The 60,733-nt window shown below is 45.9% G+C and overlaps 2 protein-coding genes across 2 annotated transcripts; both read left to right on the top strand.

Annotated features, from left to right (window-relative positions):
- The first annotated feature begins 8,088 nt into the window (after positions 1–8,088).
- On the top strand, positions 8,089–24,699 carry Cplx4 (complexin 4). The gene is made up of 3 exons (XM_021215055.1): positions 8,089–8,388; positions 10,813–10,900; positions 23,346–24,699. The coding sequence occupies exons 1-3, from the start codon at positions 8,222–8,224 to the stop codon at positions 23,571–23,573; spliced, it is 483 nt and encodes a 160-aa protein (XP_021070714.1). The 5' UTR covers positions 8,089–8,221; the 3' UTR covers positions 23,574–24,699.
- Positions 24,700–41,370: 16,671 nt separating this feature from the next.
- Rax (retina and anterior neural fold homeobox) lies at positions 41,371–45,217 on the top strand. Its single transcript, XM_021215041.1, has 3 exons — positions 41,371–41,659; positions 41,913–42,166; positions 44,686–45,217. Exons 1-3 carry the CDS (start codon positions 41,371–41,373, stop codon positions 45,169–45,171), a joined length of 1,029 nt encoding a protein of 342 aa, XP_021070700.1. The 3' UTR covers positions 45,172–45,217.
- The last annotated feature ends 15,516 nt before the right edge of the window (positions 45,218–60,733 follow it).

Genomic DNA, 60,733 nt, shown 5'->3' with positions numbered 1-60,733 from the left:
GCTTCACCAACACACAAGACAGAGTCTCAGACACTGAAAACACAAAAGAAATTAGTAGATACCTTGGTCAAAGAAAACGTTTAATATAAAAAAAAATAACAATAATAATAAAATACAGGCACAAAATATTCAGAAAATACTATAAAAAGACCAAATCGTCAAATAACAGGAAAGAAACTGAGGGCAAGGCACATTTTCAACAAGAGCATATTTTCAACAAAATCGTAGAAGAAAATTCCCCTAGTGTAAAAAAGGAGTTGCCTGTCAAAAATACAAGAAGCATAGCGAACACCAAATAGACTAAAACCGGGAAAGAAATTCTCAACATACAGAACAAAGGACTATTAAAAGCTGTAAGGGGAAAAAAGATCAAATAACATACAAAGGCAGACCTATTATAATAGCACCTGACTTCTCAGTGGAGACTCTAAAACCCAGGTCTGGACAGGTGTTAGACTACATATGCCAGCACAGTCTACTGTACCCAGCAAAATTTTCTATCACAATGGATCTAGAAAAGAGATCCCACAATAAAACCAAATTTAAGCAATATTTATCTATAAATCCAGCCCCCCAGAAGGTACTAGAAGGTGAACTTTAACCTAAAGAGGTTAGCCACACCCAAGAAAAATACAAGAAATAAGTGAGCCCAAACAAGTAAGTCAAAAGAAGGGAAACACCACACACACACACACACACACACACACACACACACACACAAAACCACTACAAAACAGCAGGAATCAACAAACACGGCTCATTCATAACTCTCAATAGTTTCAGTTCCACAATAATAAGACATAAAACCAAGATCCATCCTTGTCCTATATCCAAGAAACACACCTTAACATTAAGAATGAATATTACCTCGGGATAAAGGGATGAAAATGATATTTCAAGCATCTCAAGTAAATGGACCTAAGAAACAAATTGATGTACCCATTTCAATACCTAACAAGATAGACCTCAAACCAAAACTGCTCAGATCAGGAAGGACACTACAGACTAATAGAAAAATCTACCAAGGGGACATTGCAATTTTTATCATCTATGCACCAAATACAAGGGCACCCAAGTTTATAAAAGAAACACTACTACAGCTTAAATTGTGTAGTGACACTCAAACAATGATAGAGGAATGACTTCAATACATAAATCCACACACCTATGGACACCTGGTTTGGTTTGGTTTGATTTGGTTTGGTTTGGTTTGGTTTTTTAAAAAGAAGCCAAAAATGCACACTGTGTAAAGGACACCATCTTCAACAGATGATGCTGGTCAAAATGGGTAGCTGCACATAGAGGAATCTAAATAGACCCATACTTATTACCTTGTTTAAAAAAAAAACTCTAAATGGATCAAAGACCTCACCATCAAATCACATATACCAAACATGATAGACGAGAAGTGTGGGATACTCTTGAATTCATTGGCACAGGAAAATGCGTTCTGAACAAAACACCATTAGAGCAGGAACTAAGATGAACAATTAATAAATGGGACTTCATAAAACTGGAAACCTTCTGCATGGAAAGGACATCATCATTTGGACAAAGTGGCAGACTGCAAAATGGGAAAAGATTTTTTTCAATTACATGTACAATATACAACTAATATCTAAAGCACATAAAGAAAAAAGCTAGAGCCTGATATGGATGTCTCCTGAGAGGCTCTGCCAGAGCCTTACTGACACAAATGTGGATGCTTGCAGCCAACCATTGGACTGAGCACGGGGACCCCAATGGAGGAGTTAGGGAAAGGACTGAAGGAGCTGAAGGGGTTTGCAACCCCATAGGAAGAACAATATCAGCTAACTAGACCCCCCAGAGCTACCAGGAACTAAACCACCAACCAAAGAGTACACAAGGATTGACCCATGGCTTCAGCTGCATATGTAGCAGAAGATGGCCTTATCTGGCATCAATGAGAGGGGAGGCCCTAGGTTCTGTGAAGGCTTGATGCCCCAGAATAGTGGAATGCTAGGGCAGTGGGGCAGGAGTGGGAGGGTGGGTGTGGGAGCACCCTTATAGAAGCAGGGAGAGGAGAGGTGGGATAGGAGGTTCTTGGAGGGGAAACTGGGAAGGGGGATAACATTTGAAATGTAAATAAATAAAATATCCAATAATTTTTTTAAAAAATGAAGACAAATAACTCAGCTAAAAATGGGGTATAGATGTAAACAGAACTCTCAAATGAGGAAACTCAAATGGCTGAGAAACACATAGAGAAATATTCAACATCCCTAGTCACCAGGAAAATGCAAATCAAAACTACTTTGAAATTTCATCTTATACTGGTTAGAATGGCTGAAATCAATAAAACAAATGACAGCTCATATTGGCAAGGATATGGATTAAGGAGAACACTCATCTATTGCTGGTAAGAGAGCAAACTTATACATCCACTATGGAAATCAGTGTGGCAGTTGGAAATAAATCTACCTCAAGATCCAGCTCTTGGGCATATACCCAATGGATGCTTTATCCTACCACAGGTCAGTCGTGTTCACTGCTGCTCTATTTATGATAGTCAGAAACTGGAAACAACCTAAACACTCCTCAACAGATGAATAAATAAAGAAAATGTGGTTAATTTATATGATGCAATATTTTTCAGTCATTAAAAAGAATGAAATCAGAGGCTGGAGAGATGGCTCAGCAGTTAAGAGCACTGACTGCTCTTCTGGAGAGCCTGAGTTCAATTCCCAGCAACCACATGGTGGCTTACAACCGTCTGTAATGGGATCTGATGCCCTCTTCTGGTGTGTGACTGAAGACAGTGATAGTGTACTCCTATACATAAAATAAATACATTTTTAAAAAGAATGAAATTCATAGGTAACTGAATGGACCTAGAAAAAAATCATCATGAATGAGATGACCCAGACTCAGAAAGACAAATGGTGTATATTTTCATTTATATGTGGATATTAGCTGTTAAGTCAGTGATAGCCGAGCTACAATCTATAGAACTGCAGAGGTTAGGTGTGAAGTAAGGAACTACAGTAGGCAGATAGATCTCTCTAGGAAATGGAAATAGACTAGATAGTTCTGGATGTATGGAGTGGGATACTAGAATGGAGGATCAAGTGTAGAGGGGTGGGGAAAAGGGGGATGAGGGAGGGAATATGGGGGAGACAGCTAAAATTAAGGGCCACTTGGGTAGTATGAAAGACTTATACAGTAGAAGCTTTCTAGAGTATATACACATATGAAGGTGATCTAAATGAAATCACCAAATAATGAAGGATACAGAACTCCATCTGGGCACCTCTTATATCAAAAGGAAGCTTCCAGTACTGAAAATAGGCTGCATCTAATTGAGTTGTTGGCTGAAAATGTCCCATGGGAATTCTCATGTTGTTGCCAAGACTGTAGATTGCTCTCTGCAAACTGATCACAAGGCGCCATTGCTGAAGACGACACCTACAAAACTCACTGAACTCACTGGTTCAAGAAGTCAAACCAATGCCTACGTAGAGAGTTCATCGGACATTGGAACATCTTTGGTACAGGAAGATACTCTGCACTCTACCAAAGGAGAAATGTAAACACCAACCCAGCTACAAACCTGCAAGGGTGACCTTCCTGCAAGATATTCTAGTGCAATGGTAGCACAAAATGTGTCATTGTAACCAATCAATATTTGACTAGGCCCACTGCATGAGATGGAACACATACCAGAGACTGCTTGGGAAACTAAGAACCTGAGACTAGATAGCCCAGGGACATAAGGTTAATCCAAATACTACTGCTCTACTAAAAGAGCACAGCAGCAAAATGACTCCTAGTGACATTGTGTTCTATTCATACCCAAGATCAGTGGCTTGCTCAGCCATCATCAGAGAAGCCTCCTCCCGCAGCAGATGGGAACAAATCCAGAGACTCATTGCCAGACAGTGTGCAGAAAGTGAGTGCCCTCAGGACATTCAGCCCTAAGCAGGATGCTTCCATCAAATCCCTCCCCTCAGGGGCCAGGGAACCCAGAGAAAGAGGGGTTGAAGAATAAATTTTAAAGATTTATTGTTAAAAACCTGGCCTTAGTTTTCAAGACAAAGTTCAATTTAAGACATAGCAAAATACTCTAATCCTAGGCAATAGCTGTGAAGTCAATTATGGAACCCTGAGAAGTCCCCAAGAAGTTAACCATGAGGTAACCAAGAAGACTACAGCTCCACTCGAGAGCTGTGTGCCCTGGTCAGACATCTCCTTTCCAGTTAAACGTCCTTGAGGCTGCAGGTAGATTTGTGTCTACTATATCAAAAACTGAGGAGGTAGTACATTTTCCCACCAGTGTGCAGGCCAGCCTCTCCAAGAGACCTTAAGTTTGTTATAATATCATCTACACTGTTCTGTTTTGTTGTTTTGTTGTTGCTGCTTTTCGGTCTTCTTGCCCCAACTTTGTGGGAAATTTACCCACCATAATATTAGAGGGAATTACCTTACCTCAAATATTCATGAAATCTCGACCCATAACCCAAAATCCACCAGGCTGCTACCCTACTCTTAGGAATTGTTTACTCTAATCTCTGTATTTTAATTAATTGGAGTGTGTGTGTGTGTGTGTGTGTGTGTGTGTTATACAGGTGCATGTGCCCATGTCTAGAGGTCAGAAGAGGATATCAAGTGACTTACACTAATACACATCAACTTATTTCTTGGTCATGGTGTCTGTACACAGCAGTAAAACCCTAACTAGGACAGGAGTTGGTACCAGGAGTGGGGTATTGCTGTGATAGGCCTGACCATGCTTTTGTTTGAAAGAATGTGGACTTTGGGACTTTGGATTTGGAAAACAGTGGAATGCTTTATATGGGGCTTAATGGGCTATCCTAGTAGGAATATAGAAGACTGTTATTAAGAATGATTTGAATTGTGTGGACCTGGGCCAAGAGGGTTCAGTTGAGAATTTCAATATGTGGCATAGAGACTGTTTTTGTGATATGTTGGTGAAGAATGTGACTACTTTTTGCCCTTGTCTGAAGAGTCTGCCTGAGGCTAAAGTGAAGAGACTCAGATTAATTGCATTGACAAAGGAAGTCTTAGAAATGCCCATCATAGCCGTTGTTCTCTGGTTAAATCTCATAAAGAGTTGTTTTGAACAAGTGTAGCAAGCTTAGAAAGTAAAAATATAAAATATATGGTTTAAATATTAAAGCAGAACCAGGAAGTGGAATGGGGCTGAATCCTATGTTCTAGGAAAGAGCAAATTAAGGGAGTAGGAGTTTGGGGCAAGATCCTCCCCAGCTAAGTTTAGATTCAGGCATGGTGGTACACACCTTTAATCCTTGGAGACAAAGCCAAACAGATCTCTGAGTTGAAGGCCAGCCTGGGACAGAGGAAGTTCTAGGTGAAGAAAAGCTTAAGTCCAGGTGTGGTGGTAGACAGTTTTTTAAGCTCAGCATTGATAAAGTTGAAAAAGGTTGGGGAGGGGTGATGTTCCAGCCCAGCAAGCAACAGAACTCAGCAGTTTCAGCCACTTGGCTCTGGCTTTAAAGTCAAGAATAGAAGGGACTTCTGAGACAATTGGTGCTAGTTAGTTGGAACTAAGAAATTAGTGGTGATTAAGAAGAGACCAACATCACTGAGGTGAAATCTTCTGGGAAGTGTTTTCTGAGAGCACTAAGAAGCTGTGTTTCAGAGACAGCCAAGGTTGTACCTTGTGCTGCAGCTGTACTTGGTTATGTGTAAGAGACACCCAGGTGGTACTGGTTTTGAAGGCATGAAGGGGTCATGAAGAACAGCTGGGGCTTGGCACTATGAGAGGCCATGGAAGGCCATTGTTGAAGGTGCAGCCCCAGTTGCAGTTGATGGCTCAAGATTGAAGGAGTCATGAAAGGAGTTGAGGCTTGGCACCTTGAAGAGAGTCTATGAGAGTCTATTGGTGAAGCCTAGTTGCAGCGGAAGATCCCAGTGTATTGGAGTTGACAGTACCATGGGATGATCACCAAGAACAGCAGCAGCAGCAGTAGTGCATTGGATCAATCTGAGTTTAGAGTGCTACAGAGGACAGAGCCGGGGAAGTGACACCAGCCCTTTGGGGGAGCCCAGAAGATCATGGATGGATCCCAAACATTGAAACAAGAAGTTGTAACACTGGAGTTGCCTTGGAGACCCCAAGATGTTGGAGATGCCAGAGCTGTAGACTATCTGCTGAGGAAAGCTGCTAACAGAGAGTGGAAACAGCCCAGGATGTTGTAGTCAACAAAGATGAAAAAGTGGTTGGAGATCTGAAGACTGCTTTGACATCAGACATGGAAATGCAGAGTTTGGACTTTGCCCGGCTGGTTTCCTGTCTTGCTCTGGGGGATTACAGTTAAGTGATTGGATGGATCTCAGAAGAGACCTTGAGTTCTGGGCTTTTGACCTTGTTGAGACTGCTACAGGCTATGGGAACTTTGGAAGTTGGACTGAATGTACTTTTATTATGCTATGGGTTGGTACGGCCTCTATAGACTCATATATTTGAACAAGCCTATGGGGGCCAGGGAGTGGAATGTGATGGTTTGTATAGGCTTGGGCCAGGGAGTGGCCACTATTAGGAGGTGTGGCCTTGTTGGATTAGGTGTGGCACTGTGGGTGTGGGCTTTAGGACCTTAGTCATAGCTGCCTGGAAGTCAGTATTCTGCTAGCAGCCTTCAGATGAAGATGTAGAACTCTCAGCTTCTCCTTCCTGCACCGAGCCTGCCTGAACTCTGCCATGCTCCCACCTTGGTAATAATGGACTAGACTGCTGAACCTCTAAGCCAGCCCTAATTAAATGTTGTCCTTATAAGAGTTGTCTTGGTCATGGTGTCTGTTCACGGCATCTGTTCACGGCAGTAAAGCTTAACTACAACACCCAGGAAGATTTGTTCTTGCTGAGAAAATAATGAACATGAATTACAAATAATTCCAGTTCTTTCCCCCCCCCAGCTCTTTCATTAGAAATGTTCAATTATAGATTAAACCTTCCTGATTCTGTCACCCTTTAATACAAATTCTCATATTGTGGTGACCTCCAACCCTAAAATTATTTTCATTACTACTTCATAGCTGTAATTTTGCTACTGTTATGAATTTTAAAGCAAATAACTGATATACAGGACATCTGATATTCGATCCCTGTGAAAAAGTTGTTTGACTCCCCACCACCACCACCACCACCATCACCAAAAAATGGGTTGCAACCCACAGGTTGAGAACCACTGGATTCAAGACTTAGCTACACTCAATTCTTGCCTTGACTGGATAAAAGACAGAGAGGATTCCTGTTACAAAACACTGTCAGAGCTGTCGCTGTAGTTAGTGCAGAGCACGCAGAATGCACAGTGTATAAAGAAAAAAGTGCATACTGAGGACTTCCCTTCCGTTGGTTCCTATCCCAGTGTCAAACATATCCTTCTCAGGAAGATGAGCAGCACTTCTGTGTAGTGGAAGCTAAGCAAATCTTCCTGTGTAAACTCAAGACCATGGTTCACCTTTAGACCCCCTTGCATGGCTCATGTGTTTCTGTGTGAAACATCATTCCCCACGAAGTGGGACAAAACTGAACTGATGTTCCATTTTTTGCAATGTTTGCTTAAGACTTAAGAGTCCAGTGAGATAAAATATGGATCAAAAGCACTGCTTTTGCTTCATAAAGCATCCAGGGGTTGAGTCTCACTGGACTATTTCCGACAGGATGTATGTAGTTCTGGGAAGGGATGTGACAATTCCACAGCGACCATATGATCAGTTGGCTCCAATTAATATAATTGAAATGGGACTGTTGATGAAGCCCCGTTGTGTTTATAGATTGAACTTCAGCGATCGGGAGCATTGCTCAGAGGTGGTTTGCGGGCCTTGACATGCACAAAGCCCTGTCGATCTCCAGCTCTGGCCAAAAGCAAAATAACATTTCCAAGGCTAAGGAGAACAGGGCAGAGATGGGTGGGGCTTCTGCCCTGTGAAATTAGCTGAGTGTATTAATCATACGGCAGAGGGTTGCGTCTGACCGTGGGTTTTAGTAATCGGAACCATCTGCCTCTGTACTAAGAGTTCACCCTCTAATCCAGCTTACGACTAGCAAAAGCACTCTCCCGTTCCGCTGTGCCCTTGGACAGAGGAGGCTGAGCAAATCCTTCGCTCCCAAATGTGTGGCTGTGGTTAAAAATATTTGGAGGTTTTGCTTTGGTTTTTTTTTTGTTTTGTTTTGTTTTGCCGATTTTTGACCGGATCTCAGTTCTCCGTGGCCGAGACAATGGCTTTCTTTGTGAAAAATATGATAAGTAACCAGGTAAAGAACTTAGGATTTGGAGGTGAGTCTGAAGAAAAGAAAGAAGAAGGAGGCACCTCGGACCCCGCAGCGGCTAAAGGGATGACTAGAGAGGAATACGAGGAATACCAGAAGCAGATGATTGAAGAGAAGTGAGTACCCAGCCTTCACTGCCCTGCAGAGCAAAGGGGGTGCATCCTTGGTGCACGCCTTCAGTGCCGGGGCTGATGGCTCTTGGCTTCTGAGGAGGCGGTTCCTTTGACTCTACCTCTAACCCCATGAAGGTCAGTTCTGCTGAAGCAGAACCCTGCAGCATCCCTGCTTCCGGATGCTACGGATACAGATGGAAGTGAAGAGCACTGCGTGACTCTGTCCACCATGCTTAGCACAACTCAACAACAACTAGGACACTGATAATTGGCCTTGATGTAATTGGTAAAGGAGAAAAAAATGGAGAGGTCATGTTTTCCATCTTTCTGATTAAAAGGCTTGCGTGACATAGGTGTGGATATTTAGGGGTACCACCAAATAGTATACTTTCAGGCTTGGGAACTGAATTGCATGCAGGTTTTTTTTTTCTTCTTCTTCTTCAAAAGAAAGTCAGAGGAAGTATAAAATAAATATGTAACCCCAGCTAACAATATGCATGCTGAAGTGTTCAGTGTTCTGGGGAGCTGTGGTGAGTTTTACAGCTTTATATATTATCAAAAAGTAAGATGAATAAATGAACAGAGAGAGTAGGTATGTGTGAAAGCGTAAGACGTGACCTGGAGAAGCTAGGGAATGGAAATGTGGCTTTCCACCTGAAGTTCTTTCAACTTTCCTGTATGTTTGAAAGCGTTCTTACTAAAATATTGAACAGAAAGAACTTGCTCCCTACCCATACCACATTGGCATTGGATACATCGCCTTTTCCTGTTTCTTTGTCTAGAAAATTCGAAGGTTGAGTACAGTGATATCTCAGGCCTGTTCCAGAATGCTCTGGAGGTAGAACCGAGTCAAGAACACTTGAGCCCAAGGCACCTGGTGATCAGTCACATTTATCTGATTGTTTCACATGTATCCCATCTTCAAAGTCAGCTTTGCTTGTCATGGTTAGAATTACTTCTGAGTTTGAAGTAAAAAAAANAAAAAAAAAAAAAAAAAGAGAGAGAGAGAGAGAGAGAGAAATGTAAATAAAGAAAAAAAAAAAAAAAAAAAAAAACAGAGAAAAAGAGGAGTCAGATGTCACCTAAAAAATGAAGACAGGATTTATGCTCATGCAACGCCCCAAAGAGTTCACAGCAAAAAGCTTACCAGGCCTCCCTTGGGTATGCAGAAGACCCACATGTCTACTGAGTGGCCATGAGCACTCTTTTGAACTCTTGGCATTGATCTGACCCCATAGGGCTGCTTTCCTGCTTGTGTAGAAGTCAGCTCTCACTCGCAGAGAGCCCTCTATGACCTGGACAACAACCCCAGTGGAACGTGCCAGCCAGTACCCTTCAAGTTCCCTTGTTATGCTTCAAGCCATGCTTCAAGTTTCAGTTGTTCTCAGTCTCAACCCTAACTTCCCAAAGAAACTTCATTTATCCAATTGGCCCATCCCACACAGCCATTTGATAGTGCCTTTGGATAAATTCAGCATCCATCATGCACTTCTGTGGGCAAGCAGGGAAGGAGGCAATCCTTTTGAGCTTTGCACACATTTCCCAAAGCCTTATGCTTCTGCATAGATAATCATGACCCAGGGAGTCCATTTCAAGTTGGCCTAGCCATGGATCCAATTAGGTCAATGGTTCTCAACCTTCCTAATGCTATGACTCTTTAATACAGTTCCTCATGTGGTAGTGACTCCACCTCCCTCCCAAGCATAAATTACTTGGTACTTCCTCACTGTAATTTTGTTTGTTATGAATTGTAATGTAAGTATGTAAGATATCTGATATGTGACTCCCAAAGGGTCCAGACTCACACACTGAGAACCACTGAAGTAGGTCATCCCCAGAGCAGGCCCCCAGTCTGGCTGGCATGGTGAGAGCAGACATTGTTCATTCTTAGACAGTGCTTCTGACAAGGGGCACTGTCTAAACACTGTCATGGGGCCTGGCAGCAGTGGCAACAAATGAACGGAAGCAACTTAGCATCCTGTCTGCAAACACCAAAAACCAAAACCAAACAAACAAACAAAACAACAACAACAACAACAAAAAGACCTCAGGGAGGGGCTTATTGGAAATGTAGCCTCCAGTTTCAAAGGTTCCGAGGCAGCCAAAGAGGAACACAAGGGAAATCAGCCTTCCCCATGGGAGTGGGGGTGGGGATGCCGAGGCTCAGGGTCCAGGACCACACAGTCCTCCCCCTGATGCTCTGTTTACACAAAGACATTCGGGGACCAGCTACCTGAGTGCTGGAGGTCACAGTGACAGTAAAAGGGAAGCAGATATCAGGGACTTGGAGGGGAAAGTCTGCACTTTCCCCAATGTCATGGTCAGTGGCAGACAAGTGTGTCCAAGGGTCCTGCTCCCTAAGCAACCTGGAATGTGCGGGGCCCTCTATCTCCTATGACCCTGTTTCCTGTTCTTTACCTTTTTTAGGATGGAGAGAGATGCTGCATTTACGCAGAAAAAGGCAGAGAGGGCATGCCTACGAGTCCACCTCAGGGACAAATACAGGCTTCCGAAGGTAAGGAAGTGTTTGTTTAAGTCTTAGTAGTAAAAAAATGGAGAATGTTTGATTATCAATGAGGTCATGTTGATGAATAAGTGTATGTCCTAATTCACATACATGCTCTTGTTAAAAAAAAAATCATTGAACTAGGATGCCATGTTTAATGCTTATAAAACTGATTCATAAAATCAGTTACTGATATTGATAAATGAGGGGGGCTGCGTGTGTATGAATGTGTGTGCGCGAGTGTGTATAAATGTGTGTACACTCGTATGTGTGTGTACATATGTGTGTATGCGTGTGTGTATATTTGTGTGTGTGTGTGTGTGTGTATGACTCATGTGAGAACATTTGTGTGAATATGAATTTGGGTATGCATATGTGATGGCTCAAATGTGGTCAGAAGACTGGCTTGCTGTTGGTCCTCATTTGCAACCAGGTTGCTTCGTTGTTACAGAACTTTGTACAATCATACACAACGAATACAATGTCACAGCTGACATTTATTAAGTTCTTCCTAGGTGTCAGGCATGGTATTCCACATGTATTGATTCACTTAGGGCCCATTTTTACCTCCATCTTACAGCAGAAGATACAGGCACAAAGCAGAGCCTCCTGCCCTAAACCAGGGCTTACACCCTTAAATTCCTGCCTCCCTTTGAAGGGGACAATTGGTCTCTCTCTTTGGAAGATGACAGAATGGTGGTGACTCTCACCTGACATCTTCTCCATCTCAGACCTTTTGAGAGGTGGCTGTGGTCTGATGTATTTCTGGCTAGTGGAAAGAGGATGTATTGACAGGCTGTGGCACATGGCTCAGAGATGCTATTCCAGGGCTTGTCCCCAAGGGGCAGAGGGAGCGGCACTGGGCTATTCTCACTCATTTCTAGTGTTCCCATCCTCCTCACTTCCTGAGGAACTACCCAGGTCCATTAACTATCCTGCCTTCACCTCCTAAAATGGGTGTTCAAGTTTGCACTCTGAAAGTCCGTTCTCTCTGCAGAACCCTGTAGGTCCAGTACAGCCAATGTAAAATTCTTCCTAAATGCAAACCCCCCAAAACAGGCCACATCCATGTCTTCATGGGTTAGAAAGGACAGCAAAAGTCTTTCCTTCAGTGGGTCTTCTGCAGATCCCTGGAAAAGCTAACTCCAGAATCCACAAGCACTCATCAAAGCGAAGGGTCTAGGCAAAGCCAAAACTACTAATGCCAGCAGCTTAGAGGCCATCCTGTGGCAGCCCCCCAAGATTCCCACAGAACAAAGCTGTGCTCTCAGCAAGAGAAGAAAAGCACCCCCATACATCCAGTGAGTCAGGAAGGATGTCCCCCACCCCCACCCTGCACCCCATTCACCTTTGTTACTTTTCTCCACTGTGCTTGCATTTTTAAAAGGAGGGAACTGAAAAACCCCTCTCCTTCCAACCTCAAACCCCTCCCTCTTCCCTTCAAGCCCCTCCCCTTCCAACCTCAAACCTCTCCCTCTCCCCTTCAAGCCCCTCCCCTTCCACGCTTATCATCAGAATTTCCTGAGATTCTCTGGGCTGAGTGTGTCCTGCCCTGTGCAGGCAGCCTGTGTCTGAAATACAGTGCTAAATAGAAGTCCTCAGCAGTGTCCTTCCCTAGGCTGGATTAAAGCAGCACAAATATTGCTTAGGATGGAGCAGATGGGGCACAATTCAAACATGAGAGAGAGGGAGAGAGAGAGAGAGAGAGAAAGAGAGAGAGAGAGAGAGAGAGAGAGAGAGAGAGAGAGAGAGAGAGAGATGCATGCATACAAACACAGATGACAGACGCACACATACACAGGGACACACACAGACACCACACACAGAGACAGACACACCCCTTACACACAACACATACAAAACACATAGAGAGACATACAATATAGACACACACGGACAGACATGCACAAACACATACATACACACACTCAGACACAGGAATACGCATACCACACCACACACACATATACATCACACACACACACATACCCCCTACACACAACACAAACAGAGAGACATACACATATAAACACACAGAGATAGACATATACAGACACAGACATACACACAGAGACATACACATATAGACACACAGAGACATGCATACACACACAGAGACACACATATACACATACCCAGGGACCCACATACCACATCACACACACACTATACACACAGAGACGCATTCGCAGTCACACACACACTCATCATCCACACGTGCATCCACACATGCACAAAGGTTGGGTTTTTGGAGGCTTCATATCTGACAACACTCTGCCCTCATCTGAGGCTCTAAGAAAAGGGGGGGTCTCAAGCCTGGCTCTTCCGGGAACATGGTGCAACTTCTGAGAGCCTCAGTTCCCCCTATATAAAAGGAGGACAGTGATGCCTAGCTCCATCTGATGAAGCTTTGCTGGAGACAAAGCAGAAGACGTAGTACAGCACCTGGCAAGTGGCAGGATCTCACTGGGGGTAGGCGTGGTGATCGGCAACCGCAAAACCATCTTATTTCCTGACAGAGACACTCAGGGGTCTAGGAGACTCAAGGTAAGCATGTCCATGTCTGTCGTCAGTGCGACAGTGCGACAACTCAGGCCCCTGAACCGAACCAAAGCGCTCGGCCTTTGCTCGTCCCCTTCTCTAGTGGGGAGTTTATTATTCTTGTTCATTTCCAGACTCGGGCGGGGCACCTAGGGTTTAGCAGCATAGACTGGACTCTAGACTCTAGATTCTCTTCAAAGAACCAACAAGGCCAGATCCTGTCCCCAAGCTGTCCTTTGAAACCAGACTTCTCCATTAGAAACAATATAAAGAAATGAGTTCACTTCCTTAAACGTTCAACTTCTGTCCATACTCTTTGGAAAATGGCGGCCACCCAATCCACATAGGCAGCTGCTTGTCCAAGCCAGCTGGTGGCGGGGGATGAAGGAATTGGGAAAACCACAGCAGAGTCCAGTAGTTTTTATTAAGTTGCCCCCAAACCCTTCCTGCTAAAGCTGCCTCCGACGCACAAGTCTTAGAAACGACTGTTTCATCTTCCAGCGTTTGTGCGTGCGCACGTGTGTGTGTGTGTGTGTGTGTGTGTGTGTGTGTGTGTGTGTGTGCCTCTGTGCCATGAGATTATGGAGGTCAGAAAATAACAGCCTTGTTGGTTACCATCTCTGCTTGTTTGAGACAGTGTCTTGTTTATCTCTGCCTATCCCAGGCTAGCTTGTGGAGCTTGTGAGCCTGTAGAAACTGTCCTTTCTCCACCTCCCTTCTCACTGGTTACAAGGCCCACACTATTGCATCCAACTTTACACGAGCCCTGGAGATCTGAACTCAGGCCCTCGTGCTTGTGTGTTGAGTACTTTTTACTCACTGAACCATTTCCCCACCCCCATCACCTCATTGTCTTCATGAATCCTGCAGAGGAAGCCTTGGAGGCCATCTGACCCCGTGTTGTGTTGTCACCTCACTATACACCCAAGGAAAACCTCCCGCAGCTCAGGAGAGTTAAGGAAGTTCAGGAAAACCAAGACTGGCTGTGCCTAGTGAGTTACAAGGCAGGATAGGGCTCAGGCTTCCTGACCACGGACAAGGACAAAACACAAAAGGATTTAAACACACCCCTTGTACCTATGGTATTGGTCTCTGCTCTCTCTGAGTGCAAAGTCTGAATTCTATCTGGCTTAAAACTACATTGAAACATATGGATAACCCACACTGCCCTACTGACTGCCTCTTTTAGGGACAAGGCACTGAGTCTCTCCCACTCCCACGAACTCCAGAGGGCCCTCTGCCTTCTTGACTTCTGACAGTTTGCAGAGACCTCCCAGGCTGCCTAAGCTCCAAGTACACGGATGAGAATTCCACTCAAGAACTGTACAGTCACAGTCCTTAGGCCAGCTGCCTTTCGACTGGGAGCCTTCCTGTGGTGTTTCTCAATGACAGTGCAGTTTGTAAGACTGACTCTATAGGGTGTTTTAAGAATTTCCCAGTGGTGTGAGAAACACCAAAAACCCTGCTGTTTATGACAGGATGGCCTGCTTTCTATAAGTCTCTTTCACAGAGAGCTGTGAAAACAGTAATAGAATTAATAGAAACTGGAAAAAAATCAAATGAATCATATTTGCCTTAGTCTGTATAGCACCAGAGGCAACTTACCGCCCCAGCCTTAACATACCACCCCAGCCTCGTGCTTGCCATCGAGCGGCACCCTTGGGCGCCTCCTCTGCCTTCTGAGTTACATGTCCCCTTCCCTCCTCACTGATGAGGTTCAGGGAGCAACAGTCACAAGAGCCCACAAGAGTCAGAAGCAGCTCTGGAGATGGGCACCGGGACAGAGGCTCCAAGCTCCCCCCAAAAGAGCAGCTCTTGAGTGTTGCCACCTGCAGACTTGACCATGGAGCTCAATCCCAGAGGCTGCCCGCCTGGGTGATCCCCCAATGCCAGGCGCCCCCTGGTGGTAGTCATCTGAAGGACTCTCCCTGTCCCAGAGCCCGCCCTGTGGCTGGTAACAGCATTAGGACTCTGTAAAACACAAGTCTGGATGACAGGCTACCCTTTAAACACACATGGCTTTGCTGTTGAGGCTGAAGGTGTGCATTTTAAATCTTCCTGTGGAATACTAAGAGGGAGTCTGTTTTTAAACAGCTGGGGTGGTATGACTCTGTAACGACAATACTTGGAGATAAGCTGACAGAACTGGAGTATCAAACTGCAAGTAAAGATGGGCGGGGGCAGGGGGGAATGAAGTAGGGGTGTTCCAAAGGCCGTGCTTTTGTTCCAGTATTGTCGCCAGAGCCAACCTGTGGCAGCTCTGCTGGGTTTGCCACATTACAGGCGAATCTTCAGCCTTCCTTGGACTGTGCCACAGAGCCCTTCCTTCCCATCAGAACCTTTGGCATGCTCTCAGAATGCCACAGCCAGAATCCGAGCTGGAGACTTGTAGTAGTCAGAGACCCTAGACTGGAAGAAGGTGGCACTTTCCTGCCCCTTGCCTCACAGTCACTGGCTCTGTGATAGAGAATGCCCAAGGCCCCTAGGACCGTAGTCAGGGCATGCTTCCCACACAAGGTCATTGGAGGAGCATCCCACCGTGGGCTCTCCCCATCTATCATCGCTAAATTCTCTTCCTAGAATAGATCTAGGTTCCAGGATGACCACCACAGCTCCCCGGTACCAGCGCCGGAAGACGTTTTACTTTTTACTTTTTTGCATCTAGGGAAGGACACACTATAGGTACAGACTGCATGCGTAATCATGAAAAGCACATAAATGGAGAGGTTTGTGAAAGATTGCAAAACCTACTGGGACAACAGGGACACTTATTCTTCATTCGGGATCTTTCCGTGCCCCGATCTCCTCATGCCCTCTCTGTCAGTCCCCTCCACAATGCTAGACATGAGAACTGAACAGGTGGGCTAAGAAAATGGCCCTGGTCAGAGAATGCAGTTCACCTGGACTCTAGTGACCATGTGACCGCCACTCCATCCACACAGCCTCTGTAGCATAAGCAGCCCTGTGTTATCTGATGACATATGGGGAAGGCGGGCAGTCAGAGCAGAGTGGTAGCAGTCTATAGGGAACTGGGCAAGCTCAACACACCCTTTAACTAACAAGGGCGCTAGGCTCTTGGTTCACGACCCCCGTTGGTCACTGCCACCGTGGTTACATAACCACGGGAGTCAATTTAGACCCTTTCCCTTGGCCAAAGCCAAACAGGGAGCAGATCTGAGGAAAAAATGCCTTCCCAGGAGCTGTCAGGTTTAATGAGGACAGCTGTGTCACATTTAGGAATTAGAACTGTACTTTCTAAACAAGTTTACTTGGCTGGTGTTTCCTAGGCAAGAGAGTTTCCCTCTCTTATAACCAGCTGGAAAAAAACAAAAAACAAAAGGGACTCTTTTCTCTTTCTTTCATTCATCGTTTGTTCGTTTTCTCTCTCTCTCTCTCTTTCTTCCTTCCTTCCCTTCTTTCTTCCTTCCTTCCCTTCTTTCTTTCTTTCTGTTTTGTTTTTTGTTTTTTGTTTTTTGTTTTTCAAGACAGGGTTTCTCTGTGTTGCCCTGGCTGTCCTGGAACTCACTCTGTAGACCAGGCTGGCCTGGAACTCAGAAATCCGCCTGCCTCTTTCTCCCAAGTGCTGGGATTAAAGGTGTGCACCACCACTGCCTGGCCAAAAGTGACTCTTAACAATGCAGAACCTAGGCTTTCGGATGGCCATTGTTAATTGCAGTAGTTAGAGAAGTCTGCAGATGAATGCAGAAATCATGCTACAGCACTCCAGGAGATGGATATGCAGATACATGTCTATGGGATGGATATATAGATATACATCTATGGGATGGATATGTAGATACATGTCTATGGGATGGATATGTACATATACATCACATACCCCGCCTTGTTGAGTTCCTCCGGTTTTCAGTTACAGCCCATTGGAGTGTTTAAGAGGCCTTGCATCCTCCATACTCATGTGAGGTGGGATCAGCTCTGTCAGTTAGCTACTGCCCCTTGCTCTGCATCTTCACAGTTTCCCTTCTGCGGACTCCCGTAGAGGGAATCACCTCCATCCCAACTGAAGCAAGCAAGCAAGCGGTGCTTTTCACCTGAGCATACCTTGGCCGGCCTGGTTCCTGCCTCCAGGTTCCGTCTTCCTTTAGCACTCTGGCTCACAACCTTCCTAATGCTGCGGCCCTTTCATACAGTTCCTCATGGTGTGGTGACCCCCCCCCCCCACTCCCAGCCATGAAACTACTAATTTTGTTGCTGTTATGAATTGTAATGCAAATCATCTCATATGCCAGGTGTGTAACTTGTGACCCTGGTGGGGGGATCGAGACCCACAGGTTGAGAACCACTGTTTCAGAATGTCAGTGGACTATCCACACACTTCTTCCTGTCTGAGCCCCTTGTTTTCTTAGCACTGGTGGTTACTTCAGCCATGCAGTTCCTTCTCCTCTGTTTATCCTTCTCCTTCTGGTTTACCGCCAGCTCTATTTGTTTTTCTTCATAGATTACATCCCCCCGTCCATCCCCTTTTTCTAGCTTGCCACCTTGGCCGTCTCCCTGGACACGCAGGTCTGTACATTCCTGCTGGGTGTGGCTACATCTGGCTGTTGTTTTCTGCTGCCACCTATATGCTGGTGACTCCAGCTTCCATCTTTTCCTGAAATGTCACTACCCGGTCACCTCACTGGGAGAGCAAGCTCACCCCCAAATGCCTTACTCCTTACCCCACAAACTTGCTCCTACCCAGGCCGCACTGATGGCTGTCATGGCCACCCACGGCCAGGTTGGTGCATGAGAAACACACTGGGCTCTTCTGTCTGTTCTAGCCGCAATCACCCAGCTGCCTTTATTCACCTTGTGGATCCTCTCAGCTTGTCCCTCATGTAAGCTGCGACTCTTTCCATCTCTGTCAGGACAGCAGCTCTGAGCCTTGGGACTGGAGTCAGAGGTTTCCACAATGTAGATCTGTTCTTGTTCCTTCCCTGTCTGAGTCCCCCCCCACCCCACCCCCCCGCAAAGGCTAACTATGGCTTTTAAAAGAAATCCCAGCTATGGCTTTGTGACCTGCACGCCCTGCCGTGGCTTTGTGGCTTCTGACTTCCTGGCTTCACTGCAGGCTGCTCCATGCTCCCCAGACCCTCATCCCACACTGTCCCTGCACCCCAATTTCCACACTCCCCTTCCTTTAGAGGAGATTGTTGGTTTAGTGTTGTCTCTTCTAAAACTCCCCATGGCTCCCTCTCCAGCTGAAGGCTGGATTGGGTCACTTCCTCTGGGTTCACCTGATCTGGTGTATATCATTGATTCTCAACCTGTGGGTCAGGACCTCCTTGAAGATCGAATGACCCTCTCACAGGGGTCACCCCAAGACCATCAGAAAACACAGATATTTACATTATGATTCATAACGGTAGTAAAATTACAGTTATGCAGTAGTAACAAAAATAATGTTACAGTTGGGGGTCACGAGTAACTGAATTAAAGGGCCGAAGCACTAGGACAGTTGAGGACCACCGCCCTATGTCATCTTAGGACCCTAAGCATTCACAGCTGCCACACACTTCTCAACAAGACTGACTTCATCTTTGTCCCAGTGCCTAGTATGGACCAGGATACATAGAAGTTGAGGACACAGACACACATTTATACTTACATATGTATACATATAAACACATATACACAAGCACACACGAGAGAGAGAGAGAGAGAGAGAGAGAGAGAGAGAGAGAGAGAGATAATATTACTGCTTATTGTGAAAACAGAAAAAGAATAATACCCCATATCCAAAAAGCAACATACCAGAAACAACAGAAAGATCCTGTTATAAGAAGTATATTCAAGTACATTTTCATGCAAAGAACAGAGCAGGATTGGACATTAAAGTGTTGTATACCAAAAAAAAGGCTACTTTATATTATAATTAAAATGCAGTATATTTTCTAATCCAGTAAGTGAGATGTTTTAAATAAAGCCACAAGATTCTTTCTAAAAAAGTAACTGAGCCCTGTCCCCAGCCGATTCAAAATGTATATGTAAGTCAAGCCAAATTAATAAGAGAAAAGAGTTCCACAGTGTGCCCCAATCCTATTAGCAGAATTGTCAATCTGGGTCAGTCACTGGAGAGCATGCTGTCCCCCTGCTGAGCCGCGCGACTTAGTTACACCTGGCGTTTGTCTGCCCCATGAAGGGCACTGCTCATTATGAAAGTCTCTCAATACAGACGTCTTTAAATGTGTCATATAGTAAACGCCACTAGAGTTTAATTTAGAACATGCTTCATTCAAAATATTTACATAATTCTAAAGATGGCTCAAGGCTCCTTCCGCAGTCTTTTTAGGATTAGAGGTCCTTGGGGCTTCTGCAGGGCCTGAGACACAGAGCCAGCATGTCTCTAGCAGCTGCTTCAAGTGAAGTCCCCTTCTCCCTCCTCCCTTCCCTCCTCTGCCTGTCCTGGTTCCCATTACTACTACTCCTCAGCGCCCACCCCCCACCCCTCAAGAGCAGTTGACTGAATGTCCCAAGGGACAAGGCAGCTTGAGACACAAAGAGACAGGGTTTCCTCAGCCATGCCATCTCTCTCTCTCTCTCTCTCTCTCTCTCTCTCTCTCTCTCTCTCTCTAGCTTTCAACTGCCCTATCAGAATGCCAACTCAGAGAGGCAGAGTAATTTCCCAAGATCACACAGCCCGTGTATAGAATAGTGGGATCATACACTGGCCTGATCCTGCAGACCTATTGTCCTGCAAGATGAACAAAAACAATAACAAAAGTGGCATTCCTAATAAGGGGTGACCTGTGTCACTGGTCTAGTATTTTCTGTGTAGTTAAGGCTGGTCTTGAACTTTGGAAATCCTGTAGTCTCAGCCGTCTCAGTTCTGGACTTATAGGCATATGGCACCACAACCACGGGAAACGATACTTTTGCAAGCATCTGCCTTATAGGACCTCATTTTCCTCAGTTGAAGATGAGAAGCTTAAGTAGGTTCGCTCTCCCAGCTTCTGAGGTTCCTACGGGGAAGGAAAAGCCATGCATGCACAGCTGTTTCCTAGAAACTCAGATAACTTCCCATTTCCAACCAACACTGAGAACTGAGGGCCTCTGTGGGGAACAACCAAGCCGTGGCTCTTCTATATTCTGGGTGTGCCAAGGCCTCCTTAAGAGCAGCAGGGGCAGCAGCAAAGGCAGCCACCCTCGGGCCTGCAACACCTGAGGGGCTTTTTCAAGCATCCCCTCCCTCCGAACCAGGACTGGGGCAAGTAGCCTGTGGCAAGAATTAACTACTGAAGGTGATGATGTCATAAGTAAGGGAGCCTCTGCCCAGCCAGCTGTTTGTTATATCACCAGATCTCCCTCACATCAAACAGATGTTTGCTTAGCCACTCTCAGCTTCAAGAGGGCAGAATCATCTGAGATGGCATTCCCCAGGGGGGACCCCAACATTCCGGCTTCCCTGGACAAGGTAGATAAGCAAGGAAGCCATTAAGACAGTCTCTTGGATACCCGGAATGATAAAAAGGATGCTCTGTGCTAAGGCAGTCCAGGGAGATGGAGCTGGACGATCCTGTCCCTTGTAAGGAGACTAGGTCTGGTGTTTCACAGCAGGAGCTGACTGGCATACATGCACACCAACCTCCCACCCCACCCCCAGCTCTGGCTTCTAATACCTGGACCTCTAGGCCCATGGTGGTCACTCTATCCAGAGGCATTCTATCCACGGTTCTATTTGCTGATGAGTGCAGAGATTTTACTCCCAAGCATAGAGGGGTGGGGGCCAGGACCCCCCCCCCCCCCGTGCCCAGGATTGTCTTTTCCATCATTTGCATTTGCTTGGGGGATGCAATGTTCCCGTTTCACAGGAACTCAAAGAGAGCCTGAAGTCTTTTACCCCCAACTCCTCTATCAGAAATACACAAAGGATAATCTTATAGGAGAGCAGCCCATTAGGATAGGTAAATAAAAACAAAATGGAAATGCAAGATTGCCTGGGAGCCCCTGGGGATTAACTAATTACTCTCACAATGCTTTGAGTAGGAACTAATTAATCTGTTAAGCACTGGGAGGGGCTAAGTCACCTGCCAAGTGCAGGCTTGCCTGGGCTGCAGAGGCTGAGTTGGAGGTCTATAGAGAGGGCCAATATGAGGACCATCTCCCCACAAAGCATCAGACCCCTGCCTCCTAAGCACATTCTACAGCCAGACTCACTGTCACTCTACTTGGAACTAGATAACTGAGGCTCCAGGGAAAAGTTGTCCATCCCCACATCCCCAAGGCTCTCTTGACAGAGACCATCAGAGCTCGGGGAAGACTTCAGCCACCTCACCCCTCTAAGCCCATTTAGAGATGGAGGATGAAGAGTGCATGCATTATCCCGACATAGCTCCCAGACCTTGGGACAACCAATCTCTGATGGTTTCCGCTAGGTCCCCAGGTGAGGGATACTCCCATCTCCCTTAGGTATTGACTTTACTAAGGGACTCCACAGACACAAATCAGTGCGGCCTGATTCAAACTAATGGCCATTCGCGATTTCATGATACAAGGCCATTTAAAGGCTGCAGGGGTGGGTGCTAGCATGGGCCTTGCCTACCATCTCTAACTCCCTTCCATGCTCCTGAAATAAAGTTCACCACATATAGCTACCAGATAGAAAACAGTTTCAGAGTTGTAGTCTGGAACAACAACTACTACGAGCCTTTCCCAGGGGTCCTTTATTCCTTAGTTGTATTATTGTTGTTATTATTATTACTAAGAGCTCTATAGCATACAGACAGGAAACCAGGCACGACACACTTGGAAATCCTGCTACATCCATGCAACATGGTAATGGATCCAATCATACAGAGTGCCAATGAGGACCCTCACCTATAACACACATGGACTGGCTACATGCCACACTGATCTCCAGGCACTGGGAGCCAAGGTCAGGTTAGACATGATTCTGCATCCCTGAGGGGAGCCCAGCGTAGCAGAAGGAAAGGAAGGAGCAAGCGTTAAGCAGGGGTCGCCACTAAAATGTGCAAACCAAAAGAATGGTCACTGTCCACCACCCCCTGGAGTGGGGCCCCACAAGTCACGGCACGGAGCTGACAGGCTCTGCAGAATTTACAATGCTACTCTGGACGGGGCTGGGATGGACTTAGCTTCTGCGCACATCGAGAGAGGGCCTCTGGGGCTGGAGAGATGGCTCTGTGGTTTGAGAGCACTGGCCGTTCTCTGAGAACACTTGCTGTGTTCAGGTCCAAGCACCCACATGGCAGCTCACATGGTGGAGTCTGTAACTCCAGATCCAAGGCAATCAGTGTCCACTTCTGACTTCTGTGGGCACCAGGCTTGCTTGTGCTTGTGGAGGCCACATGGTGACTCAAAAACATCTCTCACTCCAGTCCCAGCTACTGCGTGCATGCACACGATCCAAAGATATACATTCAGACAAACACCCAAATACAAAATCTCAGAGGGGGGAGGAGAAGGGAAAGGGAGGGAGAGATAGACAGACAGACAGAGATGGAAATAGGGGAGGGGGAGAAGGGAGAGAGAGAGAGAGAGAGAGAGAGAGAGAGAGAGAGAGAGAGAGAGAGAGAGAGATCACTTCTGGACTTTTATTCAAGGGTTCCATTACCAGGGTTTCTGATCTAGTAGTTCTGGGTAGAATTTCCATTTGTAATAGTCTCCCAGATGATGTCAGTGCTGCTGCTTCTGGGAACACAGTTGGGAAGTGTTTGAGTTAGAAGGCTCTGGTCAGCCCAAGATGCATAGAGAGAAGGCGGGGACCTCCCACCCCAGAGTTGCATGCAGTGTCTGCCGCTGTCTCCAGGGTCAGGGCCACTGCACGACAGTCAAGCATGTTGCTCACACCGCTCATCCTTGACAGTCCTACATTTCATTCAGCCACTTAACCAGTCAGTCAGTTTCAGAGTTATCTCTCTGTGTGTGTTTTTTTTCTTATGTTTTTCTCACATAGAGTGAAATGGACGAGACACAAATCCAACTGGCCGGGGACGATGTGGACTTGCCAGAAGATCTCCGAAAGATGGTGGATGAAGACCAAGATGAGGAAGAGGAGAAGGATTCTATCCTTGGGCAGCTGCAGAATCTCCAAAACATGGACTTGGATACCATTAAAGAAAAGGCACAGGCCACATTCACAGAAATCAAGCAGTCAGCAGAGCAGAAGTGTTCTGTGATGTGAGAGGCTGCCTTCAGGAAGACAGGGTTCCTGGGGGTGGGCATGACCAGCACACATTATAACTTAGCAAATATATCTAGGGAAGCTGCAATAATGAAGCTGTCTACCGGCATGTAGGCAATGATTTGGTCGATCTTGATGTCCCAGGCACGGCACTAACCAGCCCTCACATCACGGAACATGTCTCCCTTTAGTTATAGCCACAAATAACTAAGAAATATCAGCCATAAGTTATGTTGTGGGGCCATCTGGTTAAAGATCTTTAGGACAGCCAGGAGGAGTCAAACAGAAACATTTCCTCTCCAGCTTTCTTCCTTAGCGAGCAGGGTCTCACGATGTCCAACCATCAGCGTGATCACCTCCAGAGGAAAGGCTGCTTACCTGGTACCAAGACTACAGGTGACAGAGCAATCAGATGTCACACTACTTTTTACTTGCAGCATCCTTGATATCTATTTTTTTTTAAACTGGCTCTCAGACACTGTGCAAGTCATTTTGTGTTTCTGCAACCAAATATCTGACATACAAAATCATAGATGGAAGAAAGACTTATTCGGAGTCATGGTTCAGCAGATCCAGTCCATGGTTGCTTGGCTGTATGGGATTGGGCAGAACCCCATGGCAGGAAGGATAGAGAGTGGAATAGCATCCAGGAACAAGCAATGCACAGTGAGCTACTTACTTAAGCTGGGTCCTACCTGCGACCCTTTAATACAGTTCCTCACGTGGGGGTGACCCCCCCAACCACAAAATTATTTTCTTTGCTATTTCATAACTGTAATTTTAGTGTTATGGATTGTAATATAAACATCTGTGTCTTCTGGTGGTCTTAGGCGACCCCTGTGAAAGGATTGAGACCTACGGGTTGAGAACAGCCACCCTAGTACATCGTGCCAGATCACACTCTCTCAGTTAACACCAACTCCTGAGAATATGGGTTAGGGCAGGGAGGATGTGTATATTAGGTCAGAAATTCTCAAACATTCTTTTGTGACCCCTTTCACTTGAGAAATTTTCACACACACTGGTGTATATATGTGAATATTCACTGACAAGTTATAAAAAACTGAAACAACTTTACATACAGTTTTAGCGTTTATTAAAATAAAAGGAAATGTGTATTCTAAGATGGGTATACTTATTTATTTGTATATAAAATTTTTAGTTCTTTGCTGACTATTTGATACTGTAAGACACATTTTCAACATTTTTTTAGAATGGATCAATATGTTGATTTTTAGGCTGAATGTGGTGACACATGTCTATAATCCCTCCACATGGGAGGTAGAGGCAGGGTGACCAGGAATTGAAGGCCAACCTTGACTACAGAGTGAGCTTGAAGCCAGCATGGGCTACATGAGACTCTGTCTCCTGAAACAAAAACTGTTTCAAAAAGTTTTGTAATCATCCATGTCCAATACTCCATTTTACACAAACGCAGAATATAAAACGACAGATCACCATTCCAGAACGTGTCGGAGTTCTCTCCTATTCCCACACCAAAATTAATTTAGCAGCTTATTATGGAACTCAAATCAGCAACTCAAATGCAATTTTTTTTGCGTTTGTATATGTATTGGGTGTGCACATGTATATGCATATTCACGTGCATATGCCAGATGCCCGTGGAAACTAGATGCTCAATAGAGATATTGAGCCAGGGTCTCTCCTTTGAATCCAGAGCTCACCAGTTGAGCTAGGCTATTGAGCAAACTTGATCCAGGGATCACTGGTCCCTGCTCCCAAGATTACAGACAGACTCCCTCAGCCTGGCGTGGCCTCTGGATAGCAGCTTCTAGTGGGAGCCCAGATGAAGAGGCTGTTTCAGGGGAAGTTTACGCTTGCCCTCACAGACTCGCCCTTGTCTCTTGCTGTAGAGGTGATTCGCCCGGTTGCTGCCGCCGCCAGTTCCTTCACTGACTGTAGAGCCAGTGTTTCTAAGCTTTCGCCTCAGAATGGGGACCAGCAGCTCTCCAGGGGCCCTCTGAGTTTCCGGTGCCAAATTATAACTATTAAGCATCCACCTTGTAGGCTGAGTAACTGCCGGTAGCACCACCCCCACCCCCCCCCACCCCCCCGAGAGACAGCTATTCTGGGACTACTCTGGAACTCAGCGCCTCAGGTACTAATTTGGCCATTTGATTATTTTAAAACTCACTTAATAAATTATAAATGAATCATTTATTTATTTATTTATTTATTTATTTATTTATTTATTCTAGAGAACTCTGACTAAGTCAGAGGGCCAGGATGAGGTGTGGTAGGTACACTTGCCTTTGATCCTAACCTTCAAGATGCAGAGACAGATGGATCTCTGTGAGAATGAGGCCTACTTAGTCTACAGAGAGAGTTCCTGGCCAGCCCAGGACTACCGAGTCAGACCCGATCCCCTCATTTTTAAAAAATGAAATTTGAGGGCTGGAGAGATGGTTCACCGGTTAAGAACACAGACAACTCTTCCAAAAGGTCCTGAGTTCGATTCCCAGAAACCACATGGTGGCTCACAACCATCTGTAACAGGGTCTGATGCACTCTTCTGGTGCGTGCCTGAAGAGAGCTACAGTATACTCGTATAAATAATAATAAAAACCAATATTTTTTAAAACTGAAATTTGACATGATTTTATTCTCAGTAGCATTAAGGAACAAAGTTCTTAGCAGTAAATTCATCAATGGATGTGGAAAACCTGTACACCGAAAACTGAAGTGTACATGTATCACAAGACTTAATGCATCCTGGTTCACATCCTCTGAAGTACTGCGTCAGTGAGGTCCCAGCCATAACGCCACGCGGAGGAAGGAGGAACTGCTCCTAAAATTTCACTGGAAAGGCAAATGAAGTTGGAGATACCGGATAAATCTCAAAGAACACAAGATTGAAACATCTGCTTGCTTGGGGTTTTCTTGATGCTTCGGTAACCATGGCAATGTGGTACTGATGCAGACCAATCACTGAAACAGCCTCCAGAGCCCAGAAACAGACACGCACTTACATATCAACTGAGTCCCCTGACTTCTACAAAGATAGTTCTGAGAGGTCCCATGTATTTCCTTCTGCTCCCCTGAATAATTTCATTTTTTAAATAATTACTCTAGAGTACAAAACCAGGAAGTTGACATTGGTCTGATGTGTGCAATTATTGTACTATCATCTTATCACACGTGTAGGTTTGTGTAACTATCACTACAATCGAGATACAGAATTATTCCATTACCATGGGGTCTCCCTGTGCCAACACCACCATATCCCATGCCTTTCCCATCACTAAGGACTGCAAACTATTGCATTATTCCCAACCAAATGAGTTTTGACAGTGGTACCAATGTAATCCCTGAACACATTAAATGTGCAGAAATACATTAAATCTAGACTCTTAACTCATAATATGTAAAAATTTTAATTCAATGTGGATTAGACCTAAGCCTAAAGCCAAGTTTGTAAAACAGAGAAATCCTTGTAATTTTAAGATAAGCAAAACTTATTGATCACTTGACATCATGAAAATGTAAGACTTCTCATCAAGAGACACCAATAAACTAGGTACATGAATTCTAGGTTGGAGAAAATATTAGCAAAGTGCATATCTGACAAAGGACTTGGATGCAGGGAGTGTGTATACATACACAGATATGTGTATAAGAACATGTACAACTCAAAAATTGAAAATAAGAACAAAAGCTCAGCTTTTATTTTCAATCACAGCAAAATACTCAGTAAATAATATTATGCAAATGACCAAGCCTATGACCATGTGCCCAACCAAACATTAGGGAAACAAAAATTGACATCAGTCCTAAAATAGCATATCACAAAAGACCTGCTCATAGGTTAATAGAAAGACTGACTTCACCAAGTGTTGGAGAGAGTACAGGGCAGTCAGGACACATGCATGTTATTTGAAGAGAACATAATATAATAGCACAACTACTTAGGTGAAAGATCTGTCAGGGTTATGTAAAAGACTCATATGCTAAACCAGAACCCTTCACAAATGCAGAATTCCAGCTAATGGGCCTTACAGTGAAGTCTGAAATCTGCTTTTAAAGGCACAAAACACAAGAAACATCTAGGTAAATGCATGGGCAGAATGAGTATATGTTCTAAGAAAACACTGACGTTGGGCCTAAGTGGTAGGCCCGCAAAGCTTCTAATGGTTTCAGTTTTCTTATATCCTTAAAATTGTTCTATTTGTTTCATACTTCATAGTTGAATGCCAGGGCCGGAGGGAGCTCCTCTACTCTTACCAGTGGCTGAAACAAAAGGATAAAAGGAAGTTTGGGATTCACTATGTACATGAGACTCTTATTTCTCCCTCCACCCAGGCATCCAGAAATGAACACTGCTTCCTAGGCTGATGTTTGATTGCAGGGCTTCTGTGTGAGAGTTCGAAGCACTGCATAGAGTGTTGATGGTGTGTTTCAGTGGTAGCATGCATGCCTCAGACACACAAAATCCCAGTTTCAATCCCCAGGACCCCACAACAAGAAAGCATTGACTAATATACAAATGTTACTCTCATTAAACTCTACATTTTCTCAAGAATTGAAAGAGAAATACAGTCAGCAAAACATCTCGGGGGGTAAGGATGGCTGCCACCAAGCCTTATGATATGAGTTCTACACTCCCCGAACCCCAAACCCACGTGGAAGGTGAGACTGAACCATGTGCACACCCACACACATACACACAAGAAAAATACAATAAATGTCAAAACACTTTGTTGTTGTTTTTGTTTTCCTTGATATAGAGTTGTAGTAGAAATTATTAAAAATTCTGGCCCAGGGTTTCTACACCACCTTTGGTTGTTGAGTTCCCAGATGAAAGACATGCTCTGCCTTTCTATTTACAATAAAGCCTAAAGCAGCACAATGGCTTAGCAGCTGTCCACCCCCCATGCTGTTAGAATCTACCTTCCTATCCATAACCTAAATTACTACTTACTATGTTTCATCTGGCTTGCTCCTGGCTCCAATTGGGCAGCCCTCAGGGTCATGCTTTTATGGCTCAGCTAACCCATGGTGACTTCTCTTTCTTCCTCTTGCATATTCTCCCTTTATTCCACCGGCTTCTTCCTCTTTCTTCCCTCCTCGTAGATCTCTCCCACACAAGTCCCCAAACCCTCAACCCCACCTATGTCTCTTCTGCCCAGTTATTGGCTGTTGGCATCTTAATTTACCAATCACAACTAACGGGAGGGGGGTGGATCATTCAGTGTCATATATGCAGACTCTCTTGTCTTTGGGGTAACCAGTCTTGGGGGCCCCAAATTAGCAATAGAATACAAGCAGCATTAGACTAACCCCACTACACAGAGTTTCTCTGTGTAGCCCTTGATGTCCTGGAACTCACTCTGTAGACCAGGCTGGCCTCAAACACTCATAGATCTGCCTGTCTCTGCCTCCCACATGTTGGGATTAAAGGTGTGCATCATCACTGCCCAGCCAGTGCTAGGCTTACAGGCTTAGGCCACATGCCCAGCTTGCTTCTATAAGCTTGACTCCTTACAGTACTTCACTCCAGCAGACCAGTGAAGTACCTGTGTTTTGAAACAGGTCCTTGTCTCACCATGCCATCTTCCAGGTTTGTCCAAGGTGTGCGATCGTTTCTCCTTCTTTGTACATTTATAGATTTAGTATTTCTTTCACGTGCATGTATGTGTGTGGGCATGCATGGAGAGGTCTGAAGACAGCTTGCAGGCGTCAGTTCTTGCCTTTCACCATGGGGGTCAAAAGGCTGTACTTCACTTTTAAAGATTGGGTAATGTTCTACCATATGCATATGTGGCATTTTACACTCATGTCCCTGTAAATTATGGCATTATGGGTGCTAAGAATGTGGGTGAATTCCTGTTGTCAGATCTTCCATGTGTATTCATGTGTACATGTGTGGGCTTGCATGTGGAGGCCAGAGGGTATGTATGCATATCATTCCTCAGGACTCCATCTACTTCAATGTCTTGTTAATGCCATTTAGAGGCTCGAACCTCTCTGACTGACTAGACTGCCTGCCCAGCAAGCCCAGAGAGTCCCTGGGGGACTAAACTCTGATCCTCGTGCTTTCATGGCAAGGGTTTTACCAACTGAGCCGTCTTCCAAGCCCTCACTACTGTTTTGAGTACCTAAGGGCAAATAGAATCGTTGGCAGGGTTTTCTTCACTGATAAATAGTACTTTGGAGAGACGACAAAACTGATGCCTATTATAACTTAATTATAAAAATGTAGAATCACACAGCCAGGTGTGGTGACACACCCTTTTGATCCTCCTCAGGAGGCAGAGGCAGGTGGATCTCTGTAAGTGGGAGTCCAGTCTGGTCTACAAATCAAGTCCAGGGCAGCCGGGGCTCCACAGAGAAAGCCTGCTTTGAAAAACAAACAAAGAACAAACACAACAATGAGAGAGAGAGAGAGAGAGAGAGAGAGAGAGAGAGAGAGAGAGAGAGGAGAGAGAGAGAGAGAGAGAGAAGAAACAAGGAAACAAACAAACAAACAAAGAGAAAAAGAAGAAAGAAAAAACAAACTAGAACAATGTAACAAATCCACAGATTCTGTTCTTTACCTAACTTTAAAGTGCTATTAGCCTTGGAAGCTGGTATTTGTGCAGGATCATTCTTGGGCTATGTGATTTCTGAGCTGTGGAAAGATGGAGTGTGCATGCCAACTGATGCTTGCTTGCTTTTGTAAGCCATTTCTGAATCCTCTTAGACTTCCAAGTTGGTTTCACTGAAGATCATTCATTTAACTCACAGGACCTTCAGTCAGTCCTGACCTACACTTGAATGAAGACACTTCTGGGCAGCCTCAGAGTCCCTATTGGAAGCATCTGAGGCTAATTAGATTCACCAGGACATACAGGATCAGCACTTCCGTGGCTTAAAGGGTCAAAGGAGGGCGCACAAGCAAATGGACCAAAAAGAAAGAAAAAAATTTGTCCACAAAACCACAGTAAACCAAGTAAGTTAACTATCCAAATAGGCTGCCACGGCATTGCCAGAGCCACTGAGGACAAGCAATGGCAACCCCAGAGATGGTGTGGTTTTACAGCAAGGCAGCAGAGACCCTGCAAGAAAACCCTGTCTCCTCAGTTCATGAAGGCTCCCATCAAAGGCTGTCAGGGAACCCCAGTCAGCACTAATGCTGACAAGACAGGAATGGACTGAAATGCCCCTGGAAAGTGATCAGATGATTCCTGTGGACTCGTTGAGAGAGAGAACAAAGACAGTTGACATTTTCAAACGTACGAGAAATAAAATTTTACAGAACTCCAGATCACTGAATACAAGAGTGTGGAAAATGTATCTGTCCCATAAGTAGCTGTGTGAAATAGATACATTGCTTAATAGTCTTCTCATGTGTAAATAGAGTTCCTCCTAATTACAAGACGGCAACGCCGGTGCTGGGATCCTGCTGATGAGATCTTTACTTCCATATAGCTTAGATTCCAGTGCCAGCTGGGAATCATATCAACAGAGAAGTGGTAAGGGTCACGGGTTTGATGACTGGTTGATGCTATAGGGAAAAAATAAAACGGTAATAAAGAAAATATAAAAATTAGAGGGAGGGCTCTTCTGGGAAAGAGGGTAAGGTCGAAGGAGGTAGTTCCAGATCTGGGAAAGGGGAGGATTTTATACAGCAGGGCGGGGGTTTTGATTTGATCCTAAGTGGAAAGATTTGGATGGGTCTTATTCAAGGAATAGATTGACCTGTCTTTTATTGTTATTATTATTATTATTATTATTATTATTATTATTATTATTATTAGTTTTGTTTTGAATCATGGTCTTACCATATTGACCTAACTGATCTGGAGCCTATATCTGAAGCTGACCTTGAAATCATGATCTTCCTGCCCCAGACTCCTTAGTGCTGGGATTGCCAGTGTATGCTACCACATGCAGCTTTGATTTCCTTTTTCCAGCAGTTGTCTGACTGCTGGGTGCAAAGATAGGCTTGAATAGTAACGGGACGAAGACAATTAGAAGGACTGTGGACTGCACTGGGTTGGAGAAAAGAGACAAATGGATTCTCAGAGATACTGAAGCTAAGGCTGTAGGAGAGAGAAAGTGTGGTGACATCCATTTGATGGGTGATGTGAAGATGGAATAAAACAGCAGTGGAAAGGCGACGCATGGTACGCCATCAACACCGTGATCAAGATGTTGGTGATATTGACCAGGACTAAGGCCAAGGGGGGGGGGGAGACTCTTAACTGGTTCATCCCTGTAGGACCAAAGGCAGAGTGATCAGGAACTTTGACTTGATGGAAATTGACCTAATCCAGAAAACCGGACATTTCTACACCAATTAGAGGGGGAAAAGAGAATAATGGAATTTTGGACTTTGTCAGTTAGCTCTTCTACATGTATTGAGAGGATCTTAGACTTTTTTATCTTTCAGATGTAGTCTATCACATTTTGTGCTTGACAAGGGTCAAACCATTTGCAGCCCAGGGATAAATCCCACTAGACCATGGTGATGATACCTATAGTATATAGTGCTATATTGGGTTTGCCAGGATTTTAAGATTTTCATCCATATTTCTCAAGGATATTAGTATATAATATCTTTGATAAATATCTTCCACTTTCCTTATCGGGACTGGTGTGAGGATAAATGCTGGTCCTATAAGGAGAATTTGGAAGTCTTGCCTTTTGTTTTGCTCCATTTCTTTGGAAGAGTTTCAGATGTATTGGCATTTGTTCTTTAATTGGTTGACAGAATTCACCCAGGAAGCCACCTGGTCCTGGGCTTTTCATTTTTGGGAGCATGTTTTAAATTGCTGGTTCCATCTCCTTCTGTCTTAATATTAGTCTGTTCAGGTAGTTTATTCTTCATGATTCACTCTTGGTAGAGTGTATATTTCTGTGAATTTATCCAAGTCCTCTATGTTATCCAATTGTTAGTCTGTAATTGCTTGTAATAGTCTCTTATGATACATTGTATTATAATACAATCCAAATCAAAAGCCTAGTGATCATTTTTATAGAAACAGAAAAAAACATTTGCAAAACATGAGTCAGGTAAGGGATTACTACTTAACATATATAAAGAACACATATATCTCTATAAATTTTCAAAGTATTAACAGATTTGCACAGTAACCAAAAAAAAAAAAAAAAAGTCTAAAAACAAAACCATATTCCAAAGAACACACGAGAATGCCCAATGGGGATGTGAAAGGTATTCAGAATTACCGATCCCTGGGGAAGCACATATCAAAGCCACAGTAAGACAGGACTTCACTCCTGTTAGGATGACTCTTAATGAAGAAAATGATGTGGAGAAGCTGGCAGTCCTTTGCACTGGAGTGTAAGATGGTGCCATTGCTGAAGGAAACAGTGTTGCAGCTCCTTGGAAGCGTCAGTGGTCACTATGTGACCTAGTTCTGCTTCTGGGGAGCATCAAATGCTTCAAAGCAGAGATCTAAATGCACTCATAGCAACTGATGCCCAGGGCAGCATTGCTCACAACAGCCCAAAGATGACGGCAACACGTGTCCATCAGTGGGTAAGTAGAGGCAAAAGATGTGGTATATACAAACACTGAGAAAGAATACTATTTTGCTTTTCAAAAATAAGTAGATTCTGATATGTACCACAATACAGCTAAACATCTAAAAAAAATTAAGGTGAAATAAGCCAATTACAAGAAGACAAATACTGTATAGTTCCTCTCACAGGATGTACTTAGAGTCGTCAATTTATAGAGGCAGAAGGTGGGATGGTCATTGCTAGGCACTGGGCTGAGAGGGTAGCAGGATGTTGTTGTTATTTAAATGGGCTCAGAATTGGGAAAAAGTGGAAAAACTCTGCAGGTGGAAAGTGGGGGTGGTTGTACCACAATGCGAGTGTAGTTGGTGCCACTGAATTATATGTTTAAAACAGTTGAGATGATATACTTGGTGTCATTCCACATTTACAAAGGGAAGAAGTAAAAGACAGCCTTGATGTTTGAATGTTTGTGTCCGTGATAGACTGGTACCCAATGTGTCAGAGTGTGGCTATGACCCGAGTCTGTCTTCAGTCTTCAAATTTAACTGATAAAAATAGCATGATAAACTGATAAAATGTGTTAGACTCTTGATTTGAAAGTGGAGACTTGGAGGGGCGGGGTGGGGGGGGGGGATGGGGGTGGGGTGGAGTCTGAGCATGATCATTTGAGCGTAGGGATCAAGGGACGGCAGCTAGTGGAACAGGCTTCCCGAAAGGAGAAGGGAAGACAAAAACACAGGCTTAGGTGTGCCCAGGGCTGCTGGACACGAGGCGGGCAGGCTAGTGGGCAGGCGGGCGGGCGTCCTCGGATTTACCTCCTTAGAGCTCTAAGAGGATTGCTGAGCTCCTAGATCATCATCCCCTCAAGATAAATGTCTCTAGTGCTTCCCCCAGACACTCTGAATTCAATTAGTTTAATTAGAAAACAAGCAAAGAAGAATTATCTTAGTGTAGCTCTGCTCCCGGCAGCCCCCAAAGGTCGGTTTCTGTGCTGGATATTCGAATGCTTCCCTTTTATTTACGTGTTCTGAGATAATGCAAGTCTGTATTTTTAAGAAAGGTGAACATTCTTTTCCAGCAGATCATGTTTTTGTTGTTTTTGAAACTGATATTAATAGATATCTTGTATTTTCTTCATTCTTTAGGGGACAGGAGCTAGCTAGCATGTGGTGTGACCTCCTGATGTTGAACGTTTGTCAATTTCTGAGATGAAAATGCTCCTCCTATGGCTCATTTTGGACAACAAATGTGACATCAGAGCTGGAAGAAACCTGACTCCAGCTCTCACAGGACAGCGGGTGCTGGTTCTAACACGCTAATGCCATGGGAACCTATTGCCAGGAGAGTTTTCTTTTTATTGCATAGACACTCCTTGGTCTTACATAAGTTATGAAAGCAAGCTCATGACCTAAACAATCAGGTTGGTAAATAACTGGGGTGTAGTATGAAGAATTATGTCATTGTGTCTGCACGGCAGATGTATACTATGGGGACTAAATACAGACTTGCCCTCCATGGAATCATGAGATGTCCCAGTGAGACCCTGAGGGTTCTGCAGCAGGTACTTAGTCCTGCAGAACTCCTGGAGAGCCTGTGAGTCTGGATCCTCCTAAGTCTAACTTGACTACAACGTTCTGAATCACCTTGGTCAATTATTTTGTTTCCATGTCTAAAAAGGAAGGTGCCAGATGTGAGAGAATAGAGCAAGAGAATCACCAGAGTCCCTTCTACATAGCATGCTGTCCACAGTGTGTGTTCTGAAATACAGGGACAGGATGAGACATTAGTTCTAAGTGATCCTGGTTCTGGGACGACTGGGAAGCCATGGAAAGTGGTTAAGGAGGACAGGTTTCTTGCCTCTTGCCATATGCCCTGCAGAGACTTGTGGTCCTTATTTTTGCTTAAAGGAAGTGTTTGAAAATAAGGGTGTTACCCTCTCTGGGACGCACTACAGCTGTGGAGATTGCTCTTTGCTTTGAGATTAAATAAACTCTGCTCCTCTACATTCTGTATGTGCAGGGCTCTCACGTGAACCAGAAACACCTCCATGAAGCTCTTCTCCTCATTGACTCATAATGATTCAGGCACAATTATGAGATGGGGTTATTATTCATTTCAATGTCCTTATACCAACCTTAGTTTAATTTAGTCTGAAAATATGAATAAAGAGTACACAGGTTGTAATAGTGACTTGTTGACTTGTATATAGGGAGCATGTTTACCTCTTATACAAAGGCCATACATTCCTGAAAGTAGCCAAGAATATTCACTATTACTTGATTTCGGCTGGGTGTTTGTAAGCCCTGATTTGATTACTTTAACTTGTTTGCGGTCTCACGGTGGCTACTCCAGTGTCTCTATTGTATGGTGGTTGCAATGAAAATGGCCCCCATAGGCCTATAAGGAGAGGCACTACTGGGAGGTGTGGCCTTGTTGGAGTGGGTGTGGCCTTGTTGGAGGAGGTGTGGTCTTGGAGTGGGTATGGCCTTGTTGGAGGAGGTGTATCACTAGGGGTGGGCTTTGAGTTTCAGGCTCTCTCTTCCTGCTGCCTGTGGATCCACATGTAGATCTCTCAGCTAACTCTCCAGCACCACATCTTCCTGAATGCTGCCATGCTTCCCACCGGGATGATAATGGACTAAACCTCTGAACTGTGATCCAGCCCCAATGAAATGCTGTGATCATGAGGTCTCTTCACAGCAATAGAAGCCCTAATTAAGACACTGGCAGATGCTGTAAGCTCCTGATTTGATGATATTTTGCTGTCTTCTGCCTATCTCTACGACTCAGTGTCTGTTCTTCTGCTTACTGTATACTTAACAAACTCGCTGATCCGAACCAGGAAGCACACACCTATTATAGCTAATGATCTGGGCTTGTCACATAATATATGATAGAATATAGGGACACCTCTAACTTAAGAATCTGAAATATGAAAAATTTGTAAAACCTGAAACTTTCTGACTGCCAACATGAGGTCACAAGTGACAAATTGCAGTCAATATATAAACACACATAAACTACTCTGTTACCTGTTACCTTTGTGATTATGTGCATAACATGCATATAAAAACTCATGAATTTCCTGATTAGACTTGTGTCTTGTCTCATTATCTCATTATGTATATGAAACTTTTCTAGATTGTAAAAAAAAAATCCCAAATTTAAAATATTCTTGTTTTAAACATTTTGATGAAGTTACTCAATCCCGGTGGAAAACTCATGACACTAAAAGCAACTATTTAGAAATATTTCAGATGCTTAAAAATATGTTGTCACAACCTACTAAGAGTGATGCTGAGCTCTAAGTACAGGGGCAAATCACTAAACTTCTTGAGATATAGTCTTGGAAAATTAAGTGGAGTACTTTATTATTTCAAATTGGATCTAGCGTCATTTAAAATGCCTAGAACTTGTAGATTGTCCACCACACCTTTCTCACTCCCAGATTTCTCAGTAGAGTATTTCCATTTTCCCTGACTCTCAATTTTCTTGCTTTATCTTCTTGTCTAAGTTACTTTTCCATCACTGTGATAAGACATCATGACCAAGGCAACTTATAATTGAAGGCATTTATTTGACTTATGGTCTCTGAAGGTGAGAGTACATGACCGTGGGACAAAGAATAGCTGAGACGTTACATCATAATCCAAAACTGAGAGGCAGAGGGAGAGCCCTGAGAGCCAGACGTCCACTACCACTGAAACAGCTCCTCCAACAAGGCCACATGGCCTAACCCTTCCCAAATGCTCCCACTAACTGGGGACCAAGCGTTCATGTCTATGAACCTGTGGGGGTCAATCTCATTCAGACCATTCATTTTACACCTTGGTCATATCACCATGCCAAAAATGCAGTTAGATGAACAACTTCAAAAGTCTCCATAGTCATTTGCAGTCTTGACATTGTTCAAAAGTCCAAAGTCTCTTCTGAGAGTTAAGGCAGCCTAGTAATTGTGACCCTTGTAAAAACAAAAACAAACAAACAAACAAAACAAACAAAAAAACAAACCCATATACTTCCAGTATAATGGCACACAATGTGCGCTATGGTGACTCAAAGCAAGGCTGAAATCCAGCAGAGTAAATCGCGTACCCTGTGACTCTATGTCTCCCGGCAAAGGGCTCAGCTAGCTCTACCCTTCCAGTTTTGCTACTTGTGAGACACATCCCCTCTCAGACCCGTTCCACTTCCGGAATGCAGCTCATGTCAAACGTGTTGGGGTCTCCAGCACAACCCAGGCTGCACACAGCAGCATCTTGGGGCCTCTTGCCCTGGGCGGATCCTGCACTCGGGGTCTGCTTTGATACACATTCCCAGCCTTGGTGTCTCTCGTTAAGCATAGAGGAAGATTCCACAACCCCTTTTATCGAGTACCCTTCAGGCCTCTAAAGCAGTGACTGCTGCGGGTGATGTTGCCAGGTTTTATTGAACCTTCTGAAACCTCGAAGCACAGATCCAGTGACACACCTCCTTCAACAAAGCCACGCCTCCCTTTCAAAGCACAGATCCAGTGACACACCTCCTCCAACNAAGCCACGCCTCCCTTTCAAAGCACAGATCCAGTGACACACCTCCTCCAACGAAGCCACGCCTCCCTTTCAAGCACAGATCCAGTGACACACCTCCTCCAACAAAGCCACGCCTCCCTTTCAAAACAACTTGGGGCCAAGTACTCGAACATATATATTATATAAGTCTACAGAACGCCACTCTGATCCAAACTATTATACTACTAGTTTTCTCAGCCACCACAGGACCCCTCCCCCCCCCCCAGAGGAAGGTAGTGCACATGAGTCCTAGACTCACAATTGAGTGAGTTCAGGTTTTTATCTCACCTGGAGTAAAGTCTGTCACATTGAACAAGTGACACTCTCTGTGACTTTGCTTCCTTCCTTGTAAAGTAGATTTTTAAAATAGTGTCTACTCAATAGGGTTATTGTCGGGACTAAGTTAATCCATGTAAAGTACTCCAAAGAATAAGGCATATGTCTGTTGTAATATTTAGTATTCAACAAACAATAACCCTCGTTATATATACTTCAGATATCAATTGAATTTGTTCACACCTCTCTCTCTCTCTCTCTCTCTCTCTCTCTCTCTCTCTCTCTCTCTCTCTCTCTCTTGACAGCCTAAGTTCTATTTTGCTTTGGTTAAAGCTAAAGTGAAGTGACCTTCCCTGAACATGTGTTAATGAGAAAAGGTGTTCCCTGAATAGTGTATGGCAGAGGTTGGAATGTTCTAGAATTAATGACATCTACCAAAGAGCTAATCTGATTGGTTGAGTTTGCTTTACACATGCCATGTGATTTAAAAAAAAAAAAAAGCCTCTAACACACAACAGTGCTGAAGGAGAAAGTTAATGGGGATGGGGCAGAATGGACTAGTCTCTGGTGACCTTTTCCCTGTTCCAGGCTAGAGAAGCCTGTCTGCAGAAGCCCATCTCTCTGGAGAGTATAGTGACTGAAGCAGTGCATGCTGGATACTTCCAGAAAGTGGACCCTATCCTGAATAAAATCCACTTGGCACCGGCCCCACCATACATGCCTCCCCGCAACATCTACCAGTGCGATCTGTCTCTCAACACCGTCAAGATGAATACAGCAGCAGTGTGGCCCGAGGTCAGCCACAGGTTGGCTCTGGGAAGAGAGTTTTCTCTGATCCATCCAATGAATCAATGAATTAAACAAAGGGGAGTTCAGAAGCCAGGTTCCCCACTTTTGCGAAAGCAGAGCTGATTACGAACTAGCTTAACCACTGGAAAACACGGGCTCCAGCTAGGAGAATTAGGGACGTGTCTGTCCATTCATTTTCTCTAATCGAGTTCTTGGGAAATACACATGTAGATTAGCTCCTAACAATGCCCCCCAGCTGACTGCTTGGAGTGCCCTCCACTGCGCCCACAATGGTCCTGACTGGCTCTTTATGTTCCACACAAAGGCAGGCTCCAACCCTCGGGCTTCATCGGGGCTGTTGAAGTCCTTCCTGCCTTTCTCTGGAGACTCCAATAAACAGTAAATAAAAGCTCACCTCACCTGGAGCTGTGTGTAGAGCCCGGCGGTACCATCAGGTATTAACTTGGGAAAGAGAGGGGAGGAGCTTGTGGGCACCTTAGAGGATGCTGACACTTTGCTCTATTTCTGCTGCAGAGATAGATTTACTATGGGGGGGAGAGGGGTGTTACAGAAAATACATTCTGTCCGAAGGGAAACAACACGTACCAGTGAATTATTCTGGCAGCCGACCGACCTCTGCCTCAGCACCTCAGTCACCTGCTCTACCTAGCCAGCTGGGAAGACCCTCTGGGGTGATGCTAGGTCATTTGCCTCAGTTTGAGGAGCCTCTCCCCCCAAGGCTCCAGTCCCCCAAGGCTGCTTAAAGGCCATTGGGATCTCATTTCTTCCTGAACTAAATGGTCCCCCACCCCCTCAGCCTCAGAGATGCAGGATTCAGGGGCTCTGGCAAGGGATCAAAAGTGGGCTGCAAGCCAGGAGGCTTTGATTCAATTAAAAACTTCACACTGCAATAATAACCCCAAGCTCGATGCAGCCTGAGACCATGGGAAGACTTCTAGTCCTGCCCCTCCCTTCGTTGGATGTCTCACAGGGAAGCATCATTTTTTTCTTCCAGTAAGACCTGCCCTGTTCACTCATGGGATGTCTAGGATCCCGTAGAAAGAAAAAGGTGCAGGGTTTGAAAACTCTAAAGTTATTTATTTTCATTAAATTAGATTACTTTTGTACTTTTGTATTGTAGTTTATTTTAACAGGTGCTGGGGGTTAAATGTTTCTAGGCAACTGTTTCACCCTGAGCGGCATCTTCAACCCTGACAGGTTCCTCTTCAAATGCAAACTTCCCGAGCTAAGCCAGACTTCAGTTTCAACCCACTGTCAACTTATCCGCATTATATATTCACTTGTCATTTCTCACAGCCTGGCACATCAATTCCTCAAAGCTACTACATGGGTTCTGTGTGACTTGTGTGACCTCGTCCAGGATAGTGTTGGCCCTGTAGAAGGAACAACAAGAAGAAGAAGAAGTAATGAGAAAGAAGTCTGTCTTGGTGGAGATCTGAGAAAGGGGGAATTGGGAAACGCAGAACCCCAGCTCCTGGGGGGGGGGGGGGGGCTGCAGTTGCCTTCTCAGACTAACACTTCAGCGAGGCTGGGCATCATCTGGACTCTAACCCTCGGCTTTGAGGGGTGCAGTGCTCACAGTTGCTAAGAGCAATGAGGCTGCTATGAGTATTCTTTCTGCTGAGCCTTTGAGTCACTCTGGGTCAAGCAAGCCTCAAGGGCCCCCCAAGGGGGAAGGAACTCAAGCGGATTAAGGCGCTAACTCTCAGGGATGCACTGGGACCTTCTCCCCAGGTGAACGTCCCCACCTACCAGTTTTGGTTCGTCTGCCTGGCCTGTGGAAGTGGGAGAAAACCAGGGTTGTTCATCTCTGTAATTCCATTAAGGATCCTGGCCCTTCAAGATAGTTAATGAGAGGAAATATCTCGTGCCTTTTTGAGGTCCTGGGAACTCTTATATTTGAGGTCCTTCGTTCTGTGGGCACAGACTGTCTCACCATCATTTCTGAGGGTACAGAGAGAAGTAAAAACAGACACAGACAAAGGAAGCCTGAAGTCTAGGAGGTCAAAGCACAGAAGCATAGGTGGAGAAATGAAGGGAAGATTAAGGGAAGATTCAAACAGGAAGGCCTGCGAACTAACTTCAATCGCCCAGGGTTAGCCGGAAAGTCTTTAGCCAATCTTGGAGCTTCCAAGTGCCGGAAGATGGTCCCGAGTGTAAAGCATTGGGAGGAGGTAGGCAAGAAAGGGGCAGGTGAACACAGAAAGGGGTGAAGCGAACCCTGGGAGGTTCGGACTGGGGTGGAGAGGTGCCCCCTCCTGTCAAACTTCCCACTCCTGGTACCTGGAAAATGTGGAATTGAAATAGATCAGATGAAGGGACATTCAGGGAGCAGGCCTGGATGACAGGGAGCAGGACCCTAGGCTGAGAGGAGAAAGACCCGCCCTCTATAGGGGAGGGACAGAGGGAAAAGGGCTGGGTCTGGAGAGAGGGTGGAGTCCCAGACTAGAGCACTGCGGGGCCTTTAAGCACCAAAGCTCCAGTTACCCCAGGCTAAACTTCCTGCTGCAGCAGCGGGTCCGGTTAATCGTGCCCAAGCCGGTTGCCCGCCGAGTTTAGCTTTGGACGGACCCACCCATTTGCTCACGTTCTAAAAGTGCACATTTGAGGGAGTGGGGCTGGGGAGGGGGAACGGGCATCGAGCTCCAGTTTGCAAAGTGCGCTCTTGCCTCCCCATGCACCTGCCCGGCTGTGCGCCAGCCATGGCCGACGGGAGCTTCTCGCTCGCTGGCCACCTGCTCCGCAGCCCGGGAGGGAGCACGTCGCGTTTGCACAGCATCGAAGCCATCCTGGGCTTTACCAAGGAAGACGGGATCCTAGACACTTTTCCTGCAGAGAGGAGCTCCAGGGGCTCGAAAGAGCGGGATCCCAGGCTGGGCGCGCGACCCGCCTGCCCCAAGGCGCACGCCGGTGGCTCGGAGTCTTCCCCACCAGCAGCCCCGGGACTCGTCCCAGAGTACGAAGGTGAGTGCTCAGCAAGGCTGCAAAGCCCTTGGGATGCTCTGCAAGACAGGAGCTTCTTCTCCTTTATCTTTAGGTCGTGGGTTTGGGGTTTGCCCGACTTGAGGTTAGAGAAATCCTAGTGACCCCACATAGGGTCCCCATCGAGGGCCTCCTTAGACCAGCTCAGGCGCCACCGGGTCGCCTAGGGCCGCAGAGAGGCTGCTTCGCCTCCGGAATGAATGTCACTGACCGCTTGGGGCTTCGCTGCCCCCAGCTACTCGGCCCTGCTACCCCAAGGAGCAAGGAGAAGCACGTCCGAGCCCAGGACTCCCGGTTGGGCCAACAGCAGGCGAGTCGAAGCTGTCGGAGGAGGAACCTCCCAAGAAGAAGCATCGACGCAACCGCACGACGTTCACCACTTACCAACTGCACGAGCTGGAGCGCGCCTTCGAGAAGTCCCACTACCCCGACGTGTACAGCCGCGAAGAGTTGGCCGGCAAGGTTAACCTACCCGAGGTTCGGGTCCAGGTAAGCTCTTGGATTGACGGACAGGAACCTGGAGCGGGGGGTGAGGGGAGGCAAGGCTGAACAGCAATTATTTAGTGCGTTACTTCCATGGTTCGGTAGCCCTAGCCCGGAGCCCAGGAGTATCTTCGAGATTTTCCCCCCATGAACCACCCTTTGAACAGTCTTGTTCAGTAAGGTGTCCTCTGTGGGGGAGGGGGCTCCGGACTTTAAACTGGAAGGACTTGGAAATCGCTTGGGAGATGAAGAGGTTGACAGCTCACTAGATGCAGTCGAAAAGGAGTTGCGGGAGTGTTGAACGCAAAGGGAATGAAAAACTTGAAAGTAGCGGCGCGGGAGGGTCGGGTCGGGGGAGGGTTACTGGACTGAGGCCCTAGCTGCCACCAGTGTCACCAACTGCGCACGTTGTTCAAAACGACTCTCATCCCTTGTAAGCTGCAGGTTAAAACTTCAGATGGATTCCAGAAACTGACTTTTTCTTCCTTTTACGTGAACCTTTCCTTTTTATCGTGAGGGAGTTTTCGCTTTAATTAAAGCTGAATTTCTTTAATCCCCAATCATTAAAATATTTGCTAGTCATCTGTGAAAAATCTGGGAGGGCTTCCAAGCTGAGAGTTTACAGGGGCCTGAGAGGGAGACAGTGAGAGCGAATTCAATGCATTTGAGAGCGGAACTCACCCAGTTTTGTTTTGTTTTGTTTTGTTTTGTTTTTAAGTTGGATTTCCAGGCAGTAGGGCTTTGGGCATTTATATAACTGTGTCTTTAGAGTGAAGAGAGACAAGCTCCTGTCTGTTGTCTTTCTGAGTAGGTTGGGTTAAAAGCAAGATGTGAACGGCATGCCTCCCTTGTGTGGTTTGGAATTAACTACCAAACAAATCGGGTTTCTCCTAGTTCTGGACTGTAAATCTAGGTATTTCATTAAAAGTTGGAAATTTCAGCACCTCCTGTCCAGAGACAGGAGCGGGAAGAAATCATAGAGGAAGACAGAGAAAAAGCTGTGTGTTCACCAGTGTCCTACACACCCCAACAGGCACAGCTTCGCACCAAGCTTGCCTGTCCCTCTTGTTAGGCAAGATCCATTTCCCTTGTCCACTAACGTAGGGGATTCCTAAGAGCAGGGTCTGTAGCTTTCCTGTGACTGGTACCTAGCTTCTTTCCCACATAATTGGATCATCAGATGGTGTGACGGGGACCAGGAGGGTCTCCTACAAGATTAAGGACATCAGGAGAGGGATAGGTAGCCAGCTCTCCCCATCTTCAGCCCTTAGGCCCTAAACACTGGGTCCAGAGCAGGAGAATCCCTCTTTCTCTCCACCCTCAGCAAATTTCTAATATTCCCTGGTGGCCGGTGCCTTGTGTGCAGACACTTCTATTTTCTGTTTCTTGCTAAGTCAAGGGCCACCCATGCTTGGCCCTTCTCCACTGTACTGGGGTTTCACCTCCTCAGCTCTCCTCTTTATACCAAACTCACTTTCCCCATTGCTCCATGCAGTTACTTCTCCTTCATAAATACAACCCTGAGGATACCAGTTTGTCCTAAAATTCTTTCACACTCTCCACTAAAAGAAACCAAATCTGTTTTGTGGGTGAGGAAGTTGTCAGGAAACTATCTTTCCTCATGTTCTTATCAATTTAGTAGCAAAGGCTCCAGTTTGAGAAGCCATAATGTCCTTGGGAGGAGGAACTTTTCCCTGTGTGGAAAAAGAAAAAACAAAAAAGAAAAGGAAGTCCCATATACACAACCAACGAGGGGAAATGGCAAAACTCTATAATATAAAAATAGACATAATAATCCACTTGAACAATTGTAATCTCGGAACTTATAGGAAGTAACGTAGGGGAACCTCAGAAATAATTAAACAGGTACCAATTAAATAAAGCCGAGAAATTATCAGAGAAGCGACTGAAATCCACACGAGGTCAAAGAAACCTGCTGGATACAGCAGCATTTTAACATGTGAGCGGCCTGTATGTAGTGAACCGGTGTTTATAATAGAGAAGGGGGGGGGCAGATAAAACAGAGTCGCTGAAGCAGCAACTGAGAGCTACACCACACAGAGCCGAAGCAAGCTCCGGATCTAAACTGTCCGGAGGGCGGCCAACCAAAGGGTCCTGGAAATCGGCCTTTAAAGTCCTGCGGTCTAGCCGCAGAATTAAATTCACTGTTCTCGTTCCCCCGAGGGAAAAGAGCCCCTGTTAAAGGTTGAAGCAGACACTACCACAACCAAGGGTTAAAGATGCCGGTTATCGGGATGCTTTGGAGGAGGGGGGGGGGAGGACATGGCGAAGAAAGAGGCCTGGGGCCAGAGAGGATAGCGACAAAAGGATTTTCCTTTTTAAAAGAAAGAATTGGAGAAAACGGGGAAAGACCGAGGGAGTAAAGGAACTTCTGAGTCCTTTTAGCAGTCCCCGGGTTATTTGTCAGGAGGAGAGGGAGGGTCGGGCTAACGGGCCTGCTCACTTTGGGGACTTCACTCCACCCATCGCCTTAGCCTGAAGGCGTCTGCGGCTTCTTCTGACAGGTGTGGTTTCAGAACCGACGGGCTAAGTGGAGGCGCCAGGAAAAACTAGAAGTGTCGTCCATGAAGCTGCAGGACTCGCCCCTCCTCTCCTTCAGCCGCTCCCCGCCTTCCACCGCACTGGCCCCGCTGGGGACCGGCCCGGGCAGCGGTAGCGGACCTCCGGGGAGCGCCCTGCCGCTGGAGCCGTGGCTCGGGCCACCGCTGCCCGGAGGAGGCGCCACAGCGCTGCAGAGCCTGCCAGGTTTCGGGCCGCCAGGGCAGGGTCTCCCGGCCAGCTACACACCGCCACCGCCCTTCCTGAACTCCGCGCCCCTGGGTCCAGGTCTGCAGCAGCTCGGGCCACCGCCTGCGTACCCGTGTGCGCCGGCCTTCGGGGACAAGTTCTCGCTGGAAGAGGCGTACCCGCGCAACAGCAGCATCGCCGCTCTGCGCCTGAAGGCCAAAGAGCACATCCAGGCCATCGGGAAGCCCTGGCAAGCCCTCTAGAGGCGCTGCGGAGTTGCTGCGAGCCCTGTGTGCACCCAGCCCAGCCTGGTGGCCGAACTTTCTTTGCTAGCCCCGCTGCAAGCCGCGGGCCAGCTTTGGGCGGGACACTCGCGCCTACGAGGCCAGCGGAACTCCAGCCTCGCTGCCAGAGGGACAAACTGCGGGTCCCGCTGTCCACACCGCTCCTAGCTGCTCCCATAAGCATCAGCGCCTACCATCCGGAAGGACCAAGGATCTTGACCTGGGATGTTCCCGACGGCAGGAATGGGGAGTGAGAAAAATAGGTTGAAGAAACTGTTTGTAACGTTTAGTTTAAAGTATTTTGGAGGAAAATTAAAGATTTGTTTGTTGCCCTGCTAAGCGTGCTCATCGACTACAGCGTGAGGGGTAAGGTCTGGGAGAGGATGATGCGATTTTGGACCCGGTGGGTCTGGGAATGCTGAGTGTTGCACTAAGATTGTCCTGAAGGGACTCTTTCTCCTGACTCTCTTGTCTCCCTAATTTGCTATGCATCCTTCAAGCCTGAGTTCTGCTAACAGCTCCCTACTTGGAGGCAGAGGGGTGTAATCCAGGATCCAGTCCTTGCCCTGCAGGCCCTGAGAGCTCTGACAGGCATCGCCATGGCCAGGGCCTCCAGACATACACACTAAGTTTGCTATCAAGAAATTAAGTCGCTGCCTCAAGATGTAGAGAATGACATCTCCGTTTCCTGACTAGGATGTCGCTAGGAGAAATGGAGTGTGCCAAGTGATTATCTCTAAGCAAGAGGGGGAAAAAAGATTTACAGATTGTGTGTCAGTTTCTGTCAGCTTGACCTATCTTCTTCCCAGTGGCCAGGTTTTAAATTTTATTTATTATTTTGTGAGGGTGATTTTGTGCATGTGTGTGTGTGTGCGCGTGCACTCTCAGGTACACTCATGCTGCCACCGTGTGTGTGTGTGTGTGTGTGTGTGTGTGTGTGTGTGTGTGTTCAAAGGACTTTGTGGGATCCAGGCATAGACCTAGATCAATAGACCTTCCAGTTAGCACCTCTACCCACTGAGACATTTCTCAGGCCTAGGTCATAATTTTAATAGGAACAACTCATTCTCAGGATATTAAGCTTCATTAGTCCAAGTTGAATGTACATGCTAAGCCCTCCTGCTTACCCCACTCCTGGATTCCTGGGACCTTGCCCTCCCTCACTTTCCCTGAGTGTCTGCTGTCTCTGGTCTGTTGTTCCTGCACCCTTCCAGCCCAGACTCAGGGAGCCCAGCAAGGCTTATACTTGGCAAAGGTTCTTGGCTGCACACTGAGATCACCATAGGCCTGGTCCATCTGCTTATTCCAGCTCCAATACTCACAGACTGTTGTGTGGCTTGCTGAAACAATTAGTTTAATCAGTGTCACTAATAGGTATGGGAAATATATAGAAACTTGTGCCCTTAAAGAAAGAATTTTCAGGTGTTGGAGAGATGGCTCCGAGGTTAAAAGCACTTCTTCCAGAGGACCTAGGTTCAATTCCCACACCTACATGGCCATCTGCAACTCCAGTCTCAGGGGATCCCACGCTCTCTCCTGGCACCAGATATGCATGGTGCACAGACATACACAGAGGCAAAGACACTCATTCACACAAAATAAATAGTTAAGAATTCTTCTCTCGGGCTGGTGAGATGGCTCAGCGGGTAAGAGCACCCGACTGCTCTTCCGAAGGTCCGGAGTTCAAATCCCAGCAACCACATGGTGGCTCACAACCATCCGTAACAAGATCTGACGCCCTCTTCTGGAGTGTCTGAAGACAGCTACAGTGTACTTACATGTAATAAATAAATAAATCTTTTTAAAAAAAAAAAAAAAAAGAATTCTTCTCTCAGCTGCTGTTAACTGTCTATAAATCTGCCCCTCGTGTGGACTCTCCCACTTAGCAACCATTAACTGTATAAATCCTTGGGAAGGGGCCATCCCGGTGAGCCCTGTCCTTCTATGGCTGACAGATACTTTGTGCAGGTGTCCCGCAGGTAATCACAGCTGCTTCAAGAAGGCAGCTGCCATTCCTGCCGTGGCCAAAGGACAGCTTACACACACACACACACACACACACACACACACAGTGTAAACTGGGACAACGTCTTTGTGTCTGCCCCATTTATGAAATGGGGCCAACTGTGTCTTCCTGACAGGGTTATTGTGACACTTGATGAGCGACAAATCTCTTGGAGGAATGTGTGTGCATAAGAGGTCATCAGTGCATGTGTTCGCACGTGTGTGCATATGCATGTGTGTGCATGTGTTCCTGAGTTCATCATTACATGTGTGTGCACACATATGTGTGCATGTATGAGTGTGCATATGTGCATATGCATGTGTATACATGTGTGTGCCTATTTGAGAGTGTGTGTGTGTGTGTGTGTGTGTGTATTGTGGGGATTAAAGCTACAGAAAGGTGCTTTATTATGGACCAATATCTGAAGCCCACCTGATGATATGGTTATTTTCCAAAGACCTTTCTCTGAAATATGGGTGTATTTGACTTTGTTAGTTCCAGAGAGATAACATAAGAGAGCATCCATTCTCCTGGAAAACTAGTAGCTTAGGAAGGGGTGGTTGTACAGAAACATATGGGAAGATGAATGGAGAAAACAACCCGAGGACCTGGGTTCCCCTTATTTCAGGTCGTAAGGAGAGCTCTTTGGCCAGGTTAGAAACAGATCCTGAAGGGTGGGTGCTAGCTGATCAAATGCTTTTTGGTTCCTCCTGGGAGATTTAAAGGCACCCTCCTGTGGTCCTTGGCTCTAAACATGACCGATTAAATGGCCACCATCATGCAGGTGTGTAGGAGAGAGGATCTAGTACTCAGCTCAAGTGAGCATAAGGTGGCAGCAGCTTGCCACAAAAAGTCGTGAAGCTCTAGTGAGCCTTAAAGAGTCAGACCAGTGCTCAAGTTCATGGCTACAGAACTCAGTAGGTCACAGAGGCTCTGGCCACAGTGGGACAGGGCTTCCTAAATTTGAGTGTTGGCTCTGGTTTGGGATAGAGAAAGGTTTTCTGTGACCCCGAATGGAAGGCTTCCCGGTCATCCTCCGTCATTGTCCCGAGAGATGATGTCACCTAGTGCAGCTTTGGCTCAAGCAAAGCAGTTAGTATAAAAAGGAAAGCAAGAACCTGTGTGGAACGTTCACAGAGTTCAGGGGGAAAAGCTGTTCTCAGCGCTGAGATGAGACCCAGGTGGAGGCAGGATTTTGCTGGGCCTGGGGCTGTCAATCTAAAAGGAAGACCTTGGAAAGCCCCCAGCCCTGGAGATGAAGGCCGGGTCTGCTCTGGCCAGAAGCTGTCGAGAAGTGGGTCTGTAATTTTGTTTTTGTTTTTGTTTTCTGCTTTTGGGAATGTGGTTGGCTCCTGCCTCGGCCCCAGGACAGTAGAAGACTAATCATCAGAATGAACAGCATGGAAAAGGGCTTTTCCATGCTGTTCATTCTGATGGCGGCCATGGCCCTTCTTGTCCACCCCCTGACCATGCAGCCGTGTAAGAGGTCCAATTTCTTATGCAGGGTGCTAGTTTCTCACTGTACCATACCTGTAGTCTTTTGATGTGGAGCCTACTGCCCAATTTCTCTTCCAAGGAAAGCCTCATCTGGTCAAAGGTCTTCCGATCCTGAGGTCCAAAGAGCAGTGGTAAAGCAGAGTCACCCTAGCTTAGCGACTGGGATCCTGAGCTGTGTTCCCATTCAGTACTAAATGTATCTTCTTTAGTTTCTGACCCTTGGCATCTAGTCATATCCATAGGGATCTGATCCTGGGATGATGAGTGACTGGGTCTTGGAAAAGTGTGGCTGTGTTAGAGGGTCTAGGCTTCAGCCAGAGTTTGGCAGCCCCCAAGCTCCACCTAGTGTTTGGCTGTGAGTCTCTGTATCTGTTTCCATCAGCAGCTGGAGGAAACCACTCTAATGATAATTGGGCTAGGCACTTACAAGTGTGTATCATTAGGGGTCATTCCATTGACTTTTGTTGTTGCAGTTGTTTTGTTTTGTTAGCTTGGTCAAACCTGTTTGGTTCTATTTTACATGTGTAGCCCAGGCTGCCTCAAGCTCTTGCTCCTCCAACCTCCACCTCTTTTAGCAGCTCCTGTGAGCGTGCACCACTATAACCAGCTGCAAGACAGTTTCTTAATGACAGGTGCGCTGGTGGCCCTCAAGCCTGAAGGAAATAAAAGATCTGTGATTGTGTCCTGGGGGGCAATATCGTGGCTTGTGTGACCTTAAGCAAGACATTTCTATATTACTTAACTACTCAGTGTATAAGCATCTCTCTTGGTTGTGACTACTATTTAGCTGTAAAATGCAGGTCATTTAAAACCAGCTCCCCGCTGTTTTGCACATGTTGGAGCATGTGCTCACGTCGGTGGGCACTGAATGAACTGTACAGTGTGTTCCCTCGCACATTAACAAGATTCTAAGGTCTCAATTATTAATTTATTTTTATTGGCAGGGGTTGCTGCTTTATTTTTACTACCGCCTAGTTTTATACAATCTGGAGACTTTGCAAGGCATGATGGGAAAGAATTGATAAGAATCTCAACATTCAAGGAACATGGGCATCAGGATATGAACTAGAACCCAGAATTTCAGATTTAATAATGTATGTTCATTTTTCCATCTGATCTTCCCACAGAGCATCCAAAACAAATGTGTTCAAACACCGCTCCCTACAGACTCCACCCTCCTCTGTTTCTATGTCCATAGCCTAACTGGACACTTTGAGTCAAGTTTTCTCCTCATCTCTACCTGACTTCTCAGCCTCATACCTACACTCTAGCCTGTCCCATGGCACAGGGACATCTCCTGCCTCTTTCCCATCACATGTGACCAAATGTTTTGGTAAAGAGTCACTTTAAGACATGGCTCTGATAAGCAAGGCATGACAAGCTAAGGATGGGCTCTCCTCTCTGCAGTCTGCAGTCTGTTGCTATGCTGGAGGTGTGGTGCAGGTGTGGGAGCAGCCATCTTGGTCCGTGTCATGAAGCCATGCATTGTGGGTGCTCAGCCACAACATGAAGAGGACTCCCATCCATGACACTGCTGTGCCAGAATAGCTGGATTCCAGCCTGCACTCTCTGGTTTGCTCTGAACTTCTTTGGTCACTATCAGCCAAAATTAAATCCATTCACTTATTCCTTCAACTCCACTTCCAATTAATTACTTAGCTTAAGTGGCTTGGAAAAAAATGAAATTTACTGTACATTGAGAAATATCTTTAATTGATCCATACCTGTGTTGCCAATTTCTATTGGTTTCCTAGCTCAGGGCTTTGTCACCTATTGTTACACTGCTTGGTGTCCCATAGCAGACAGTGTTTCTGTCCCATTTAACACACAGTGTGCATTTTTTCACTGAGTTATTTATGAACACTCATTAGACCCACTCCTCCCCTCCCCTCCACTCCCATTCTCTCCTTTCCCTTCCTCTCCCTTTCTCCTCTCCCCTCCCCTCCTCTCCTCTAGTCTCCTCCCCTCCTTTCCTTTTCCCTCCTCTCCCCTGGCCTCCTTTTCTCTTCTCCTTCTAGCCTCTAGCTCCCCCATCTGGCTAAACTATGCACAGCAGTCATGTGGATAAACTTCTTCCTTATTGTAATCAGAATGAGATAGTCCCAATTCCTCTGCAAATAAATACAGGTCTGTCAGTGCAATGGGACAGACAGACAGACAGACAGACAGACAGACAGACAGACACACACACACACCAGGAAGGGTGGGAAAATGGAGGGGGGATTTACAGGAGAAGGTTTCAAGGTGGTGAAAGAGGGGGTAGTAGGAATGAGGGTGACTAAAATATATTATATATGCATATGAAGATGTCAAATAATAAAAGAGAAATTAAAACAAGTTCTTCAGGCCCATGGGCTTAAGTAGAGCCCCAGAGCACAGCCTTTGAGGTTTCTGTGACTCCCATCACACCCATCCCTCGGGGCTCCTCTGGCAATGCCCACTGAGCCTTCCCCTCCTAACTCTAGCAATGCCAGGGTCCTCTGGGGTTCCTCAAATGACCATGTGTTTTTTCCACTTTGAACTTGAGAAGGACTCTGCATTCAACAAGGTTGCATGACACAAGGTCAGCATGCAGAAGTCAGCTGCGTTTTCTCTGTGTCTCCAGTGGGCAAATCCAATACAGAAACGAAGGGGAGAGCTCTGTCAATAACAGCATCCAAAGAAGCACAAACGACTTAGCAAGAAACTAACAAAGAGCAAAATGTATCCTCTCAAACCTAAAAACATCAGTGACAGAAGAATTCAATAAGTAGGAAGCAGGAAGTGTGTGTGCAGGGATCATGGGGAAGGCNGTCGTCTCATCTCCTCATGGAGAGCCAGTCTGGGCTTGGACAGAGTCCCAGATGTACCAGTCAACAAGCCAACCCCGGACTGCACATGTGGGATCCCAAGAACAGCCAGAAATAACCCTGGAAAGGAATACAGGACTTACACTTCCTGACTCAGAAACTTACTATGAAACAGTAATGGTGCTGAATGAGTCCAGGGATGGAAATCTAGATCAAGGGCTGGCAACAGGGCTCAGCAGGCTAAGGCGCTTGCCTCCAAGCCTGAGGATCTGAGTTGGATCCCCAGGACACACAAGGTGGAAGGAGAGAACATCCTTCCACAAGTTGTCCTCTGATCTCCACATGTGTGTACACACATGCGTNACATACAAGACATAATAACATAGCATAATATGATGAAAGAAATGGAATCAAGCAAACAGTCTGGGGACAGAACATTTATCTAGAGCTGATTTTTGACAAGAACCCAAGCTTATTCAATGGGGAAAATAATATTTTCATTCACTCACCCTGAGACAGTATTGCAAGCAGGAGAATGGAGTTGGGTCCCTGCCTCACACTGTGTCTTCTGTTGCTAAACACATGAGATGAACAATTCAGAAAGGAAACAGGATTGTTTGGGACCACACCTTTGGAGGTGTCTACCCATCATCAGTTGTCCCCAGTAGTACTGAAGCATAAATGGAGGCCGAGGAATGAAGAACACTGGACTGCACCCTCCCCTTACAGAGTGTCTTAGGGTTTCTATTCCTGCACAAACATAATAACCAAGAAGCAAGTTGGGGAGGAAAGGGTTTATTCAATTTACACTTCCATGTTGCTTTCCTGTGAGTAGATATTGAAACCATTATGCTTAGCTAAAAAAGTCAGTCACATGATATATAAATCATGATGATATAAGTGATGATTAATATGAAGTCCGGCATAGACAAATGTATAGAGGAAGAAAGTAAATATGTAGTTACTCAGTGTGGGGAACACAGGGACTTGGAGACACGGGGAGGGTAGGAGATTAAAGAATTTATTCTTGAAGTAGTGATAAGGTCCAAGGTTTGACTGTGGGCATGGGAGCCTGTGTCTATAGCTCTAAATATATCCTTGGAGCATTGGATAGAAGGGTTTGAACCGGTGACATGCACAGTCTGTGGAAGCCATCTCAATAAAGCCTTCACACTTGGCCTCTGTGTCTCGCCGCCTCCACACCCTTTTCGTGCTCACAGGGGAAAACTGCTTTGAATGCATTTCCTGAGGTTCCCATTGCCCTCTGGGCCCGTGAGAGTCAACAAAGAGGTAAGGTTGCAGCTGACAGCCCAAGAGTCTTTGTCTACCCCTTCAAGCAGTGGCCATTTCTCTGCCTACCAGAATCAACAGCATGGCTAGTCCATCACAGTGCCATTGCCTTCTTAGCCACAGACACTCTGCTCTAAACAGCCTGACCTTTACCACTACCACCACCCCTGCCTCCCCCACCAAGGCTAGAATGCACAATACATTTGTAGCCAATATTCTAGGCCAGCCTTTAATAAAGGCCAGCTCCCTGGGGGTGGGGGTGAGGGTGGGGGTGGGGGAGGGGGTGGAAACAACCCCTTCATCTGGCTAAAGATAGCTATTATCCTTTCTAGCCAGCGCCAGCTGCAGGGTGGAGTGAGGGTCCTGTGGGATCACGGGGCCCAAGTGAGACCCCACTGATTCCCCACTAGCGCAGAGCCAGGCCCCCAGAAATGATAACCTTGGACCTTTCTTATATTGGCAGAATATGCCTCTTCAGCATCTACTGTGGTGCGGTGCCCTCTGCTCCTGGGTCTCTGGGTTTATGGAGGGATCCTGGCTTCAGCCCATCACATGATGCTTGCCCCCTTAAATAAACAGGAAGTGTGATTATCCACAGGAGACCTGCACAAGGTTAGACCAACTGACTAGCCATCATGAAGTGAGGACAGGCTCACAAATCCCTATCCATATTAAAACCTGCTGGGGTGGGGGTCTTCACGAGCCGGGTGGGAGTGAGAGAGGGGGACATTTATAGGCAGTTAAAGGTTGTTATCAGGAAGGGCTCACGAGGCCCCGCCCCTCCCAGAATTTATACACCGGGCTTGCTGGGAGGAGGAGTTTCTTCAGTAAAGCAACTGCTGCCCGTGCTTCTGTAAACAACACTGTGAAACTCAGTGGTCACCTTGCCACAACTAGGTGGAATGGGTTGTTTCTGTCGAATCTGGGTGGGGGTGGGGGAAGAAGAATAGACCTTTGTTCACATCTGGGAGGAAAATGTGCACAATGGGGTTTCCCTTCCCTGTCCGGTCCCCTCTCTTCCTTGAGCCTTGGGTAATAAGACTTTCCCAAAGTAGGCTGGGTTTTAACTTGCAATATTCCGACGACGACGACGGGAGCTCGAGCTGCTGAGTATTTAAGTTGTGAAGCCTTTTATGGTCTCTGCCCCTAAATTCATTGCTCTTTGGTGCCAGTACACACTCTCGGATTCCTATCAGAGATGGGTGGGGCAGCAGAGAGAGCTTCTCCGTCGCCACCCCCACCCCCTCCCCTGGCAGTCTCCAGGACCATAAGATTCTTCTGTCCAAGGGGCTGCAGTTCAGTAACCTGTCGGAGGCTGCCCTCTAATGGTCAGCTTGAGAATGCACCTTCAGCAAGCGCTCAGATCCAGTAACTAGAAGAACCTACCTGCTTCCCAGGGATCACCTAGTGCAAGAGAGGGTTGATGTCTTCCTCCTGAGACTCCCAAAACTCTAGAGCTTTGAACTTACCGTTGGCGAAACTAGTCCTACTGTCTTACTCCCTACTCCGATACTCATCCAAGCCAAATTCAAGAGCTCCGGTACCTTCACCAGGGCCTGCTGCTCCAGAAGGAAATGGCTCTGTGTTAAATTGTTCAAGGTGGGGAGGACTTGACCTCTAACACTCACTAAGGAGATGAAATTTGCATTTGTAAATGACTGGCTGCGGGGGGCCGTTCATTCATTCATTGCATTTAGATGCAAGCTCATTCATTCATGCATGCATGCATGCATGCATGCATGCATTGCGTTCAGATGCAAGTTCATGACCATGGACTTCAGATGCAAAACGAAGCCAGAAAATCAAAATCAATTTACCTTCTGCTTGGTTTATCTGGGAGACTTGAATGTAGATATAACGTTGAAAAAAATATAAGGATTTAATTCCTAATAACTTGAACTCATACTGACAATGCTCAACAGTCATTGATCAACCTGGTTGCAAATAACCCTTATGTAATGGCTCTGGCTAACCTCCTTCAGATCCATGGTCAGGTTGGTTACCTGATAACACAAGGCTACTCGTATTGTTTTCAGGAGCATCTAACAGAGGATGTAGTTGTTAAAGCAAATCAAACAACAGAGGACTTACCCGTTGCATTCGACAGAGACGCTCTTGGTTTTGGCATGGAGCTGCTGAGATTCAGCAGCTACTGCATACAGAGAGCTGCTACAAGCAAAAACCTGGTGGAATCTGCCAGTGCAGTTCAGGCAATTATCACTGCTCCAAAGGCAGACTGCAGCCTGGAAGGCTGAACACTGCAGGGTTTCAGTGGGGGTCTGTGCACACTGGCATGTGTTTGGAAATCAAATGATGCTTTTTTGATGGAGGAATCCCAGGAATTCAGTTCAGTTTTCTAGGGACTTCCTGCCTGCTGCTTTTCCATTTTTTTCTTAATAATGTTTCGGAAAGTTATAAATAAATAAATAAGCAAATAAGACAACTTCAATGATTTTAAAATTGTATTTATTTTTTATGGAAAATAGATTTTTTCCCATACAATATATTATGGTCATGGTTCCCCATGCCCCACCTCCTCTCAGATCCTATCCAATCCCCACCTCCCCATCCCTCCACCCCCCACCCCACATCCAAGACCACACCCTTTGTTTATCTCTTTAGAGAACAAATAGACTTCTAAACAAAAACAAAACAAAAGACATAGGACAAAACAAACAGGAAGAGCCAAAGCACGAGTATGAGAAACACACAGAGGCAGAGACAAGCATTCACACACACACACACACACACACACACACACACACACACAGTTCGTAAAAACACGAAAATTGGAAACCAAACTATACAAGCAAGATACCTGTAAGGTTAAAAAAAAAAAAAGTCCCAACTGTCAGGTCCAAAGGCGACTTCATTTCCTAAAACTCCAAAAGGCTGTCCAAATATCTAGAAATGAACTCAACCTGGGCTATGGGAAGACTTCTGGCAGTGAGAGAAAAGACAGAGTTCCTCAGGAACTCGTGAAACCAGTTCCCGTCTACCAACAAGAGTCATTTGCCTTCTTCCAGATGCCTCTGGCTGGTCTCGATCTCAAGTCTGTAGTAAAACCTTCCCGTTAATCATACCACGGGAGGTCGATGTGGTCAGATTTTAAATCTGGTGTGGAATACCTGAGAGAGGCAAAAATGGATCCCAATTATGAAAGGACTCCACCTTTCCCAACTGAACTGAGCTGTTGATTGGATTTTCCTAAGTTATGGGTCATTTATTTCTGCTGACTTCTGTTGCCTACTGTCTTAGTCAGGGTTTCTATTCCTGCACAAACATCATAACCAAGAAGCAAGTTGGGGAGGAAAGGGTTTATTTGGCTTACACTTCCACATTGTTGTTCATCACTAAAGGAAGTCAGGACTGGAACTCAAGCAGGTCAGGAAGCAGGAGCTGATGCAGAGGCCATGGAGGGATGTTTCTTACTGGCTTGCTTCCCCCTGGCTTGCTCTCTTATAGAACCCAGGGCTACCAGCCCAGGAATGGCACCACCCATACTGGGTCCTCCTACCCATGATCACTAACTGAGAAAATGCCTTACAGCTGGATCTCATGGATACTCCTTTCTCTGTGATAACTTCAGCCTGTGTCAAGATCACACGCACAATGAGCCAGCACACCTACCAATTTTGACTTCCAGTTCTAGGGTCTCACTCTTTAATAGTCCTGCTCTAGCCACTAGACTCTCCTAGCCTATTCTGGTAAGTGTCTCCTCAGAGCTGCCTGTCAAACTGTCTCCTCTCCGCTCCCAGAGCCCATTACTGCTACAAAAGTCACACAGGTGAACCAGGCAGCCTCTCTCACCCTACTGGGCCCCCATTACATGGAAAGGAACCAGATAACACGATTTGGGAAATTTCTGACAAGTCTCTGGGTCCAACTGGGGACTCCCAGGATTGAAATGCTCATCAAGGGACACTTACCATTTTCTTTCTCATCTTTGTTCTCTATCAAACGTACTATTGATAAAAATTCTTTCTCATTCTGTAGCCTGCCACTTAGTCCACCTGACGGTGCATTTTGTCATTTTTTTTTCAGTTTTGCAAGGCTCCATTTATTATTTATAATTCTTAGCTCCTGTGCTATTGCTGTTGAAAAAAAATCTTTTCCTGTGCTAATGAGTTCAAGACTATTTCCCCACTTTCTCTCCCATCAAACTCAGTGTACCTGGTTTTGTGTGGAGGTCTTTCGTCCATGTGGAGTTGAGTTCCGTGCAGGGAGATAATAAGTGTGGCTCTATTTGCAATCTTCTGCATGCAGCCATCCGGTCTGACCAGCACCACTGATTAACAACACTACCTCCTTAACAGTCTGCATCTCTATATGGTGTCCATAGGTGTGTGGACTCATGCATGGGTCTGTGTGGTTTGCTCTCTCACCAACATATCTGTTTTATGGCAATATTATGTGGGGTTTTTTTAAATTGCCTTTGTTCTTGCAATACAATTTGAGATTCAGGGTGATGAACCCTTTAGTAGTTCTTTTGTTATTTGGGGTTGTTTTCGCTATCCTGGGTTTTCTGGGTTTTCATATGAGGGTGAACACTGTCCTGTCAATATATGTGAAGGATTGTCTTGGAATTTTGATAAGGATTGCACTGAATCTGTAGCTCGCACTTGGTAGGATGGCCATTCCCACTATATTAACGTCCTTAAGCATGAGAGCTCTTTCCATCTTCTCAGGGAGGGGACCACTTCTTTGTCTTTGCAGTCTTGGTAGGAGAAAGCTATGGCATAGTAGCCTGATGTTTGCCTTGAGTCAGATGGATTGATTTCATTCATGTCTTCCAATTCATAGAGAGCATTTCAAATAGCTCTTAACTTATGTACCTTAAATTACTAATCTTCTAACGGTGATGACATCATCTATTCTGAACCACTCAACTAGAATATCTCTTTGGAGGTTCCGAGGGCAGCTATCATTCAAGCTAAAACAATGTCTGCTTTCCTTCCTAGTGGGGAGCTCAGGGCAGCACCTTCCCGCTCTGTCCCCTAGAGTCCCACCAGATGCATTTCCAGGAAGAACTCAGTGAACTTAGTGAACATTTTCTCCCTCCCTTCTTTTTTCCTTCCTCAATGCTACGCAAAAGAAGAGAAGCCATGATTCTGATGTGTGCATTGAAAGAAATGGAAAAGTGCTGCCCAGACTAGGAACTGCCTCGAAAGCTGTATGCAGGAAAGAAAACTGGCACATTGACCAGGAAGCAGAGTCCAGAAAGGCCCAGCAAAGGGCTCGGCACAGCTTGTGAAGGTGTTACCTGGAGCAATAAACTTCCAGAATTCCAGATGCAGCTCAGGATCGAGTACCCACCTAGCATGTACAAGGCCCTGGGCTGTCCCTAGCACCAAAAAGAAAAAAAAGGGGGGGGCGGGGGTTCTGAACTTCTATATTTTCCGTATGGATGCTATGAGATCCAGGGGAGGCCACTCAGAAGCTATGCCAGGAGAGAAGTTCCACAAGGAAAAACTTCCCGTGGAGTAGCAAGTCTCAGAGAAGGCCTCTGAAGGCTGTCTACTAAGTGCAAAACCCAGCAGACACAAGAAAAACATGATGGTAAGAGCAGAATTCAGTGGCACCAAGAACAGGAAAACAACAAAGAAATGTAGTGTGTCTGTCCAAGGAACAGGTAAACCCTCTTTGGTTTGACTTGCTTTAGCAACTGAACCCTATAATAGAGGCCCCGGAACTAAAATTCAAATTGTCTTAAGTATTACCTTGTAAGCATCCTGACCGTGAATCTGAAGGTTAGCCAGAGCCTTAAAATCAGGACTATTTATACTCAGTTTGAATCTGAGCATGAAGCTCTCCAAAGGAAAGCTCCACGCTCCAGAATCCTGGGAGACTCAAAGGGAAGACACCAATCCTGACGAGGACCCACTTTTTTCTTTCGTTCTAAAACCCTTCTTTCTAAAACCAAGGGATGGCGATGCACTTGCCGCAGGTGAAGTTCCGAAGCTGACCACCAGAGGGCAGCCTCGGCCAAGTTACTGCTTCTAGGTTTTGTAGCCTTAATAAAAAGAGTGTGCCTCCAATTAAAACTCCTGTGAGAGTGGGCAGCCCGGAAGCGCTCTCTACTGTTCCTGCTCATCTCTGATAGGGATCTTGAGAGCTTGTACTGTCACCAAAGAGCAGCAAGGCTAGGTGTAGAGGCCAGGAAAGACCTCCCAATTCGAACACAACTGTACTCAGAAGCTCAAGTAAGAATTTTGCAAGTTAAAACTTGAGCTTGGCATACATAGAATTCTTCCAACGTTCTGCAAGTCTTACTACCGAAGGCACAAGGAATAGGGAGGACGGGGCAGGGAAGGGAAGCCCTATAGTGCACGTTTTTCACCTGTGTGAACAAAGATCTGCTCTCCGCATCCAGATTCAACAGAAACAAACCATTCCAAGGTGACCAATGAGTTTAACGGTGGTGTTTACAGAAACTGCTGTACAGAAACACTGGTGCAGCTGCAGCAAGGACTGCCAAACGGGTCATCCCAGTAAGCATTGCCTATAAATTCTGGAAGGGGCGGGACCTTGTGAGCCCTTCCTCCTAGCAACCTTTAACTGCCTATAAATGTCCCCCTCTCTCACTCCCACCCCAGCAAACCTTAACTTGGGCGGGAATTTGTGAGCTTCTCCTCACTCCATGATGGCTAGTCAATTGGTCTAACCTTGTGCAGGTTAATCACACTTCCTGTTTATTTAAGCCCATCGTGTGATGGGCTGAGGCCAGCATCCCTCCATAAACCCAGAGACCCAGGAGCAGAGGGCACCGTACCACAGTAGATACTGAAGAGGCATATTCTGCCAGTATAAGAAAGGTCCAAGGTTATCATTTCTGGAGGCCTAGCTCTGCGCTAGTGGGGAATCAGTGGGGTCTCACTCGGGCCCCGTGATCCCACAGGACCCTCATTCCACCCTGCAGCTGGCGCTGGCTGGAAAGAGTAATGACTATCTTTAGGCAGATGAAAGGGTTGCCCTCCCCCCCCCCAGGGAGCTGGCCTTTATTAAAGGCTGGCCTGGAATATTGGCTACAAATGTATTGTGCACTCTGGCCTTGGTGGGGGAGGCAGGGGTGGTGGTAGTGGTGAAGGTCAGGCTGTTTAGAGCAGAGTGTCTGTGGCTAAGAAGGCAATGGCACTGTGATGGACTAGCCATGCTGTTGATCCTGGTAGGCAGAGAAATGGCCACTGCTTGAAGGGGTAGACAAAGACTCTTGGGCTGTCAGCTGCAACCTTACCTCTTTGTTGACTCTCACGGGCCCAGAGGGCAATGGGAACCTCAGGAAATGCATTCAAAGCAGTTTTCCCCTGTGAGCACGAAAAGGGTGTGGAGGCGGCGAGACACAGAGGCCAAGTGTGAAGGCTTTATTGAGATGGCTTCCACAGACTGTGCATGTCACCGGTTCAAACCCTTCTATCCAATGCTCTAAGGATATATTTAGAACCACAGACACAGGCTCCCAAGCCCACAGTCAAACCTTGGACCTTATCACTACTTCAAGTATAAATCTTTTTCTAAAGATTTATTCATTTATTCTATGCATATGAGTACACTATAGTTGTCTTCAGACCCACCAGAAGAGGTCATTGGATCCTATAACAGATAGTTGTGAGCCACCATGTGGTTGCTGGGAGTTGAACTCAGGATCTCTGGAAGAGCAGCCAGTGCTCTTAACCTCTGAGTCATCTCTCCAGCCCCCAAGAATAAATTCTTTAATCTCCTACCCTCCCTGTGCCTCCAAGTCTCCGTGTTCCCCACACTGAGTAACCACATATTTACTTTCTTCCTCTATACATTTGTCTATGCCAGACTTCATATTAATCATCCCATCATAATGGTCTTTTGTGACAGCGTCTTTTGCTAAGCATAATGGTTTTAAGATCCACTCACAGTAAAGCACAGAGCCTTGCTGTTTCTGTAGCATAATAATATTCCACTACACGGACATACCACATTTTGTTCC

This window comes from Mus pahari, chromosome 15 (genome assembly GCF_900095145.1).
Source record: "Mus pahari chromosome 15, PAHARI_EIJ_v1.1, whole genome shotgun sequence".
Classification (NCBI taxonomy): Eukaryota; Metazoa; Chordata; class Mammalia; order Rodentia; family Muridae; genus Mus; species Mus pahari.
Note: the sequence above shows the minus strand (reverse complement) of the source record. Positions and strands in the feature narration are given on the sequence as shown.

Excerpts from the sequence above, each read along its gene's own strand:
- Cplx4 (XM_021215055.1), top strand. The coding sequence starts at position 8,222 with ATGGCTTTCTTTGTGAAAAATATGATAAGTAACCAGGTAAAGAACTTA. Across the intron at positions 8,389-10,812 it reads AAGCAGATGATTGAAGAGAA|GATGGAGAGAGATGCTGCAT; the intron begins GTGAGTACCCAG and ends TACCTTTTTTAG. Across the intron at positions 10,901-23,345 it reads ACAAATACAGGCTTCCGAAG|AGTGAAATGGACGAGACACA; the intron begins GTAAGGAAGTGT and ends TTTCTCACATAG.
- Rax (XM_021215041.1), top strand. The coding sequence starts at position 41,371 with ATGCACCTGCCCGGCTGTGCGCCAGCCATGGCCGACGGGAGCTTCTCG. Across the intron at positions 41,660-41,912 it reads ACTCGTCCCAGAGTACGAAG|CTACTCGGCCCTGCTACCCC; the intron begins GTGAGTGCTCAG and ends CGCTGCCCCCAG. Across the intron at positions 42,167-44,685 it reads TACCCGAGGTTCGGGTCCAG|GTGTGGTTTCAGAACCGACG; the intron begins GTAAGCTCTTGG and ends TTCTTCTGACAG.